Below are 60,948 nucleotides of genomic sequence, written 5' to 3'. Positions count from 1 at the left end.
TCAAAGGGCTGCTTCCCTTCCATCTTCACCTAAGCTGATGCCTCCTCTGTTTCATATTTCAATACAACAGTCTCACATAAATGGTGTATGGAATGAAGGGGCTTTATTTAACTGACTAGTTCCCCTGTACCTCTTGTTTGCATTAACACTGAAATATTCATTGTCACTTGTCATTACAGAAGGAAAGTAAAGAATTTCAGGCTTTAGAGTCAGAAAGGCCTAAGGTCATGTCCTGTTGCCATCACTTAACAGTTAAGTGACCTTAGGTAATTTACTGAACATGTCCCAGGGTTAGTTTTCTCATCTGCAAAATATGAATTTTAAAAATAGCTCCTCTCCCATAGGTTTGTTGAGAGAGCTGGATGAGCTTTCTTTAATATGCAAATCACTCAATGTTTCTGCCACATAATGCTTATTACTCTATTGTAATAAAGCAGCATAGTAATCACAAAGTACTTTCCTAGTAATAAAGTACTAAGCAGCAGTAACGATACCAGTCACAGTAGTAATAGTAGTAGTAATATTACCACCCTCACTATTAGTAATTATTATTTACTGCAATTGTAGTAATAATAAGTAATAGTAGAAGTAGCAGTAGCACTAAATCCAGATGTTAAGAGGGCCTCCCAACTGTATGCAATCTATAAGAGAGGGATATAAATCTCAATTCCATGACCAGGGGAAGTCCAAAGTCTTGCTCAAGATTTCCATTAATTCTGAAGATCATTTGGGCTCCTTCTTCTCACTCTCACCACTTATTGTCTATTTTACACACAGAAGCCAGAAAAAGCCTTTAAAACTCAAATCAGATCATGTCACTTCTCTGCTCTAAACCCTTCAATGGTTCCCCATCCCACACCCCCCTCCACTCAGGGTAAAATCCAGAGTCCTTGCCAATCAGCACCCCAAGTGATCTTCTCCCTGTTGTCTAGCGACCTCCTCTCTTTTCCTCCCAGCATTCACTCTGCTCCAGAAGTGCTGGCAGCCTTGCTGTTCTCAACTGGACCATTCCCGATCTCAGGACTGGTTCGCTTTTTCCTCTGCCCAGTGGTCTCTCACACAGATTGCCTATGGCTCTTTATTTCGGTCAGGTCTCTGCTCCATCAGGGCTTCCCTGGTGGCTCAGACAGTAAAGAATCCGCTTGCAATGCGGAGACCTGTGTTCGACCCCTCCATTGGGAAGATCCCCTGGAGGAGGGCACGGCCGCCCACTCCAGTATTCTTGCTGGAGAACTGCCATGGAGAGAGGTGCCTGGCGGGCGACAGTCCATGGGGTCACAAAGAGTTGGGTATGATTGAGTGACTAAGCCCAGCACAGCTGCTGCATCACTTCCTCCTCAAAGAGGCTTTCCTCAATCACCCTGGACCATCATCACACCATCATCGTGCCCTATTTCATTCTCCTGCTTAGCGCTCAGCACTCCAGTTGTGTTAAATGTCTCCTCCACGTGCATGTGAACTCTGTGGGATCAGGGACTTTCCTCCCCCACTGTGTTCACTGCAGTATCCCCAGTTCTACAAGCATGACCAGCACCCAATCATGCTCAGTGAGTATGTCTTGACTGGCATTCTGTATCACTTTATCTCTAAGATCATCTTACCATCGTCCCAGGAATCCTGGCTCCAGTCCTCAGTGTGCTGACCCAGACACAAAACTCAGACTCTTCCTTTATTTGCCAAAAACAAACATTAACAGAAAGCACTTGTAAAAGGCATTTGTGAGTTGGTGGATTTTATTGAAAATTATGGGCTACACAGGACACACATAGAAGAGATTCCTAATCAAAGTGATATAAAAACTTCATCTGTTGCTGAAATGCTTTGGTCACCCTGGAACCAGAGAACTTTCCCTGGCTGCTTCATCCCATCTCATGCCTTAGTCCCAGCCCATCTCACTGGTGACAGATGCCCCTCTTTCCCAATCTCTTTCATTCATCACTTGTCCTATTCCATTTCCCTTTCTTCTACTATCATATTCCTTCTCTCCCTACCCCAGGAGCAAAGCCACCTTCCTTTCATCTTCTCACACAGAGCCAAGTACCCTTTTCTTTCACCACCTTGAATTTTCCCCCCGAAGTTCAGATGCCCTGAGCTTTTATTCAAGCCTCAAGTGGCTTCTCAAGGGATTCTTCTTAACCAAAACAGGCAAGCACATATAAAAAGGATTCTGAGGCCAACTAATAAAATAATTAAGGTATCCACATCTGCTGCACTCATGTCAGTATAAGGTTGTTGTGCTGAACTGCGAAAGCCTTTGGAAAAGATTCAGCCACACGACCAACTAAGTACAGAGGAATGAAAAGATGTGGATTTGGCCTTCCAAGAGGCCGTAGTCTAGGGGGAGAAGCAGCCATAGAAAACAACCATTTCAATGTTGGAAAATTAGCCCTACATTGAAATATGTGTAGAGCAAAATACAAAGGCAGTGTCACAATTGGGGATTTTAATTCTCCCTCCAGATGGTCATTTGTTTGAGATTTTTCCTTGAAGAAGAACCAAGTTTCCTTAAGGGAGGGTGGTCCTGAGGAAAATGGCACCTGAACTGAGCTCTGAAGCATGAAACAGAGAAGTGGGGGAGAGTATTCAGAACAGATCAAAAACGTGTGTGCAAAGATGCTAAGGTGCAGACATGCTTTTGAATCTGGAAGCCTGCAAGTGGCTTGGTGAGCTTCCCCAGTGACTCAACAGTAGAGAATTCGCCTGCAAGGCAGGAGACACAGGTTCCAACCATAGGTGGGAGAGATGCCCTGGAGGAAGAAAGGACAACCCACTTCAGCATTCTTGCCTGGGAAATCCCATGGACAGAGGAGCCTGGTGGGCTACAGTCTTTGAGGTTGCAAAAAGAGTCAGACATGGCTTAGCAACTGAGCGCGCACACACACACACACAGCACAAGTGACTTGGTAAAACTGAGACATAGGACAGGGCTTGGGGGTGACAGAGGCTAGAGTTCCCGAGGCCAGCAGGGCCCAGCCTTTCCTGCAGCCTTGATGCTGAACCTAGCACAGTGCTGGCTTCAGAATAGGCTTGCATGGCACTGATGGTCTTAGCCATTGGGGTGCACTGTCCATAGAATGTGAGACACATACGTGTATTCTCAAGTCCCAGAATACTCTGATGCAGGACTTCGGGGGCAGAGGAGCCACATCAGCATCTCCTGAGAACTCGTTAGAAATGCACACTCTCAGGCCCTCCCGGACCTTCTGAGTCAGACACTCAGCTGGTAGGGCCCGGCAATCTGTATTTTAATAAGCATTCCATGGGATTTCTGGTTTTAAATAGCATTTTCCTTTTAAAAATTTATGTATGTATTCTGTTATGTTTGGCTGCACGGGGTCTTTGTTGCCATACACCAGCTTTCTCTAGGTGCTGTGAGCAGGGCTACTCTTCATTGAGGTGTATGGCTTTCTCATTACAGTGGCTTCTCTTGTCACAGAGCATGAGTCCTAGGTGAGCAGGATTCAGTAGCCGTGGCACACAGGCTCAGTAATTTCAGCTTGCTGGCTCTAGAGTGTGGGCTCAGTAGCTGTGGCACACGAGCTTTGTTGCCCCAAATCATGTGGGATCCTCCCGGACCAGGGATCGAACTTGTATCCCCTACATTGGCAGGCGGATTCTGAACCACCAGACCACTAGCGAAGTCCCTCCATATGATTTCTGGTGCATGCTTAAGTGTGAAGCCCCCTGATCTAAGACGTGTGGCTAAAAGTCTATAATAAAAACAAAATAAAAACTTATCTTTGATGATCTGCTCAGTTTGAGGAACTATAACACCTCTAGACAGTTTCCTTATCTTCACTCCCATTGGCTTAGTAAATCTGCTAACAGATTTACTTTGCCTTTTAGAACTAGCTTGGACTTCTTCAGAAAGACCCGTGTCCACTAGGTTCTTAAAAACAATATGAAACAGACCAAAATCTAGGGAGGGAGGAATAAGGCTAGTCTCTGGTGTTGGCATGCTCCAAGGAACAGGGAAAAGCAATTGTGTCTCTGCCAAAGACACTGAATCACACAAAGACAAGAGACGCCCTGAGAAAATAAAGAGAAGCAAATTTAGAACCAGCAACAAGAGATATTTCCCCATTCAGCATTCACTCAACTTGCAGAATTTGGGTGGTTTATGTCTTTCAATGAATATGCAAGATGATTCTTTTCACCCAAATATAATTAACACCATTGAGTATTTTTATTCAACAGACAATATGCCATATAGACAATATTAAATAGACAATACCCAATTATAATGAACACCAGGGAATATTTTTATTAAATAGACAATTTAATGATAAGAGTTTCTTGAGATATCGTTTCATATTTCACTTATTCTCTGATCAACCTCTGAAAGAGACTTGATTCCCGATGTCTGAGGAATTGCGCTCTCTGAATGGATTCCTTCCATGGACATTAATTACTTTTTGAATAATGCAAATGACAGTGATAATAAAAACTTCTGTATCTGGTGAATTTCTTTGGTTGGAGAATCACGTTCATTTGACCATGATGCTGGGCAATGTCAGAGTTAGGGGCTCAGTTCTTCTGTGGTCAATAAGAATGAGGAAATGAGCCATTTGGGGTATGGAACAATGAGGAGGGCAGAGAGGATCATAACGTACAAGGACCTTGGGACTTCATATTTGTGTTCCAAAAAGGATGATGATGGTGAAGATCAGGAATGACTCCCAGGTTTGTATCTGTCTATGGGACTCCAGGGACAACCCAGGTGTGAACCACTGAAAAAAATGAGGACAGCAAGAAATTTCCCCCAAGGATGGGGACTTCCCTGGTGGTCCAGTGGCTAAGACTCTGCTCCTTTATGCAGGGGGCCTGGGTTTGCTCCTCAGTCAGGGAACTAGATCCCACATGCCACAGCTGAACGATCCGGCGTGCTTCAGTTAAGACACTGTGCGGCCAAATAAATAAATAAATATTAAAGAAAGACATTTCCACCAGGAAAGTTTTATCTCCTAGAAAGTTAAAACTCCCCTTAAGTCTTCTAGATTGCCTTGAGTTGAGATGCATGGAGCCCTTATTTTGGTGTTATCATCACATGGTATAATATTGGTAATTTTGTCTTGCCACTGGTCCAGAAAATAAGGATCATTCAAGGGCCATGTGAAGAAGGTATATACAAAACTGCCATCAGTTCACCTTATGACAAAATATCCAATATCTTGTTTCCATGGCTCACATCATTTGAAAAGATATTGCTGATAACTCAACAGGTAGTGCTTTAATGCAACACTGAGTCTTGTCCATTCACTTTCTGTAGTGCCAGCTCTAGACAGTTAACCTGTGTAAATAGAGGTGACATCTATCTAAGGAGAGTGGAAGTGTGTTTTCACATGTGGTATAAATATTTAGGTAAAGACATTTCAAACTTTATTGTGCAAGCACATCACCAAGGATTCTGTTAAAATCCAGATTCTGACTCAGTAGGTCTGGGGATGCTGAGATTCTCCATTTGTACACAAGCTCCCAGGTGATGCCAGCGTTGATGGTTTCCAGGGCATCCTATGAGCATCAAGGATCTAGACTTGTAAATACCTGACTTAGTGTGTGTCAACGATTCTCTCCTCTCTCAAAGATCTTAGTAACCTCAAGAATCATCTGTAAAACCAGTACAGCAAGCAGTTCCAATCAACAAAATTTAAACTCTAAGAATTAAACAAACTACCAGGGCGAACTTCTAAATAAATGTCCAACAATATGTGCCAACAACCATTCAGAAATCAAACGTTATCCACTGCTGTGTGTGGAATGCTTATTGAATGCCAGACACCATGCAGAGTATACTCTGTGGTACCCAATCATGCTGAGATCTGAATTTGGGCAAAATGGATACATAAAACAGAGGAAGGAGAGATGGGTCTCACTTAGTAAGCTCTTATGCTGTGCCAGGCACTTTATAGACATTCTCCCACTTAATCCTCACAATGGTAAGAGGAGAATATTATCATTGTCCCCATTTTTCAGAACAGGAAGCCAAGAGGTAGAGAAGTCAAGCAGTGTGCTCAAATTTGCTTCATCCTTGGGTGGGAAACTAATAATTGAACCATGGGTCTCTTGATTCATTATTCAGCTTCTACAGCATTTTGCATCATTTGGAACGAAAATGCTGCTCCTTATCCTAAAACAAGATGAACAGGCTGAGAAAATGAAGATCACTCCCAAAATAGGTGGCAGACAGACAGACAGACAGACACAACTGAGCTGGTCTCGGTCTCCTTTCCTAAAATCTGGATGGAGAAGAAAGATCTGCTAACGAGCCCTTACTTATCCCTGGGCATTCCACAGTCTTCCAGGCCATTAGCCTCATAGTTGCAATTCAAATCCATGTTGTCAATGGCTGTAATCATCTATAATTCAGAAAAGGCTTCTCCCAAGTACCCACAGACTGGCAATTCCCTACTGTGCTTCAAGTGATTAATCAACCAAGTTAATCAACAAGTCCTTAAAATTGGGCTGAAATCACCTGCAAAGGCGTTTCTAATCAGCCATATCTGAGCCATGGGCACTAGTAGGTGTAATCATGACAATGATTTTGCAGCCATGTGTCTAGCCTCCTGGGGAGTCAGAGGTTGGTTCTTCCACAGTGAGATGGGAAGAGGGGAGCTTCAAGGAATTTTCGTACCATAGGTAGGCTCTTCCTTGTAACTGCTATCCGAGGAGTTGTAACAGACCAAACTCACACTAAATCAGTATCAACTGTATACAGAGACATGATCATTCGAAGGAACATGACTTAGGACTATCAGAGGAAAGACCCCTGGGAGCTCAGAACCTGTTTGGATTTGAAGGTTTTAAATGTGAATGGGAGAGGGAGAAGCTATATGGATGAGGAGAAAGAAAGTGTGTGATGCAGTATGGGCTTGTTTTAACGCTGAGAAAAGACTTAAAATTTTTTTATTGAAATATAGCTGATTTTCAATGCTGCATTAGATTCAGGTATACAGTAAAGTGATACAGTTATATACATATATATATATATATTCTTTTTTTATATTCTCTTCCATTATAGGCTAGTAGAAGATATTGAGTATAGTTCCCTGTGCTATACACTAAATCCTTTTTGGTTATCTATTTTGTATATGCTGTGCTGTGCTTAGTCGCTCAGTCATGTCTGACTCTTTGAGATCCCATGGACCACAGCCTGCCAGGTCTGTCCATGGGGATTCTCCAAGCAAGAATACTGGAATGGATTGCCATGCCCTCCTCCAGGGGATCTTCCCAACCCAGGGATCAAACCCAAGTTTCCCGCATTACAGGCGGATTCTTGACTGTCTGAGCCACCAGGGAAGGCCATTTTATATATAGTAGTGTGTATATTTTAATCCCAAACTCCTAATTTATCCCTCTCGACCTCTCTCCTATTAAAAGACACATGCAACTGGTGAGAAAATGGAGGGTTGTGTTGATCAAAATAGGGTGAGACAAATTGAGAGAGTAGCAGTGACATATGAAGTCACTCAGTGGTGCCCAACTCTTCTCGACCCCGTGGACTGCAGCCTACCAGGCTCCTCCATCCATGGGATTCTCCAGGCAAGAGTACTGGAGTAGGGTGCCATCGCCTTCTCCGATATATACACTACCATGTGTAAAACACAACATTGTAAAGCGATCATCCTCCAATAAAAAAAGAAAGAAATTTATAGGGGGAAAATGAATTCTTTTAGGAGATAGAAAACCATTCAGTTAAGTTAAAGATGCATTTGTTAGAGCAATGGCCTCTGAAGCAAGACAAGGTGCATAAAAAGTCACACTGGGATATGGGGAGAAAATATTATTAATAGAACTTTTAACAATATTTATGTTTGCTCACAATGAAGAACGAAATTAAGGGGCTTCTCTGGTGGCTCAGTGGTAAAGAACCCACCTGCCAACGCAGGAGACGTAGGTTCAATCCTTGATCCAGGAAGACCTCACATGCTGTGAAGCAACTAAGCCCATGAGCCACAAGTACTGAGCCCATGTGCTGCAGTTACTGAAGCCCATGCACCCTAGAGCCCATGCTTCACCCAAGAGAAGCCACTGCAGTGAAAAGCCCAAGCACCGCAACTAGAGAGTAGTCCCACTCGCTGCAACTGGAGAAAAGCCTGTGCAGCAATGAAGACCCAGCACAGCCAAAAATAAAATAAATAAATACATAAAACGGTTTTTTTAAAAAGAAGGAAATTAAGCTTTATGGATATTTAACATGTGATTGACAGTGGGTAAGTGCACAATGTAGAAATGAATATGCACACATTGGGGTTCATAATCCAACATTTTTTTCTGGAAAAGAAGAAACTCTTTAGCCAGTAAGATCATTTTTGTGTGAATAGGTGTGTTTGGAAAGATTTTAAATGTTCTGTTGGTAGAAAGATAATGCACTAGAATGAATAAAGTGTTAGACAGTTACACAATGGAATGTTACAGAGGTGTTAAAATGAATACACTGAATTTAGATAAATCTCAAAATGCTGTATGAAAAAAGTAAGCTGCAGAATAAACATCCAGTGTGATTCCATTCATATATAGTTTTATAAACACACCAAACAATATCCTTTGTTACTTATTAACATTTGTATATAGAAAGGCTTTAACATCCCCAAAATGAGAGGGATGCTCACTAATCTGAGAGTGATGGTAACACCTGGGAAAAAATTAAGAGCACAAGATTAGAAAAGACCATAAAGGAAGTATGAACAAAGCATTAACATTTGTTCACCCTGGCAGACAGGTGTGGCGGCTTGCTAGCTTATTAAATGAATCTATCCTCTTCCATATATTCCAGATAGTTCATAATGATCAAGGAAAGGAAATGTGCTACACTGGTGGATTGAGGAGACTATATCCTGGACAGTGAGATTTGTAAGTCACGGTGTGGGGAGGCTGCAGAGACGACTTTCTTGGGACCCCAAGAGTGAGGTGAGTCGAAATGAGATGAACAGGGAGTTTAGCCAAAAGAAGGGTGCAAATGCCACTCTGACTGCTGTGAGGTGATACCTAGTAGCACTGACACGTGTACACTAGCATGTGTAACATAGGTAGCTAGGGGGAAGCTGCTGCACAACACCAGGAGGCCAGCTGAGTGCTCTGATGACCTAAGAGGGGTAGGATGGAAGAGGGGAGGGAGGCGCCAGAGGGAGAAGATGTGTGTGTGTGTGTGTGTGTGTGTGTGTGTTTAATTATGGCTGATTTGGGCTTCCCTGGTTCAGATGGTAAAGAATTTGCCTGCAGTGCAGGAGACCTAGGTTCAATCCCTAGGTCAGGAAGATCTCATGGAGCAGGGAATGGCTTACTCACTCCAGTATTCTTGCCTGGAGAATTCCGTGGACCGAGGCACCTGGCTGATTCACATTGTTGTATGGCAGAAACCAACACCACATTGTAAAGCAGTTATCCTCTGACAAAAAAATTCTAAAAGTGAGAGAGAAGCAGAGGGTGTGGCCAAGACTAAGCTGTGCTGTTGCACTTCCAGGTCGATCCTGCATGGGGCTTTTTCCTTCATGCTTATAGCATCCTAGTTAGCCACGTGCAAATGAAAATCAAGTGATCTGGAGCAATGTGATCTGTGATCACCTATGAGCCTCATCTTGAAGGATTTGGGGTGAATTTGAGAGGGATATGAGAGAAAGATAAAAACTGGGATCATGGAGGCCAGTTAAGTCAATGGTTCTCTGCCCTGGCTCTGTGTCATTAATACCTGGGCAGCTCCAGTGTGCCTGCTCCCTATCCAGACCAACTGGATCAGCATCCCTGGGAGTGGAGACCTGGTGTGGGCATTTAATTTAAAGTCCCTTCATTTCAGCATGCAGCCTAGACTGAGAACCTTGGGCTACGTGTGTTCCAAAACTCCACAATCATGGGTTCTGTCTGTTTTTCCTCCTTATGGGCTGGTAACAATCAGTGTAAATAGTGTTTATAAATACAAATCACAAATTTTCCCTGGCGGCTCAGATGGTAAAGAATCTGCCTGCGATGCAGGAGACCTGGGTTTGATCCCTGGGTTGGGAAGATCTCCTGGAGAAGGGAATGGCACCCACTCCAGTATTTTTGCCTGGAGAATCCATGGACAGAGGAGCCTGGTGGCCTACAGTCCATGGGGTCTCAAAGAGTAGGATGTGACAGAGTGACTGATACACACATACACACACACACACACACACACACGGCTGCTTTACAATGTTGTGTTAGCTTCCACTGTACAGCAAAGTGAATCAGCTCTATGTTTACATAGAGCCCCTCTTTGGGGGATTTCATTCCCGTTTAGGTTACTACAGAGCTTTGAGTAGAGTCCCCTGAGCTATACTGTAGGTCCTCATTAGTTATCTATTTCACACATAGTATCAATAGTGTATATATATCGATCCCAATCTCCCAATTCATTCCACCCACCCTCTTCCCCCTCGTAATCCACATATTTGTTATCTATGTCTTGTCTCCATTTCTGCCAAATACTGATTTTCTGACACCATCTTGAAAATAAAGTTAAAGGAAATTCTGTTAATAAGGATTTATTTTCCGGAGGTGATAGCTCAAGCCCTGAACTGGCTTGAGAAGATGCCTTTGAGTGGGCTTTCGTTCAAGCACAAAATAATTTATAATTATCCTAATTGTATGGAAATGAGAGTTTCTAAAACATCAGAAGTTTCATTAAAACATCATGTTCAGTTAACTATTTTAAGTGTTCCCACCATGATCTTATTATCTTTAGCACAAACTTATTTTATTTTTGAGGGAGTGTTTACTTAGTAATGAAAAGCTCCCATCTACCTCTGTTAGGTTATGCATTAATATTATTAGAAGCCAAATTAGTAAGGTTCTGAAGGGCTCTTTACTCCTTACTCTGAGCAAAAGGCTTAGACCAGAGTGGGCTCAATAATAAAAATTAAAAAAAAAAAAAAAACATAGAAAACATCTATTAGCACTTGCTGGGTATGCTAAATGATAGTTGCCAGATTTAGCAAATAAAAACACAAGAAATCCAGTTAAACTTGGATTTTAGATAAACAGTGAGTGCTTCTTTAGTATTGTAAGTTTCTGTATTTTTCTTTGCTGATTCTGTCAGTTTACTAAGTGAATTAGACCCATTTATTCCTTACAACCCTATAAGGGAGATTCTAAGTCCCATGACACAGTTGAAAAAACAAAGGCAGAGGGTTAGGTTAACTCACCCAAAATGGCAAAGCTAGTATGTGGCAGAGTTGGGATTTGGATGAAGGAAGTCTAGCTCCAGAGCCTGTTACTTTATGCACTGCCTCTCTAAATTCAAAAGGTGAAAGCCATTCAACAATTATTCAGTCATCAAACTTTTACTGTGTGTCTGCTGTGGTTAAGCTCTGTGTCTGGTGAGAGGAACTAAAACCTGGGAGAGACAGACTTGGAAAGTCTCCTTCCTCTCTGGGCGTCTGCTTCTTCCTGTGTGAAGCAAAAGGATGAAGGCAGATCACTGGTTTTCAACGGAGGGATTTGCTAAATTCCAGATGGCTCTCCTCACCTCCATGGATTTTGAGAAAATGGGCGCAGGGGTGGATTCTTGGCATCTGGGTTTTTTAAACAAGCTCTCCAGTTAAAGCCAAGAAACCTGAAGTTTGAGACACTACAAACACACCATTGAATTGAAGTAGAGCTGGGAGGCCCTGAAGCACTGCTTCTCAACCTTGGCTCCCACTGTGGAATCAGCCAGTGGGCTCCACCCCAAGCCCCATGAGTCACAACCTTCCCAGGTGATTCTAATATGCAGCCAGGGATGAGAATCATGAAGTACAGTTAACTGCAGTAAGATAATTGATTTTGGGGGGTATAAAGTTGATTTACAATGACCTATTCATTTCAGATGTACCACATAGTAATTCAATAGATTCATAGGTTATACTGCATTTGATGTTATTGTAAAATATTAATTATGTTCCCCATGTTGTACCTTATATCCTTGTAGCTTGTTTATTTTGCACATAGTAGTTTGTATCTCTGAATCTTGTCGATTTAAAAATTAGCCACAACCTAAAAGTTGAAAGTTATGTTTTATTTGGTGGGAATTTTTAGGACTTTAAGCCCAGGAGACAGCATCTCAAGTAACCCTGAGAGAACTGCTCTGGAGGTGAGGGTTCGAGTCAGGTTTTATAGATGTTTTGCAACAAAGAGCAGGTAGTCTGAACATCAAAAGATTATTGGGAATTAAAGAAAGCCAGATTTCCCAAGTTAAGGAATTTAGAGCACTTTTCTATGTATTGGAAGATACAAGAGTCTGGGCTCCCTGAATTCATTCCTTTCATATGAATCTCAGCTACCTTGTGGCCAGTATCCTGTGTTTTTCACATTCTGAGCTCACTTGGGCTCACCCAGAGGGAGTAACTGGAATAGGATGGCTTTGAGACTGCCGGTATTCTCCTTCTTGATTGCCCTTAGGGCTCAGGACTTCACATTGGAAAGCTGAAATCCCTGATGACTGTGACATCTTTGTTTGCTGATATGGCAGTCCATTTCTCAATCTCACAGCTTCCCTGGTGGCTCAGAGGGTAAAGCGTTTGCCTACAATGTGGGAGACCTGGGTTCGATCCCTGGGTCAGGAAGATCCCCTGGAGAAGGAAATGGCAACCCACTCCAGTACTCTTGCCTGGAAAATCCCATGGACTGAGAAGCCTGGTAGGCTACAGTCCATGGGGTCACAAAGAGTAGGACATGACTGAGTGACTTCACTTTCACTTCTCAATCCCATACCCTTATATTGCCTCTCCTTCCACCTCTCTTCCCTCTGGTAACCACTAGTTTGTTCCCATACCTGTGAATCTGTTTCCATTTTGTCTTTTTTTTTTTTTTTTAGATTCCATATGTAAGTGGAAACATTGAGTATTTGTCTCTGTTTGACTTATTTCACTAAACTCCAGGTCCATTCATGTTGTTGCAAATGGGAAAAGTCATTCTTTTTTTTAAAGCTGAATAATGTCCCATTGTATACATATGTACCATATCTTTCTTAGGTTGTTACCATATCTTGGCTATTGTGAATAATGCTCCTATGAAAATGGGACTTCTATGAACATTGAAGTTAAGTGGGCCTAGGAAGCATCACTACAAACAAAGCCAGTGGAGGTGATGGAAATCCTGGTGAGCTATTTCAAATCCTAAAGATGATGCTGTGAAAGTGCTGCACTCAATATGCAAGCAAATTTGGAAAATTCAGCAGTGGCCTGAGGACTGGAAAAGGTTGGTTTTCATTCCAATCCCAAAGAAAGGAAATGCCAAAGAATGTTCAAACTACAGCACAATTGCACTCATCTCACACACTAACAAAGTAATGCTCAAAATTCTCCAAGCCAGGCTTCAACAGTATGTGAACCCAGAACTGCCAGATGTTCAAGCTGGATTTAGAAAAGGCAGAGGAACCAGAGATCAAATTGCCAACATCCACTGGATCATAGAAAAGGCAAGAGAGCTCCAGAAAAACATTTATTTCTGCTTTACTGACTATAACAAAGCCTTTGACTGTGTAGATCACAACAAACTGTGGAAAATTCTGAAAGAGATGGGAATATCAGACCATCTTACCTGCCTCTTGAGAAATCTGTATGCAGGTCAAGAAGCAACAGTTAGAACTGGACCTGGAATGATGGACTGGTTCCAAATCAGGAAAGGAGTACATCAGGGCTATATATTGTCACCCTGCTTATTTAACTTATATGTAGCGTACATCATGTGAAATGCCAGGCTAGATGAAGCACAAGCTGGAATCAAATTTGCCAGGAGAAATATAAATAACCTCAGATATGCAGATAACGCTGTTAAGTAGGTAGAATAGGAAACAGGAGTCCAGAATGGTGGTGGCTAAAAGATAAGGAAGGGAAAAGCCTGCAAAAATAGAACAAAGGAAGGTCCAAGGACCAGAGTGAGGACCTCAGGTAGAACAAATAACACTCCCAGCTAGCCCAGTTTATATAGGGCAGGTCCAGGGGGAGAAAAAAACATATAAAAGGAGGAGCCAAAAGGCCAGGGGTCTCTCTCTCTCCCTCACTCGCTGGGGTGCTCTTCTCTTCGCATCTTTGGGTCAACATGCCCTCACGCCTCGAGGATGGATTTTCGTGCTATTTTCTAAATAAAATAGAGCTGTAACACAGAGGTGAAACACTGATTTGTCTAAGAGCTATAACATGGTCTGTTCAAGACCTGAGAGCTATAACATAATCTAAGACCCAAGAGTGTGATGCAATGAGGGCTTTAATGTCCGTCACTCCAAATCTTTGCTGTGATGAGGCAGAACTGAGGAACATACCCTCACCTGACAACACCATCCTTATGGCAGAAGGTGAAAAGAAACTAAAGAGCCTCTTGATGAAAGTGAAAGAGAGTGAAAAAGTCAGCTTAAAACTCAGCATTCAAAAAACTGAGATCATGGCATCCAGTCTCATCACTTCATGGCAGATAGATGAGGAAGCAATGGAAACAGTGACAGGTTTAGTTTCTTGGGCTCCAAAATCACTGCAGATGGTGACTGCAGTCATGAAATTAAAAGACGCTTGCTCCTTGGAAGAAAAGCTATGACAACCTAGACAGCTTATTAAAAAGTAGAGTCATTACTTTGCCAACAAAGGTCTGTCTCGCCAAAGCTATCTTTTTTTCTAGTAGTCAACTATGGATGTGAGAGTTGGACTATAATGAAGGCTGAGCACCGAAAAATTGATGCTTTTGAACTATGGTGTTGGAGAAGACTCCGGAGAGTCCCTTGAACTGCAAGGAGATCAAACCAGTCAATCTTAAAGGAAATCAGACCTGAATATTCATTGGAAGGACTGATGCTGAAGCTGAAGCTCCAACACTTTGCCCACTTGATGTGAAGAACTGACTCACTGGAAAAGACCCTGATGCTGGGAAAGATTGACAGTGGGAGGAGAAAGGGATGACAGAGGATGAGATGGTTGGATGGCATCACCGACTTGATGGACATGAGTTTGAACATCTCTGGGAGTTGGTGATGGACAGAGAAGCCTGGTGTGCTGCAGTCCATGGGGTCTCAAAGAGTTGGACACGACTGAGTGGCTGAACTATACTGATGAACATTGGGGTGTATATATATTTTCAAGTTAGTGTTTTCATTCTCTTTGTGCATATACTCAGGAGTGGAATTGCTGGATCATATGGTAGTTCTATTTTTAGTTTTTTGAGGAACCTCCATACTGCTTTTCATAGTATGATGTCTGATAAGGGGTGCAAAATATATAAAGAACTCATATAACTCAGTATCAAAAAACCAAACAACTCAATTGAATAATCAGCAAAAGACCTAAATAGACATTTTTTTCCCGAAGGAAAAATACAACTGGCCAACAGGCACATGGAAAGGTGCTCAACATCACTAATCATCAGGAAAATGCCAATCAGAAACACAAGTGGGTACCACTGCACAGCTGTCAGAATGTCTAGCTTCAAAAAGACACCACATATTGGAAGAATGGCATCACTGACTCAATTGACATGAGTTTGAGCAAACCCTCGAAGATAGGGAAGGACAGGGAAGCCTGGCATGCTGCAGTCCATAGTGTCACAAAGAATCAGACACTACTGAGTGACTGAACAACAACAACAATTGGGAAGATGTGGAGAAAAGGGGGACTTCTCTGGCGGCTCAGTGGTAAAGAATCTGCCTGTAGTGCAGGAGCTGCAGGAGACAAGGGTTCAGTCCCTCAGTTGGGAAGATCCCTTGGAGAAAGGCATGACATACCACTCCAGTATTCTTGCCTGGAGAATTCCATGGACAGAGGAGCCTGGTTGGCTATAGTCCATAGGGTCATAAAGAGTTGGACATGACTGAAGCGATTTAGCATGCATACATGGAGAAAAGGGAACTGTCTGAGCAACTCAGAAATTAGAGAAAAGAAAAATAACGGAGAAAACTATTAATGAAACCAAACCTTGGTTCTTGGAAAATATAAACAAAAGTACCAAACTTTATCCAGATTGATCAAGAAAAAAAAGAGAAGACTCAAATTACTAAAGTTAAAAATGAAAGTGGGGTCATTAATACCAATCTCATAGAAATAAGAACTATAAGAGAATATTATGTACAACTGTATGCCAACAAATAGAAAATCTAGAAGAAATGGGCACGTTCCTAGAAAAACAAAGATTACCAACACTGACTCAAGAAGGTCTGAATATCAAGTTAAGAAAGAAACATACACAAAACAAATCTCAGACTCAGATGGCTTCACTGGCAAATTCTACCAAACGTTTTAAAAAAAAATCTTAAAAAATAGAAAAGGAGGGAATACATTCCAACTCATTCTATTGGGATAATAGCACTCTGATACTGAAACCAGAAAAAGGCATCACAAGAAAAGAAAACTACAAGCTAATATCCCTTGTATTATGTAGTCACAAAAATCTTCAACACAACGCTAAGAAAGTATGTTCAGCAAAATATAAAAAGGATTGCACACCACAACAGAGTGGAATTTATTCCAGGAATATAATGTTGGTTAGATATATGAAAAATCAATCAATGTGATATGTCACACTAATAGAGTTAAGGACAAAACTACATGGTAATTTCAATAAATGCAGAAAAGGCATTTGAGAAAATCTAATCCTCTTTCCTGAGTAAAAATATTCAATAAACTAGGACTAGAAAGGAACTTCCTCAACTTGATAAAGGATATCTATGAAAAATTCATATCTAACATCATACTTAATGGTGAAGGAATGAAAGCTTTCCCCTTAAGATCAGGAACAAGACAAGGATGTCAACTTTTGCAACTTTTATTCAACATTGTACTAAAGTTTCTAACTAGGGCAATTAGATATGAAAAAGAAATAAAATTGTCCATCCTGCAATAAAAGAAGTAAAACTGGCATCTTGGCATATTTTTGCAAATGACAAAATCTTTTACACAGAATATCCAAGGGAATAAAAAAAGACTGAAGCTAACAGATTACTTCCACAAGATATAGGATATAACATCAACATGCAAAAATCAGTTGTATTTTTATACACCAGTAATGAACAATTCAAAAAGGAAATGAAAAAACAATTCCACTAACAGTAGCCTTAAAAACAATACAATGCTCAGGAAATTTAATAAAAGAAATGTAAGGCTAGTGCACTGAAAACTGAAAAAATCCTTGCAGACAACTAAAGAAGTAAAAAAAAAGGTGGGGGGGAGATAGAATGTATTCATGAATCAGAAGACTTCATACTGTTAAGATGACAACACTCCCCAAATTGATCTACAGATTCAACACAGTGTCTATTAAAATTCTTTTCCCATTTTTGCAGCAGTTGACAAGCTGATACTAAAAATTATATGAAAATGCAAGGGATCCTAAACAGCCAATACAGTCTTGAAAAACAGAAAATCTGGAGTACTCACATTTCTTGATTTCAAGTTACAGCAACCAACCTAAGTATCCAAGATGCTAGAAGAAGTCCACCCTGGAATGTCACTGATAGTGTTGCAGAGAAAAAGGAGAGGAAGTGGACTACTAGATGATGACTCTGTTCATGATCGGTTGATGTCACTTTGGTTCACATTCTACTTGCCAAAACAAGTCATACGGTCAAGCCTGATATCAGTGGGAAAAATGTACAGTCTTCCCTTAGAGAAAAGCAGTGAATATTTTCAGCAGCGATATAACATACCATGGACAATATTTCAATTAGACTGATGGCATACTAATATGAATAGTCAAAGCTATGGTTTTTCCAATCATATCCAACTATGGCTTTTACAAATACAAGATTTGGACCATAAAGAAGACTAAGCACCAAATAATTGATGCTTTAGAATTGTGGTGCTGGAGAAAACTCTTGAGAGTCCCTTGGACTGCAGGGAGATCAAACCAGTCAATCCTAAAGGAAATCAACCCTGAATATCCACTGGAAAGATTGATGCTGAAGCTGAAGCTCCAATACTTGGGCCACCTGATGCAAAGAGTCAACTCGCTGGAAAAAACCCTGATGCTGGGAAAGATTGAAGGCAAAAGGAGAAGTGGGCAGCAGAGGATGAGACGGTTAGATAGCATCACTGACTCAATGGACATGAATTTGAGCAAACTCCAGGAGACAGTGAAGGACAGGGGAGCCTGGCATGCTGCAGTCCGTGAGGTTGCAGAGTCGGACACGACTTAGCAGTTGAACAACAACAAAGTCACAATGGGAGAGTACATTGGGACAATCCTCTGTCTTCTCTTCCCTGCAAATTTATGAGGCATTAAAATTTAGAATAAATGTGACATTCAAAATATAAATGAATGATTAATAGTTGGCAACACAAGGCAAAAGAACTGATGGATTGCCAGAAACTGGGCAGCATATTCCCTTAGTGCCTAGTTCCTTTCAATACTCAGATTGCCCCATAACAAAGTCAATCCATAGTTTTCTGTTCCTGAGCAGCTTGAGCAATGGTACATATAGGCCATTCATGTACGTATAGACTGTTATGGCAATTGCCATCCATATTGGTAGAAGAGCTCTTTATCCCTTATCCATTTGAGACACAGTCTGGCTCATGGGGGTTCACCCTGTTCTCTATCACTGGTGAGCATGGCACCCTCGCTGGCTGGTGAGATGCTGTAACCCTTGCCTTTCTCCTGTCTCCTGAAAGGAGGGAGGTGTCATTAAAGCTTCTTTTGTTTTACATTCCCTTTGGGTAAATGCCTTCTTCATATAAGATCTCATCATTTATAGAATAAGAAATATTCTCTCAACTCTAGGAAATAGAGAAATGTAGTTTTTAATCAGCCTAAAATAAATTAATTTGCTTATTCAGAGGCATAGTCCTCCTTCTGGTTTTCTGCAACTTTAATCTCTCTTGGAATCACCACACAGAAAAAAAAACAAACAAACCAAAACACCTCTGGTCATGAAGATAAGAACTGGAATGACTTCAGATACATTAGGGAGTCCCCATCTGTTTCTAACTAATATGTAGGCTTCTAAGTGGCTCAGATAGTAAAGAATCTGCCTGCAATGCCAGAGACCCGGATTTGATTTCTGGGTCAGGAACATCCCCTGGAGTAGGAAATGGCAACCCACTCCAGTATTCTTGCCTGGAGAATCCCATGGACAGAGGAGCCTGGTGGGCTACAGTCCATGGGTTCACAAAAAGTCAGACACAACTGAGAGACTAATGCTTTCATTTTCACAAGAAGCATACAGTCATGGGTGCATTGACATCATCTCACACTTTCTGAGGGCTCTGCCAGAGAATCAGTCAGGCTCTAGGAGCAGGGCAAAGAGGTGTTAAAGTAAAACCTCTTTCTGAAAGGGTGAGTTTCCTGGTCCTGTAGCAACAAGGGGCCATTTCTAGGAACTTCAGAATTTAGGCACACTGAAGATGTTCAGTCATGCTCATTAGTAATGAAATGGTATTCTGAATAGCAGCTAGATCCAGTTATTTGGGGCTTCCCAGGTTGGACAGTGGTAAAGAATCCATCTGCCAGTGCAAGAGATGCAAGAGACCCGAGTTTGATCCCTGAGTTGGGAAGATCCTCTGGAGTAGGAAATGGCAACCCACTCCAGTATTCTTGCCTGGGAAATCCTATGGACAGAGGAGCCTTGTGGGCTAGAGTCCATGAGGTCACAAAGAGTTGGACATGATTGAGCACACACCAATTATTTATCTATCAAATGGACTAAAGTTAAAATGCTTGGTAAAACACAGGATGAGTGAATGTGAGGAATCGGATATTCTTATTCATGGATGTGGCTGTGTAATCCAGTAGGGCTTCTTTGAAGAGCAACTTGGAAATAACTCTCAAAGCAAAGAGAAAATACTTTCCCTTTGACTTAGTGATTGACCCTCTGTGAATATATCTTACAGATACATGAATTCTGGGCCCAAAGACATGTTCAGACTCTTTGCTGCATGGTATTGTACTGTACTTGTCTTATACAGTAAATAACCTAAATGTTTTTCAATAGCAGGCTAATTAAATGAACTAAGACCTATCTACATAACTGAGTATCATGAAGCTATTTAAAACACTGAAAAATATCAGTGTAAGCTGATATGGAAAGAGACAACACACGGCTAAGTGTTGAAAACAGATTCCTTTAAAGGAGAGATTTTCAACTTCAGCACTATTGACAATTTGGACCAGATAATTCTCTGTTGTGGAGGGGCTGTGCTGCACATTGTTGGATGATCTGCAGCATCTACCAACCAGATGCCAGAGGCAATCCCTACCACTCTCAAGCCGTGACAGTAAGAAATGTCTCCAGGACTTCCCTGGTGGTCTAATGGTTAAGAATCTGCCTTCCAGTGCAAAGGACAAGAGTTTGACCCCTGGTCTGGGAAGATCCCACATGAGCTGCGGAGAAACTAAGCCCATGCTCCACAACTACTGAGCCTCTGCTCTAGACCCTGGGAGCTCCAGCTACTGAGCCCATGTGCCCTAGAACCTGTGCTGTGCAACCAGAGAAGCCACCGCAAGGAGAATTCCATACACCATAATTAGAGAATAGTCCCTGCTCACGGCAATTAGAGAAAGCCCATGTACAGCAAAGAAGACCCAGTGTGACCAAACATATAAATAAATAAATAAATTTTTAAAAACTAATTAATTTTAATTGGTGGCTAATTACTTTACAATATTGTGGTGGTTTTTGCCATACATCAACATGAATCAGCCACGGGCGTACATGTGTCCCCCCATTCTGAACACCCTCCCACCTCCCTCCCCACCCCATCCCTCTGAGTTGTCCCAGAGCACCAGCTTTGAGTGTCCTGCTTCATGCATCAAACTTGCACTGATCTTCTATTTTACATATGGTGATATACATGTTTCAATGCTATTCTCTCATATCGTCCCACCCTCGCCTTCTCCCACATAGTCCAAAAGTCTGTTCTTTACATCTGTGTCTCTTTTGCTGTCTTGGATATAGGGTCGTTGTTATTGTCTTTCTAAATTCCATAAATGTGTGTTAATATACTGTATTGGTGTTTCTCTTTTGACTTACTTCACTCTGTATAGTATCTCCAGACATTACTAGATGTTCCCTGGGGAAAGCAATGCTAAAGCACTGCTGGTTAAGAATGATGGCCATAGATGCATGGAACTTAAGGGCTATGAGTGTTTGCGTGTGCACAGATCATCTTTAGAATAACCATGTGACTCATCAGTGGCAGCTGTCCCTGTTACAGCTGGGGCTAGGATTGTAGGTGGGAGAGAGACCTAGTCTTCATTGTAAATACTTTTGTACTGTTTGAATTTTAGCATGTGTGCTATTTAAAAAATAAGATTTTATACAGAGTGAAGTGAGTCAGAAAGAGAAAAACAAATACCATATATTAACAAATATCATATATTATATCCCATATATATGGGACCTATAAAAGTGATACTGATGAACCTATTAATATTTGCAGACCAGGAATAGAGAGACAGATGTAGAAAATGGACTGGTGGACAGAGCAGGGGAAGAAGAGGGTGTGATGAATTGAGAAAGTAGCACTGACATACATATTCTACCATATATGTAGCATACTTATGGTTGATTCATGTTATTGTAGGCAGAAACCAACATAACATTATAAGGCAATTATCCTCCAATTAAAAATAAAAAAATAAATAAGAGAAGAAAACCAGATTAAAAGTAAACTATACAGTGATATTTCCATGACTGTTGAAGGGAAAGGTAGAAAGAGCATTTTAAAAAAATTTTATTTTACAGAATTTTGTTGTTTTCTGTCAAATCTCAACATGAATCAGTCATATTTATATATATCCCCTCCCTTTTGAACCTCCCTCCAATCTCCCTCCCCATCCCACCCATCTAGATTGATAGAGTCCCTATTTGAGTTTCCTGAGACATACAGCAAATTCCCATTGGCTATCTATTTTACATATAGTAATGTAACGTTCCATGTTACTCTCTCCATTCTTCTCACCCTCTCTTCCCCACTTCCCCTGTCCATAAGTCTATTCTCTATGTCTATTTCTCCATTGCTGCCCTGCAAATAAATTCTTCAGTACCATTTTTCTAGATTCCATATATATGCGTTAGTATATGATATTTATCTTTCTCTTTCTGACTTACTCCACTCTGTATAATAGGTTATAGATTCATCCACCTCATTAGAACCGACTCATATGCATTCCTTTTATGGCTGAGTAATATTCCATTGTGTACATGCACCACAACTTCTTTATCCATTCATCTGAAGATGGATATCTAGGATGCTTCTGTGTTCTAGCTGTTGTAAATAGTGCTGCAGTGAACAATGGAATACATGTGTCTTTTTCAATTTTGGTTTCCTCAGAGCCTATGGCTAGGAGTGGGATTGCTGGGTCATATGGTGGTTTTATTGCTAGTTTTTAAAGGAATCTCCATACTGTCTTCCATAGTGGCTGTATCAGTGCAAGAGCATTCCCTTTTCTCCATACCTTCTCCAGCATTTATTGTTTGTAGATGTTTTGATGATGGCCATTCTGACTGGTGTGAGGTCATAGTTCATTGTAGTTTTGATTTGCATTTCTCTAATAATGAGCAATGTTGAGCATCTTTTCATGTGTTTGTTATCCATCTGCATGTCTTCTTTGGAGAAATGTCTGTTTAGGTCTTTTTCCCACTTTTTCATTGGGTTGTTTGTTTGAGTTGTATGAGCTGCTAATATATTTTAGAAATTAATCCTTTATCAGTTGTTTCATTTGTTATTATTTTCTCCCATTCTGAGAGTTGTCTTTTCACCTTGCTTATAGTTTCCTTTGCTGTGCAAAAGCTTTTAAGTTTAATCAGGTCCCACTTATTTATTTTTGTTTTTATTTCCATTACTCTAGGAGGTGGGTCATAGAGGATCTCACTTTGATTTATGTCATCGAGTGTTCTGCCTATGTTTTCCTCTAAGAGTTTTATAGTTTCTGGTTTTACATTTAGGTCTTTAATCCATTTTGAGTTTATCTTTGTGTATGGCATTAGAAAGTGTTCTAATTTCATTCTATTGCATGTAGCTGGCCAGTTTTCCCAGCATCATTTATTGAAGAGGGTGTCTTTGCCCCTTTGTATATTCTTGCCTCCTTTGTCAAAAATAAGGTACCCATAGGTGCATGGGTTTATTTCTGGACTTTCTATCTTGTTCCATTGGTCTGTATTTCTATTTTTGTGCCAGTACCATACTGTCTTGATGACAGTAGCTTTGAACTATAATTTGAAGTCAGGAAAGTTGATTCCTCCAGCTCCATTCTTCTTTCTCAAGACTGCTTTGGCCATTGGGGTCTTTTGTGTTTCCATATGAATTGTGAAATTTTTTGTTGTCAGATCAGATCAGATCAGTCGCTCAGTCGTGTCTGACTCTTTGCGACCCCATGAATCGCAGCACACCAGGCCTCCCTGTCCATCACCAACTCCCGGAGTTCACTCAGACTCAAGTCCATCGAGTCACTGATGCCATCCAGCCATCTCATCCTCTGGAGTCCCCTTCTCCTCCTGCCCCCAATCCCTCCCAACATCAGAGTCTTTTCCAATGAGTCAACTCTTCGCATGAGGTGGCCAAAGTATTGGAGTTTCAGCTTTAGCATCATTCCTTCCAAAGAAATCCCAGGGCTGATCTCCTTCAGAATGGACTGGTTGGATCTCCTTGCAGTCCAAGGGACTCTCAAGAGTCTTCTCCAACACCACACTTCAAAAGCATCAATTCTTCGGTGCTCAGCCCTCTTCACAGTCCAACTCTCACATCCATACATGACCACTGGAAAAACCATAGCCTTGACTAGACAAACCTTTGTTGGCAAAGCAATGTCTCTGCTTTTGAATATGCTATCTAGGTTGGTCATAACTTTCCTTCCAAGGAGTAAGTGTCTTTTAATTTCATGGCTGCAGTCACCATCCGCAGTGATTTTGGAGCCCAGAAAAATAAAGTCTGACACTGTTTCCACTGTTTCCCCATCTATTTCCCATGAAGTGGTACCGGATGCCATGATCTTCGTTTTCTGAATGTTGAGCTTTAAGCCAACTTTTTCACTCTCTACTTTCACTTTCATCAAGAGACTTTTGAGTTCCTCTTCACTTTCTGCCATAAGGGTGGTGTCATTTTTTGTTGTAGTTCTGTGAAAAACGTCATTGGTAATTTGATAGGGAATGCATTGAATCTGTAGAATGTGTTTGGTAGTATAGTCATTTTCACTATATTGATTCTTCCAACCCAGGAACATGGAATATCTTTCCGTCTGTTTATGTCATCTTTGATTTCTTTCATCAGTATCTTATAATTTTCTGTGTACAGTTCTTTTTGTCTCCTTGCTGCTGCTGCTGCCAAGTCACTTCAGTTGTGTCTGACTCTGTTCGACCCCAGAGATGGCAGCCCACGAGGCTCCCCAGTCCCTGAGATTCTCCAGGCAAGAACATTGGAGTGGGTTGCCATTTCCTTCTCCAAGGCATGAAAATGAAAAGTGAAGGTGAAGTCGCTCAGTTGTGTCCGACTCTTCACGACCCCATGGACTGCAGCCTACCAGGCTCCTCTGTCCATGGGATTTTCCAGGCAAGAGTACTGGAGTGGGTTGCCATTGCCTTCTCCCTTTGTCTCCTTAGGTAAGTTAATTCCTAGATATTTAATTATTTTTGTTGCAATGGTGAATGGGATTGATTTCTTATTTTCTCTTTCTGATTTTTCATTGTTAGTGTATAGAAATGCAAGTGATTTCTGTGTATTGATTTTATATCCTGCAACTTTGCTAAATTCACTGATCAGCTCTAGTAATATTCTGAAAATATCTTCAGGGTTTTCTATGCACAGTATCATGTCATCTGCAAACAGTGAGAGCTTTACTTCTTCTTTACCAATCTGGATTCCTTTTATTACTTTTCTTCTCTGATTGCTGTAGCTAGGGCTTCCAAAACTATGTTGAATAATAATGGTGAAAGTGGACACCCTTGTCTTGTTCCTGATCTTAGGCAGAATGCTTTCAGTTTTTCACCATTGATAATAATATTTGCTGTAGGCTTATCATATATGGCCTTTACTATGTTACTATCTTCATGACCCAGATAACCACAATGGTGTGATCACTCACCTAGAGCCAGACATCCTGTAATGCAAAGTCAAGTGGCCCTTAGGAAGCATCACTACGTACAAAATTAGTGGAGGTGATGGAATTCCTGGTGAGCTATTTCAAATCCTAAATGATGATGCTGTGCAAGTGCTGCACTCAATATGCCAGTAAATTTGGAAAGCTCAGCAGTGGCCACAGGACTGGAAAATGTCTGTTTGCATTCCAATCCCAAAGAAAGGCAATGCCAAAGAATGCTCAAACTACCACACAATTGCACTCATCTCACACACTAACAAAGTAATGCTCAAAATTCTCCAAGCCAGGCTTTAACAGTATATGAACTGTGAGCTTCCAGATGTTCAAACTGGAATTAGAAAAGGCAGAGGAACCAGAAATCAAATTGCCAACATCTGTTGGATTATCAAAAAAGCAAGAGAGTTCCAGAAAAACATCTACCTCTGTTTTATTGACTACACCAAACCCTTTGACTGTGTGGATCACAACAAACTGTGGGAAATTCTTAAAGAGATGGGAATACCAGACCACCTGACCTGTATCCTGAGAAACCTGTATTCAGGTCAAGAAGCAACAGTTAGAAGTGGACATGGAACAACAGACTGGTTCCAAATCAGGAAAGGAGTACTTTCCTTTATATATAAGGTTGTATATTGTCACCCTGGTTATTTAACTTAAATGCAGAGTACATCATGTGAAATACCTGGCTGGATGAAGCACAAGCTGGAATCAAGATTGCAGGGAGAAATATCAATAACCTCAGGTATGCAGATGATACCACCATTATGGCAGAAAGCAAAGAAAAACTAAAGAGCCTCTTGATGAAAGTGAAAGAGGACAGTGAAAAAGTTGGCTTAAAATTCAACATTTAAAACTAAGATCATGTCTTCTGGTCCCATCACTTCATGGCAAATAGATGGAGAAACAATTGAAACAGTGAGAGACTTTATTTTCTTGGGCTCCAAAATCACTGCAGATGGTGACTGCAGCCATGAAATTAAAAGGTGCTTGCTCCTTAGAAGAAAAGTTATGACAAACCTAGACAGCATATTAAAAAGCAGAGACATTACTTGCCAACAAAGGTCCATCTAATGAAAGCTATAGGTCTTCCAGTAGTCATGAATGGATGTGAGAATTGGACTATAAAGAAAGCTGAGCACCTAAGAATTGATGGTTTTGAACTTGGTGTTGGAGAAGACTCTTGAGAGTCCCTTGGACTACAAGGAGATCCAACCAGTCCATCCTAAATGAAATCGGTCCTAAATATTCATTGGAAGGACTGATGCTGAAGCTGAAGCTCCAATACTTTGGCCACCTTATGTGAAGAACTGACACATTGGAAAGGATCCTGATGCTGGGAAAGATTGAAGGCATGAAGATTAGGGGACTACAGAGGATGAGATGGTTGGATGGCATCACTGACTCTATGGACATGAGTCTGAGTAAGCTCCAAGAGTTGATGATGGACAGAGAAGCCTGGTGTGCTGCAGTCCACGTGGTGGCAAAACATCAAACACAACCGAGCAACTGAACTGATGTTGAGATATGTTACTTCTATGCCCATTTTTTTGGAGAGTTGGACTGTGAAAAAAACTGAGAGCTAAAGAATTGATGCTTTTGAACTGTGGTGTTGGAGAAGACTCTTGAGAGTCCCTTGGACTGCAAGGAGATCCAACCAGTCCATTCTGAAGAAGATCAGCCCTGGGATTTCTTTGGAAGGAATGATGCTGAAGCTGAAACTCCAGTACTTTGGAGTTGACTCATTGGAAAAGACTCTGATGCTGGGAGGGATTAGGGGCAGGATGAGAAGGGGACGACAGAGGATGAGATGGCTGGATGGCATCACTGACTCAATGGACGTGAGTCTGAGTGAACTCCGGGAGTTGGTGATGGACAGGGAGGCCTGGCGTGCTGCGATTCATGGGGTCACAGAGAGTCAGAGACGACTGAGTGACTGAACTGAATCGAACTGAATTGAATCATAAATGGGTGCTTAATTTTGTCAAAGGCTTTTTCTGCATCTATTGAAACTATCATATGGTTTTTATCTTTCAATTTGTTAATATGATGCATCACATTAATTGATTTGCATATATTGAAGAATCCTTGCATCCCTGGACTAAGCCCAACTTGATCATGGTATATGAGTTTTTTAATGTGTTGTTGAATTCTGTTTGCTAAATTGTGTTGAGGGATTTGGCATCTATGTTCATCAATGATACTGGCCTGTGGTTTTCTTGTTTTATGTTGTCTTTGTCTGGTTTTGGTATCAGGATGATGGTGGCCTCATAGAATGAGTTTGGAAGTGTCTCTTCCTCTGCAATTTTTTGAAAGAGTTTTAGAAGGATACGTATTAGCTCTTCTCTAAATGTTTGATAGAATTCTCCTGTAAAGCCATCTGGTCCTGGGCTTTGGTTTGGGGGGAGATTTTTGATCACAGCTTCAGTTTCAGTGCTTGTAATTGGGTTGTTCATAATTTCTATTTCTTCCTGGTTCATTCTTGGAAGATTGAACTTTTCTAAAAATCTGTCCATTTCTTCTAGGTTATCCATTTTATTGTCATATAGTGGTTCATAATAGTCTCTTATAATCCTTGGTATTTCTGCATTGTCTGTTGTAACCTCTCCTTTTTCATTTCTAATTTTGTTGACTTGATTCTTCTCTCTTTTTTTCTTGATGAGTCTGGCTAAAGGTTTGTCAGTTTTGTTTATCTTCTCAAAGAACAAGCTTTTAGTTTTATTAATCTTTACTATTTCTTCTTTCATTTCTTTTTTTTTTTTTCTTTCATTCATTTCTGCTCTGATCTTAATGACTTCTTTCCTTATGTTAATTTTGGAGTTTTTTTGTTCTTTTTTCAGTTGTTTTAGGTGTAAAGTTAGAAATTGTCTATCTGATGTTTTTCTTATTTCTTGAGGTAGGATTGTACTGCTGTAAACTTCCCTCTTAGAATTGTTTTTGCTGATCTCATAGGTTTTGAGTTGTTTTATTTTCATTGTAATTTGTTTCTAGAAATTATTTGATTTCCCTTTTGATTTCTTTGGTAACCTGTTCGTTGTTTAAAAACTTATTGTTTAATCTCCACGTATTTGTGTTTTTTTACAGGTTTTTCTTATAATTGCTATCTAGTCTCATACTGTTGTGGTCGGAAAAGATGCTTCATACGATTTCAATTTTCTTAAATTTACTGAGGTTTGATTTGTGACCCATGATGTGGTCTATCCTGGAGAATGTTCCATGTGTACTTGAGAAGAAGGTGTATTCTTCTGCATTTGGATGGAATGTCCTGAAGATATCGATGAGATCCCTCTCATCTAATGTATCATTTAAGACTTGTGTTTCCTTATTTGTTTTCTATTTTGATGATCTATCCATTGGTGTAAGTGGGGTGTCAAAGTCTCCTACTATTATTGTGTTACTGTCAGTTTCTCCTTTTATGTCTGTTAGTGTTTGTCTTATATATTGAGGTGCTCCTATATTGGGTGCATAGATATTTACAATTGTTATGTCTTCCTCTTGGATTGATCCCTTGATCATTATGTATTGTCCTTCCTTATCTCTTGTAAACTTCTTTATTCTAAGGTCTATTTTGTCTGATATGAGAATTGCTACTCTAGCCTTCTTTTGCTCTCCAGTTGCATGGAATATATTTTTCCATTCTCTCACTTTCAGTCTATCTGTGTCTTTAGGTCTGAAGTGGGTTTCTTGTAGACAGCATATATGCTGGTCTTGGTTTTGTATCCATTCAGTCAGTCTGTGTCTTTTGGTTGGAGCATTTAAATCATTTACATTTAAAGTAATTATTGATATATTTGTTCCTAGTGCCATATTCTTAATTGTTTGGGGCTTGATTTTATAGATCTTTTACTTCTTTTGTATTTATTGACTATATAAGACCCTTTAACATTTGTTGTAAACCTGGTTTGGTGGTACTGAATTCTCTTAATTTTTGCTTGTCTGAAAAGCTTTTTATTTCTCCATCAATTTTGAAAGAGATCCTTGATGGGTACAGTAATCTTGGTTGTAGATTTTTCCCTTTCAGTACTTTAAATATATCCTGCCATTCCCTTCTGGCCTGCAGAGTTTCTGCTGAAAGATCAGCTGTTAAACGTATGGGGTTTTCCTTGTATGTTACTTGTTTCTTTTCCCTTGCTGCTTTTAATATTCTTTCTTTGTGTTTAATCTTTGTTAGTTTGATTAATATGTGTCTTGGCTTGTTTCTCCATGGGTTTATCCTGTAGGGGACTCTGCACCTCTTGGGCTTGATTGACTATTTCCTTTTCCATGTTGGAGAAATTTTCAACTATACTCTTCAAAATTTTTCTCATTTTCCTTTTTCTTTTCTTCTTCTGGGACCCCTATAATTCAAGTGTTGGTGAAATTGATATTGTCCCAGAGGTCTCTGAGACTATCCTCAGTTCTTTTCATTCTTTTTACTTTATTCTGCTCTTCAGAAGTTATTTCTACCATTTTATCTTCCAGTTCACTGATTTGTTCTTCCACTTCAGATATTCTGCTATTGATTCCCTCTAGAGTATTTTTAATTTCAGTAATTGTTTTGTTTGACTCTATGTTTATTCTTTAATTCTTCTAGGTCTTTGTTAATTGATTCTTACATTTTCTCCATTCTGTTTTCAAGATTTTTGATCATCTTTACTCTCATTATTCTGAATTCTTTTTCAGGTAGTTTGGCTATTTTCTCTTCATTTATTTGGACTTCTGTGTTTCTACTTTGTTCCTTCATTTGTGCAGTATTTCTCTGCCTTTTCTTTTTTTTTAACTTACTGGGTGTGAGGTCTCCTTTTCCCGGGCTTCAAGGTTGAATTCCTTCTTCCTTTTGGTTTCTGCCCTCCTAAGTTTGATGCAGTGGTTTGTGTAAGCTTTGTATAGGGTGAGATTTGTGCTGAGTTTTTTGTTTGTTGGTTTTTCCTCTGATGAGCAAGGCTGAGTGAGGTGGCAATCCTGTCTGCTGATGATTAGGTTTGTATTTTTGTTTTGTTTCTTATTTGGATGAGGCCTCCTGCACAGGGTGCTACTGGTGAATGGGTGATGCCAGGTCTTATATTCAAGTGGTTTCCTTTGTGGGAGTTCTCACTATTTGATAATCCCTAGGGTTAGTTATCTGGTAGTCTAGGGTTTTGGAGTCAGTGCTCCCACTCCAAGGGCTCAGGGCTTGATCTTGACGTTATTTTTCTGGGCTCCAAAATCACTACAGATGGTGACTGCAGCCATGAAATTAAAAGACGCTAACTCCTTGGAAGGAAAGTTATGACCAACCTAGATAGCATATTCAAAAGCAGAGACATTACTTTGCCAACAAAGGTTTGTCTAGTCAAGGCTATGGTTTTTCCTGTGGTCATGTATGGATGTGAGAGTTGGACTGTGAAGAAGGCTGAGTGCCAAAGAATTGATGCTTTTGAACTGTTGGAGAAGACTCTTGAGAGTCCCTTGGACTGCAAGGAGATCCAACCAGTCCATTCTGAAGGAGATCAGCCCTGGGATTTCTTTGGAAGGAATGATGCTAAAGCTGAAACTCCGGTACTTTGGCCACCTCATTCGAAGAGTTGACTCATTGGAAAAGACTCTGATGCTGGGAGGGATTGGGGGCAGGAGGAGAAGGGGACAACAGAGGATGAGATGGCTGGATGGCATCACTGACTCGATGGACGTGAGTCTGGGTGAACTCCGGGAGTTGGTGATGGACAGGGAGGCCTGCTGTGCTGCGATTCATGGGGTCGCAAGGAGTCGGACATGACTGAGCAACTGATCTGATCTGATGTGATCTGATATATTCTTTTCCGCTGGTCAGATACTCCTGTCTGCTCTTAGCTGGTGTTCTGCATACACTTCTGTGTCTGAAGGTATATTCCTCATGTATCCATGGAGAGAGATGTACTTCATATCCGCCTACTCCTCCACCATCTTGTTCTCCAAGAGCATTTTTTTTAAATGCCATTTTTACCCAAAAAGCTCAGTACTTTCTCTTCCCTTGGGTATTGGAAAGTACACAGGGTGAAGAGTTTTGGAACAGCAGCAAGCAAGATGGACTGTAGCTGTGCACCACAGCAAAGGCATTCTTGGAGATAAAATCAGATCCCCTGTAGATACCACTGAATAAGTTTGGAAAACTGATTTTCTGGAAAGAACATGAAAGGACCTTTGGAACAAGAGCAGTTCCAGTTCCAATCCATGATTTGCCTCTTAATAGTAAGTGATCTTGCCCAAGTTAACTCTCTGAACCTCAGTTTTCTCATTTGCAAAGTGAGCATAAAAGTATCCAATTCATAGATATTTTGTTATTATTAAATAATACACACACACATGCATGTGTGCACAATTTCTATTAAGTCATGTCCAACTCTTTGAGACCCCATGGATGGTCGCCCACCAGGCCCCTCTGTCCATGGGATTTCCCAGGCAAGACTACTGGAGTCGGTTTCCATTTTCTTCTCCAGAAAATCTTTCCAACCCAAGGATTGAACCCGGCTCTCCTGCATCTCCTACACTGAAGGTGGATTTTTTACTGACTGAGCCACTGGGAAACCCCCTTAAAATTCTGGCGATTGATAGTTAAGAGTACATTTTATTTATTTTTAAAATGTAATTGGGGGATAATTGCTTTACAATGTTGTGCTGATTTCTGCCATACAACAACTAGAAACAGTCATAAATATATGTATATCCCCTGCTTCTTGAGCTTTCTGCCATGCCCCCACCCCAGCCCTCTAGGATTCAACAGTACATTTTCTGAGTATAAGTTATATGGGGCCTCCATCATGATGATGAAGAGCTTTTTCTTTGGAATCAGACTAACTTAAATCCAAATCTCAACTCTGCTATGTGGCAGAGATGTGATCATGTGATCTTAGGAAAATAATTAACTTCGCTGGATCTCATTTTTCTTATTTTTTTTTTCTGTATAAAAAATAAAATCTCATTTTAGGAATTGCAGACACCTGACACATGGCCCTCTTTGATTCTACAAAGGCTGAAGAGTTGGGAAATATTAATATGTATCAGATTCTATATTAGTTAGGAACAGAGCTCAAACTGGCTTAGATCAAAGGGGAGATTTAATGATCCACGTCAAGGCATCCCTGGGAGATACTGAGGGCTCAGTTCTAGACCACTGCAATAAAGCAAACATCACAGGAAAGGAATGATGCTGTTAAAGTGCTACATTTAATATGCTAGCAAATTTGGAAAACTCAGCAGTGGCCATAGGACTGAAAAAGATCAGTTTTCATTCCAGTCCCAAAGACAGTGCCAAAGAATGCTCAAACTACTGTACAATTGCAGTGATTTCACAGGCTAGCAAAGGAATGAGCATAATTCTTCAAGCTAGATTCAACAGTATACGAACTGAGAACTTCCACATGTACAAGCTGAATTTAGAAAAGGCAGAGGAACCAGAGATCAAATTGTCAACATTCTTTGGATCACCAAAAAAGCAAGGGAATTCTAAGAAAACATCTTCTTCTGCTTCACTGACTATGCTAAAACCTTTGACTGTATGGATCACAACAAACTGTGGAAAATTCTTTAAGAGATGGGAATACCAGACCACCTTACCTGCCTCCTGAGAAACCTGTATGCAGGTCAAGAAGCAACAGTTAGCACCTGACATGGAACAATAGACTGGTTCAAAATTGGGAAAGAAGCACACCAAGGCTGTATCCTGTCACCCTGCTTATTTAACTTATATGCAGAGTACATCTTTTGAAATGCCAGGCTGGATGAATCACAAGCTGGAGTCAAGATTGCCAGGAGAAACATCAACAACCTCAGATATGCAGATGATAACACTCTAAGGGTAGAAAGTGAAGAGGAACTAAAGAGCCTCTTGATGAGAGTTAAAGAGGAGAGTAAAAAAGCTAGCTTAAGATTTGGCATTCAAAAAACTAAGACCATGACATCCTGTCCCATCACTTCATGGCAAATAGATGGGTAAAAAGTAGAAATAGTGACTGATTTTATTTTCTTGGGGTCCAAAATCACTGAGGATGGTGACTGCAGCCACAAAATTTAAAAGACAATTGCTCTTTGTAAGAAAAGTTATAACAAACCTAAGCAGTGTATTAAATAGCAGATATATCACTTTGCCAGTAAAGATCTGTATAGCGAAAACTGTAATTTTTCTAGTAGTCATGTTCAGATGTGAGAGTTGAACGGGAAAGAAGGCTGAGCACCCAAGAATTGATGCTTTCAAACTGTGGTGCTGCAGAAGACTCTTGGGAGCCCCTTGGACTGCAAGGAGATCAAACCAGTCAATCCTAAAGGAAATCAGACCTGAACATTCATTGGAAGGACTGATCCTAAAGCTGAAACGCTAATACTTTGGCCACCTGATGTGAAGAACTGACTCATTGGAAAGGACCCTGATGCTGGGAAAGATTGAAGGCAGGAGGAGAGGATGACAGGATGAGATGGTTGGATGGCATCACCTTCTCAACAGACAAACTCTGAGAGATAGTGAAGGACAGGGAAGCCTGGTGTGCTGCAGTCTATGGAGCTGCAGAGACAGACACAACTTAGTTACTGAACAACAATGGTAAAGTATCACAATAAAGCAAGTCACACAAATTTTTTGGTTTCCTAGGAGAAGGCAATGGCACCCCACTCCAGTACTCCTGCCTGGAAAATCCCATGGATGGAGGAGCCTGGCAGGCTGCAGTCCATGGGGTCGCTGAGGGTCGGAACACGACTGAGCGACTTCACTTTCACGCATTGGAGAAGGAAATGGCAACCCACTCCAGTGTTCTTGCCTGGAGAATCCCAGGGACGGTGGAGCCTGGTGGGCTGCCGTCTATGGGGTCACACAGAGTCGGACACGACTTTAGTGACTTAGCAGCAGCAGCAGTGCATATAAATGTTATGTTTACACTCTACTGTAGTCTGTTGTGTATGCAAAAGCATTATGTCTTAGAAAGCAATGTGTATATCTTAATTTAAAAATACTTCACTGCTGGGGACTTCCCTGGTGGTCCAGTGGCCAAGACTCCATGTGCTCCTAATGCAAGGGTTCCATTCCTGGTCAGGGAACTAGATCCCACATACTGCAACTGAAGATCTTACATGCCAAAACTAAGATCTGGCACAGCCAAATAAAGAAATAATTATTTTAAAAAAATACTGTATTGCTAAAAAATATGCTGTCATCTGAGCCTTCAGTGAGCCAAAGTAGTAAAGTCCAAGATCACTGATAACATGATGATCACTGATCATCATAACAAATATAATGTGGAAAAAATTTAAATATTGTGAGAATTACCAAAATGTGGCACAGAAACATAAAATCAACAAATGTCAGAAAAATGATGATGATAGACTTGCTCCATGTAGGATTTGCATAAATCTTCAATTTGTTAAAAAAAAAAATGTATCTACAATGCACTATTAAGTTAAGCCCAAAAATTGAGGCCTCCCTAAAATCCCCAAGAGTTTAGGGATTACTCTTATATGACTACTTTAGGTATGACTGGTTCCAGGCACTCCAGTGTCAAAAGGGTTTGATTTCTTTTCATCTCTGCTCTATTTTGCTCCTCATTGGTTTTATTCTCAGGCAGGCTCTCTCCTGAATATTCACTGGAAGGACTGGTGCTGAAGCTGAAACTCCAATACTTTGGCCACCCGGTGTATAGAATAGACTCACTGGAAAATACCCTGATGCTGGGAAAGATTGAGGGCAAGAGGCGAAAGGGATGACAGAGGATGAGATGGTTGGATGGCATCACTGACTCGATGGGCATGAGTCTGAGTGAACTCCGGGAGATAGTGAAGGACAGGGAAGCCTGGTGTGCTGCAGTCCACGGGGTCTCAAAGAGTTGGACATGACTGAGAGACTCAACAACAACTCTCTCTGCATATGGTAGCAGGAACACCCTGAGAAACCCTAATATAAACACATGCCTTACTCCAATGGTCCCAGCAGTGTCCCCACAAAGTGTTGCATTATTCAGTCTGAGTCCTGCTCCATCTCTGAAACAAGCACTGTGTTCAGGAAGGTGCAATAGTGCCTCTGAAACACACAGAGAAATCTCTAGAAGGGAGAAGTTGTGAGCTGTTACCTAAGTCATCCCCCACAATATATAATATGTTTTATAGATTTCTTTTCTTTTCCTAACCTTTTCTTCTAGACCCTGAGTAGAACGAAGGCTTGGACTTTCTATGTTTCTATAAGCCCAGTGTCTAGTACAGTACCTAAAATATGTAGGTGTCCCTATAATGCAATGAACTACAATGCATAATGCATATGCATACTAAGAATCTTGTCTGGGGTCTGTTCCACAGCTCAAAACTATTTCTTGAATGAACTGATAGTTCCTCTGGAGATAGAAGGCTTCCTAGGTGGCACTAGTGGTAAAAAACCTGCCTGCCAATGCAGGAGACATAAGAGACATGGGTTAGATCCCTAGGTTGGGAAGATCCCCTGGAGAAGGGTGTGGCAACCCACTCCAATATTCTTGCCTGGAAAATCCCATTGACAGAGGAGACTGGCAGACTGCAGTTCATAGGGTCATGAAGAGTCAGGCATTACTGAAGCAACTTACCATGTATGCATGCCAGACATAGAAATCATATCTGATTCACTGTGTTCTCAGCAAAGCACACATTAAGTGACCAATTAATACTTGTTAAATAAGTCGTTGGTTCAGTGAATGACTTCTAGGTTCCACCACAGCAGGGATCCCATCTCTTTGGCCTCTCAATTTGTAGTGACAGGTCCCTACACTCTTAGGGTCCAGACACCTCCAGCCACACTCTCCCTCCCCCCCACCCCCAGGTGGACAGCTGCTCCTCAGTTATTCCCCAGAGATGTCCAGAGGATGGAGACCATGATGGGAAGGTAACAGGTTTCAATATAAAGAAGAGGCAAGAAGACAAATGAGGAGTTCATTCCAAGTTCATGTCTATCTTATTTTGGAAGGAAGTGGGAAAGGAGAACACAGTTTTCATGAATAATGCTGCTTATTAAAATGCCTGCTCTCTCCGATGGTGATTAAGATGGATGCAGCATCACACTGACTTTCAGAGAGAGTGGGAGTACAGCTGACAATTTTCCCATCAAAGTTTTTCACAAAGAAGGAGCAACTCCAAGGTCCCCTCCCTTTCCTCCTCCTGTTCCAGGAGGCCTTTCCTGCAGAGCTCCTGGCTGCTTCAAGGCACTGGGGGAGGAATTCATCAGGGGCTGACAAGTGGCAAATGCCATTAGCTTTCAACTATACTAAAGGATGTGAATACAGCAGGAATGGTACCTTATCGCCCTCTCCAAGGTCCCAGCCCCTGGGCCTACAATAGTGCCTGGGCACTGGTTGTTGCTGTTCAGTTGCTAAGTCTTGTCAGACTTCTTTGCAACCCCATGGACCACAGGGCACCAGTCTTCCCTGTCCTTCACTATCTCTCGGAGTTTGTTCAAACTCACGTCCATTGAGTCAATGATGCCATCCAACCATCTCATCCTCTGGTGTCCCCTTCTCCTGGTAGGTATATATAACTTTGAATCATTCTTTCATGGCTATCTGTCCTTTTTTGGCATTCCACATTCCTTTCATTTTCTTCTATTATCAATGCCTTTTTGTTTGTTTGTTTGTTTTAAAGAACTACTCCCTTTGCTCAGTCCATGGTTCTGGGGATTAAAGGAGCTAATTTCACAAAGTTCTTAAAATACTCCATGGTTCAACTAATATTAGCTATCATTATAGCTACTTTTACAATTCATGAAATAGCCACGAAACAGGAAATCATAGATAAACTATCAGATGTATGAAAGAGATCTTTTAAATTAAAATATCATAACCAAACTTTTTAAAGAACAAAATAAACATAAGAGTTGAAAGATAAAATCAAAGACATCTCAGAGGAAGTAGTACCAAAAGATAAAAACACAGAAACACATATATACATACTTTAAATTTGACCATGAATCCAAGAGATTCAATATTTTACTAAAGAGAGTTTTAAAAAAAATAGAACAGGAATTACAGAGAAAGGAAAAACCTATTAAAGAAAAAATACAAGAAATATTTTCCAGTTTTGAAAAACACTCTCTTTCTAACCCAATGACCAGAACAAAGCAATAATAATAATAAAACTAAGACATATCATTATTTAATTTTAAAACAAGAGGAATAAAGAAAAACTGAAATGCTTCAAAAGAGACAAAAAGGAGACAATATACAAAGAACTGGAAATGAGTATGGTATTAGTTTTCTTAGCAATGATGTTGGAAACTAGGAGACAATAGAGCAATGATTTCAATTCTCTGACTAATAATGATTTCTGAATAAGAATTCTACGCCATTCAAACGAGCGACCAAGTATTAAGGGAAAGCTTTTTTTTTCTTAGTATTTGTAAGTTCTCAGAAAGCTATTGGACAAAGTGTTCCTCTAAAAAGAAGTAGCCAAAAGACAGAAAAATAAGATTTCTAGGGGAGGCATCCAGCAGAAAGCAGAGGCAGAGGCCATTTTAAGAATGGTTTTGAGGGGATGTCTCTAGATGACGTTGGGAAGTAGGCCCAGCGAACAGCCACAACAGATCAGAACAGGAACACAGAGGCACTTGAGAAAGATGAATTATAACTGTCTCACTTGACTGTGAGGAAAACAGTAAAAATGATCTCTAGAGTTCTGTGGAGTGTGAAAGCTAAGCAAATGAAAAACTGAAGCAATTATCAACTCCAAGAAAATATAAAGTTACATTACTGAGAAAAGATAATCCATGTATACAGCTTAGCTCAGCAGTAAACTTATATGTACTAACTAGGCCATGACCTAGTTAGATTCATGATCATTGAACACATAGTTATATTGGATAAATGTAAATAGAGACTAGAAAAAAAATAGGAAGGTCAATGATACTAACAGTTGAGTTTTTGTGAAGATAAATGAAATTGAGAAGTCTTTAGCAAGACTAAGACAAAAAGAGATTAAAATAAATAAAAATGAAAGAGGATATATTACAATTGATGCCACAGAAACACAAAGGATAATAAGAGACTACTGTGAACAATTACATACCAATAAATTGGACAACCTGGAAGGAATAGATAAATTCCTTAAAACCTGTGAACTACCAAGTCTTAATCATGAAGAAATAGGGAATCTGAACAGATAAATTATTAATAAGTAGATTAAATCAGTAATCAAAAAAGCCCTAACAAAGAAAAGCCCAGGACCAGATGGCTTCATGGGTAAATTCTACCAAACATTTAAAGAATAATTAATGTCAATCCTCCTCAAACTCTTACAAATATTTGAAGAGGAAACGAATTGCTCCTAATGAGGCCAACAGAACCCTGATATCAAAGTCAGATGAGGATCTCCAGGAAAAGAAAATTCCAGGACAATATTCCTGATAAGTATGAATGCAGAAAACCTCAACACAATACTAGCAAACAAATTCCAACAGCACATTTAAAGGGTCATACAGTACCATCAAATGGGATTTATTGCCAGAATGTAAGAATGATTCAACACATACAAATCAATATACATGATACACCACATTGACAGAATGAAGGATAGAAATCATATGATCATTTCAATAGATGCTGAACAAGCATTTGCCAAAACTCAATATCTGCTCATGATAAAAAAAAATCTCAGCAGATTAGGTGTGGAGGAGATGAATGTCAACATAATAAAGGCCAAATGTCCAATAAAGGACAAACCCACAGCTCACATCATACTGTAATGGTGAAAAACTGAAGCCTTTTGCTCTATGATCAGAAACAAGACAAAGGTATCACTCTCAACACTTCTATTTAACATACTATTGGAAGTCTTAGCCAGAAGTAATTAGGCAAGAGGAAGAGACAAATGGCACCCAAGTAGGAAAGGAAGAAGTGAAATTGCCTCCGTTTGCAGATGACATGATTTTATATATAGAAAATCCTAAAGATGCCACCAGAAAAACTGTTAGAACTAGTAAAGGAACTCATTAAATTTGCAGGATATAAATTCAACATGGAAAAAATCAGTTATATTTTTACATGCTATGAGTAAACTATGGCATCAAAAGACCTGGAATACATTTAACCAAGGAGGTGAAAGACATGATACTGGAAATTACAAAACATTGATGAAAGAAATTGAATAACATAAAAATAAAGGGAAAGATACCCCGTGTTTGTAGACTGGAAAAGTATTTTTTAAGTGTCCATGTTGCCTCCCCAAATTTAGAGACTCAATGCAAATCTTATCAAAATTCCAACAGAGTTTTTCAGAGATAGTAAAAATGATTCTAAAATTCATATGGGATGTATGGAACTTTTGATTCTTCATGCAGGAAAATTCCATGTGCTGCAGGGCAACTAAGTCCCATGAGCCCCAACTACTGAAGCCCGGAAGTCCTGAAGCCCGGAAGTCCTGAAGCCCGGAAGTCCTAAAGCCCGTGCTCTGCAACCAGAGAAGCCACCGAAATGAGAAGCCTGTGCATCACAACTAGAGAATAGCCCTCGTTCACCAAAACTGAAAAAAGCCTGTGCACAGCATCGAAGACCCAACACAGCCAAAAATAAATAGATAAAATTTTAAAAGTACATACAGCCAAATACACACATATGAATGAGTAAAAATAGGTGCATTTATCAGTGGATATACCAACGTCAGTGTCCTGATAATGATATTTTACTACAATTATGCAAGATCATATTATCAGGGGAAACTGAGTAAATGATACACAAATCTCTCTGCATTATTTCCTACAGTAGTCAAAAAGTTAAAATCCTATTGATTACTAACTGGAGTCATGGATTCCCCTCTACTCATTTCTGAAGATGAATGCTCAGGACTTTTGTTTTTTTTTCTTTTGGTCAACTATCATTTTAATTCCAATTACATAGTTACAAAATATTAGCTCTATTAGAAGGCACACATACTAACTTAATGATCAGAAGAAAACATTCACAAAACTTATTTTTCTCCAGCTAATAAAGTAAAACCTGTACCTTACAGAAAAATTATAAAATGCAAAAATATACCAAGAATAAAATATCAGTAATTTCAATGCCACCACTGGTAATAATCTGCTTAGTCTTAGATAATTTTTTATATGTGTGAAATCTTTCTATGCACATACCCACACAGACATGTACACGCACACATGTGTGTGTGTATGTATGTGTGTGTGTGTGCTTATACTCACTGAGAATACGCTACATTCATAAGCAAGGAAGGTGAGCAAGGTGGTCTCTAACATTACCTCCAGCTCTCCTGCAAGTTCCCTGAACATAGTAGGTTTATCATGATGACTAAGAGTAATTAAGGGAAAAAGCCAAAATACATTTTTTAGAGAAATACTTAATGTAATGTGGGTAGTGTTCATAATAGACTTGTAAATGAAAAAAGCAACTTATAAGATGGTATGTAGTATATTCCCAGTGAGTATAAGCACGTTCATTATTTTAATGTGCATTCTTCTGGAATACATAAAACAGCCCAGAGTGGAAAGAGTTCTTTGAATTCAGACAAGTCTGGATTCAAATTCTGATTCCACCAGGTAATATCTTTGGAGAAGTAACTTAACCTGTTTGTGCCTTAGCTTCATCTTCAGTAAACGGGCTATAATAATATAGCAGTTAATTAGTTCTGAGAAGTTAATAAGTTATTATATGTCAGTCTGTTGGAACACAGCCTGAAATATAGTAAATGCTCAATATTATTTTTTATGTTTGTATCCTCAGACAACATGTAATATACTTTTTTTTTGATGTTGACTTTTTGTGTTTTATTCAAATGGTATGTTTCCTGTGTCAGTCTGTTGTGTGCTTTTTTTCTCCTCACAACAAGCTATCTCAGATTTCTTTCCATGTCACGAAATGTCACATTATCTCATTCTTTGTTATTGCTGCATAGTATTCCATGATTGGCTATATCTCAATTTATTTACCAAGAGATTTAGATTGTTCCTAATTTTGTGCTATCTAAACTCAACGCGAGTGTGTCTCTGAGCTATACATGAGAAATGGAATAGCTGGTTCACTAAATATGACTTGAAACTTTCAGATGGTGTGTTAAGATATAGTGCTGGCTGACTATATGAACTTCAGAGTCCCAGCAATGGTTTGAAAAATCTCCTTGCCACTCTTCAAAAATTACTTGATTTAAAATGTTGACCTGAAACAAATAGACTGCTGGTATTTTTTCTCCATGAAAGATGGGTTTATTCGGAATCAGCAGAGAATGTTAACTTTGGGGTCTGCAACCATATTGAGTCACTGCAAGTCCCCAAGGAGCAAGAGAAGGAGAAGGCTTTTAAAAGAGGAAAAGCAAGTTGGGTGGGGGTGGGGGTAATAGTAAACAAAGGTTCCATGGCTTTTCACTGGCTGAGTCCTTGCCGGCAAAGAAAAGGAGTCCTTCTTTCCTTTGGGCTGTGCTATCATCAGAGGGCATGAGAGCTCCCCCTTCTGGTTTCCCAACTCTACTTTATTGAGGTTTCTGTTTATTCATGTTTCACAAAGTTTAACTTACATATTATAAAATATACCTATCCCTGTAAACTTACATACATTTGCAAGCAAAACTATGATTTTACTTTGCTGTGTATTGAATTGTGTACATCAAATAAGATATATTGAAATCTCGACCCCCAGTAGCTCAGATTATGACCTTATTTGAAAATAGGATTGTTGTAGGTATAATTTAGTTCAATGTGACTTTGTCTTGTTTTAAGGTACCAAGTTGGTGGTACTTTGTTACAAAAGCTCTAAGAAGCTAAGACACATTCGTTTAAAAAATTTTTTTTACTGGAGTTCAGTTGATTTCCAATGTGTTAACTTCTGCTGGAGAGCAGATTCAGTTATACACATACATACATTTTTCTTTTCATTTCCACTATGGTTTATCACAGGATATTTAATGTTGTTCCTGCGCTATACAGTAGGGCCTTGTTGTTTATCCATTCTATACATAATAGTTTGCCTCTGCTAACTCCAGACTCCCAATCCATTCCTCCTTCTCACCTCTTCTTCTTGACAACCACAAGTCTGTCCTTTAAGTGTATATATTAGTTTTTAGTGCTTTCAAATATAGCTGTTTTTTTTTTTTTCAGTAAAAATACATGGTACACATTTAGAGCACTTCCATCACCTTAGTAAGATCCCTTATTCTTTATGCAATTTACAGTTCATTTTCACCCTGACCCTAGGAAAGCACTGACTCCTACTGGAGCACAGGAGACTCAAGTCTTTCAGCTGATGCCTGGCTTGATATTATCCCTGAGGACTCATTTTCACTCATGAAAATGACTCAGTAGGGAGACGCTTGGATGATCAACTTCGGGATATAATTTCATTCCACCCTCTCCTCCACCTTTGGTCTTAAAAGTTCTCAACTTTTGGGTCAAACTAAAATTTGAAAACCTAGTGTAACTCTTCTCCATATATGTGTATACTCCACACTCAAAATTTGGCAGTTTTAGATGGTCCACAGTTCATTTGTGAATCCCAATTGAAGAATCCTTGTTTTTCTATCATCTGCTTGAATATCTGTGGTGATGGGGAAGTCATTACTACTGAGGCAGTCCATTCTACCCTGGGGAGCTCTCTGCCCTGTGGAGCAATTTCTATTCGTTGAAATCTGGGTCCAGGTGGCTCCCACGTATCAGTTCTGGGACAGTCTTTGTGAATTGCAATATGAAACAGGAGACTGAGGAGTTTTCAATCCCAGGAATTAAGTAGGAAGCTACAGAAAGCTGCATGGAAATGACTGCCAAACCTCTAGCAGATTCTCAGGATGGAGAAGCAGTGGGAAAGCTCAGAATTTGGAAAATCTTGTGTTTGAAAAATCCTGGTTCTTTTATGTGCTGTGTCCTTTGGAAATATTGATAGCCTTTCTGAGCCTAAGTCTCCTTTGTAAAAGAGAGAAACTTGGCTCATAGTAGTTGTTCTATCAAAAATCAATTTGAGGAGGAGATGGAAAAATCAAAGAGGAAAGGGAATTTTCATGTTTAATAGCATCCTAACAAATGAGATTATCAAGTCTTTAATACATAATCTCTTTTAAAATGTTTGTGTTATTGTATAGTTGCTAAGTCATGTCCAGCTCTTTGTGACCCCATGGACTGCAGCACACCAGGCTTTCCTGTCTTCACTATCTCCTGCAGCTTGTTCAAACTTATGCCCATCGAGTTGGTGATGCCATCCAACCATCTCATCCTCTGTTGTCCCATTCTCCTCCCGCCCTCAATCTTTCCCAGCATCAGGGTCTTTTCCAGTGAGTTGGCTCTTCTCATCAGGTGGCCAAAGTAAGGGAGCTTCCAGCTTCAGCATCAGTCCTTCCAATAAATATTCAGGGTTAATTTCCTTTAGGATTGACTGGTTTGATCTCCTTGCCATCCAAGGGACTCTCAAGAGTCTTCTCCACACCACAATTTGAAAGTAAAGGCCTTATTTTTTAGAGCAGTTTTAGGTTCACCTCAAAACTGAAAGAATGCTGTACAGTATGTAGCATTTTTAGATTGGCTTCTTCCACTTAGTCAGTCATAAGCATTTAAGGTTCCTTCATGTCTTTTTATTGGAGAAGGCAATGGCACCCCACTCCAGTACTCTTGCCTGGAAAATCCCATGGATGGAGGAGTCTGGTAGGCTGCAGTCCATGGGGTCGCTAAGAGTCCGACACGACTGAGCCACTTCACTTTCACTTTCCACTTTGATGCATTGGAGAAGGAAATGGCAACCCACTCCAGTGTTCTTGCCTGGAGAATTCCAGGGATGGGGGAGCCTGGTGGGCTGCCGTCTATGGGGTCGCACAGAGTCAGACACAACTGAAGCGACTTAGCAGCAGCAGCATGTCTTTTTATGGCTCAATGGGTTGTTTCTTTTTAACAGTGAATAATATTCCATTGTCTGAATATACCATAGTTCACATATCCATTCACCTATTGAAGAACATGCAACTTTTATTGAATTAAATTAGGTCTCCATCTTACACTCAAGTGACCACAGAATGGAATGAGCAGATAGCAATGTTCCAAGACCATTTGGAAGGGAAATAATTCCTCTTAATGATTCAGGGTCCCACCAACATACCACAAAAGATAGGTCTTAGGTCACTAGCATCCTAACACCTACCACACTAAGAAATTAAAGAAATAAAATTGATTAGCTGAGGCTACTGGAACTGGCCTGAAAATCACAATACAATACCTCTACCAATTATAACCACCAACAGGTTCCATCCACCCCTACTTCCCTACGATGGGTGCTCTTGGAACTTCAAATCCAGGAAATGCAGCCCCATCCTGCCTTGTTATCCCCACTTACTTCTAATGAAACTACTAGGTTCAGTTCAGTTCAGTTCAGTCGCTCAGTCGTGTCCAACTCTTTGCGACCCCATGAATCGCAGCACGCCAGGCCTCCCTGTCCATCACCAACTCCCGGAGTTCACTCAGATTCACGTCCATCGAGTCAGCGATGCCATCCAGCCATCTCATCCTCTGCCTAGTGGAACCTTAATGGCTGGATAGACCCTTTATTTGCCTTCCTTCTTCCTGTTTTCTGTTTATCAACTGATTTACTGCACAGATATTCTTCCACCAAGAGAAATGATAAGCAAAAATTGATCAGTATTATCCCTTCAGTTCAGTTCAGTTCAGTCGCTCAGTCATGTCTGACTCTTTGCGACCCCATGAATCGCAGCACACCAGGCCTCCCTGTCCATCACCAACTCCTGGAGTTCACTCAGACTCACGTCCATCGAGTCAGTGATGTCATCCAGCCATCTCATCCTTTGTCGTCCCCTTCTCCTCCTGCCCCCAATCCCTCCCAGCATCAGAGTCTTTTCCAATGAGTCAACTCTTCACATGAGGTGGCCAAAGTATTGGAGTTTCAGCTTTAGCATCATTCCTTCCAAAGAAACCCCAGGGCTGATCTCCTTCAGAATGGACTGGTTGGATCTTCTTGCAGTCCAAGGGACTCTCAAGAGTCTTCTCCAACACCACAGTTCAAAAGCATCAATTCTTCAGTGCTCAGCCTTCTTCACAGTCCAACCCTCACATCCATACATGACCACTGGAAAAAGCATAGCCTTAACTAGACAGACCTTAGTTGGCAAAGTAATGTCTCTGGTTTTGAATATGCTATCTAGGTTGGTCATAACTTTCCTTCCAAGGAGTAAGCATCTTTTAATTTCATGGCTGCAGTAGGTTAGGCATTGGATTTAACAAGGTCTCTGAAGATTTCAATTGGCAAGTGCCAATGATGAGACTTGGAAAAAAAATCAGAATTTTTTGCCTTGGTTTTCTGAAGGCTGAATTAAACAAGACTTAAATACAATGTTTTACTTTTTTTTTTTCTCTTCTGGCTTGAAACTAGAAGTAAAGGGGATTTTTTCCCTCCCTTTTCAAAAGACACCAGGTGAACCAGAAACAAACACACATTTTCCAAAACCAGTGAACCATGACATCAGAATTTTCTTTCAAGCCATACCTGAGTCAAACTTGTACTTCATACAGTTGGAGATTCTCAGCTAAACTGGCCCCAGACATGGACTTGCTTTTACCCAATTCACAGCCAATACAAAGTGTGTTCACCAGGGCTCTCTCTGGCTCTGTGATTGTTGCTGCTGAGGTTTTTATGGTCCCATTCTGTTTCTTCTTCTTTATGTCTTAGTGGCTGTCTCTCTTCATCCCCCCTGTGTCTCTGTCTTTCATCTTTCTGCTTTCTACTTTCTGTCTCTCTCCTTCGCTGTAATCTTTCTTTCTCACTTCCCCTTCTGAAATGCTCATAATATAAAGACCCTGGAGCACAAAGCCTGGGCTTGAAATCTACTCCCATCTCTGGCTATGTCTCCTTATCTGTCAGAGGTGCTAAGAAGGGTGCCTGGCACGTAAGAAGCATGCTCTAGTCAATCACTATTATTATTTCCCAGGTTTGTAGAGCCAACTTCCCTAGGTATAGTTTCTGGGACCAGCAAACAGGGTGACATAGCAGATTTGGAAAGAGAAGACTGTAGGAGAGAAAGACTTCATGGGTTGAGGGAAAGAGAGACCTACTTAGTTCTCTTGGCTTCGTGGTTTCTCCTCACATCTTTTACAAGAAGCAATAGAAGATGTCCCAGAAGATCGTAGGGTTTGCATGTATAACGTCTTGATTGTCAGAGCATTTTAGCTATTGAACCTACACTGCCCCAACCCCAACCTGTGAAAGTGGTGAGAGTAACAGTTTTGAGGATAGAAAGGGAAAGAGAGAGACAACGTGGGAAGGAACATAAGAGAAGAGAAAGGGAATGAGAATAAATGAGAAGATGGAAAGAGAATCAGAGAGAGAGAGTAAAAGGAAAAGAACCCAGGAGGCAGAGGGAGCAATGCACTGTGGCCTCAGACCAGTGTTTTCTGCTGAATAGAGTAAGCAGGACCAAACTGCATCCTTGGGGAAAAAAAGATGCTATGGTCCACACGATTACTCCTGATCATACATTGTACTGAATGCAAACCTATTTTCTGTTCTATTCCATTTTACTACAATTCACTGTGCTGCCTCGGTTTCCAGCTGAGGTGCTGCTTGTGTAAGCCAAAGTCGAACTTCATACGGCAAAGATTTGGCTCCTTAGCAGCCGACAGAAGTTAAAGAAAATAGAGCATGTGGCCCTGCAGAGTTAAAGAATAGAGATATTGATGCATTTCATTCAAAAGCAATGAACAAAAGACAACCTCCGACAAACCTATTCCATGCCATCTGCAATCAATATGCATCATTACAGCTACGCAGATGGCTAGGTTGTGGGAGGGTTCCAAGCCAGCGGTTCTCAGCCTCCGCTATGCACTCTGATCACCTGCTGCTGCTGCTGCTAAGTCACTACAGTCATGTCCGACTCTGTGCAACCCTATAGACGGCAGCCCACCAGGCTCCGCCATCCCTGGGAGCTTTCAAAAGAAAAACAGTCCAGTGTCCAGGTTGCACCCCCCAGACTAGTTCAATGGTGGGGCCCAGGCAGCATTTTCAAAGCCCCCCAGAGGATTCCAGTGTGTAGCCGAGGTTCACAACCTCTGACCTTGGATGAGTCAAGCCACAGTGTTTCCAAACTCTGTAACCTGACTGCAGCAGGTAAGGTAGTGCAAGAGACAGCCGCACCTGTTGGGTAATTGCAGTACAAATTCAGAATGGTCAGGGGACTATGAAAAGTCCATCTGTTTTGTATAAGTAATGCAGTCTAATCAAATGATATTCTTCATGAGAAACTTTCTCATTCCCTGACATTTGGTTTGCCCTGGTGTTTGATGGTCCTGGTTTTCTCTGTCTGTTTAGGGCCATCTGCTGCCTGTGATTGTGGAGAGAGGAGCAGAACGCAGCCAGGTGAGGCGGGGGGTGGGGGAGCTTCCCTGCCTGCCCGTGTCCTGGGAGTGAAGAAGTCTGTGTCGGGGCATGGCCCTGCACCTCGGCCTCAAGCTCCCACCACACCCCGGTTGTGGGTTGAATTGTGTCTCTGGTCAGATTCATGTGTTGAATTCCTAGCCCCTAGTGCTTTAAAATTTTATTTTTTATTTTATCATTAGAGTATAATTGCTTTACAATGTTGTGTTAGTTTCTACCGTACAGTGAAGTGAATCAGCTCTCTGTATACATATATCCCTTGCCTCTTGGACCTCCTTCCCACCCCTCCCCCCATCTGTCTAGGTCACCACAGAGCACTCAGCTGAATCCCTGGTACTATACAGCAGCTTCCCACTAGCTATCTTTCTCACACATGAAGTGAAAGTGAAAGTCGCTCAGTCGTGTCTGACCCTTTGTAACTGTATAGTCCATGGGATTCTCCAGGCCAGAATACTGGAGTGGGTAGCCTTTCCCTTCTCCAGGGGATCTTCCCAACCCAGGGATCGAACCCAGATCTCCCGCATGGCAGGCAGATTCTTTACCAGCTGAGCCACCAGGGAAACCCTTCTATACAGGAGCTTCCACAGGAAGCCCTCTTACACTACCTTTTATACAGGAGCTTACACAGCTGAGCTCCCACAAGAGCCCTTTTACACTACCTTTTTACACATGGTAGTGTGTATATGTCAGTCATACTCTCCCAATTCGTTCCACCCTCTCCTTCCCCCTGGGTCCATATGTTTGTTCTGTATACCTGTGTCTTTATTCCTGCCCTGGAAATAGGTTCATCTGCGCAGGCAATGGCACCCCACTCCAGCACTCTTGCCTGGAAAATCCCATGGACGGAGGAGCCTGGTGGGCTGCAGTCCATGGGGTCGCTAAGAGTCAGACACGACTGAGTGACTTCACTTTCACTTTTCACTTTCATGCATTGGAGAAGGAAATGGCAACCCACTCCAGTGTTCTTGCCTGGAGACTCCCAGGGACAGAGGAGCCTGGTGGGCTGCCGTCTATGGGGTCGCACAGAGTCGGACACGACTGAATCGACTTAGCAGCAGCAGCACCAGCACTATTTTTCTAGATTCCATATATTTGCATTAGTATGTAGTATTTGTTTTTTCTCTTTCTAACTTACTTCACTCTGTATGAGAGACTCTAGGTCCATCCACATGGACCCAGTTTTGTTACTGATTATGACTAAGTAGTATTCCATTGTATATATGTATTACATCTTCATTTTCCATTCATTTGTCATTAGACATATAGCTAATCCCCAGTGCTTTAGAATGTGACTTTATTTTTTTTAATGGAACTATAGTTGATTCACTATGTTGTGTTAGTTTCACGTGTACTGCAATATAGCTCAGTTTTATCTATGTATCTATATATACTCTTTTTCAGAGTCTTTTATAGATTATTACAAAATATTGAGCAGAATATGATGTTTAGAAATAGGGTCATGGCAGATGTAATTATTTAAAATTAGGTCCTATTGGAGAAGGATGGACCCTCCCCTTAATCCAGTATGAGTAGTGTCTTATGAAAAGTGGGACTTTGGACGCGGACATGTACCTGGGCAGCACATCAAGTGAAGCTGAAGGCAGAGATCAGGGCAATGCCTCGACACAAGCCAAGGAACACCAAAGATTGCCACCAGACCTCCAGAAGCTAGGGAAGAGGCATGGGACTGACTTCTTTCACCACCTCCAGGAGGAACCAGCCCTGCAGACACCACAGTTCCTGATTTCTGGCTTCCGGAGTTAGGAGACAATGTGTCTCTGTTGTCTAAGCCACCTAGTGAGTGGTTACTATGACAGCAGTCCAGGTCGGAAGAACCAATCCTTCACCTGATGGGAACAAGTGGAGGGTTTCAGGCCTGGCAGAAGACACGTGCTAAACTCATCAACTGCTCTGGTTGTAATGTGTGCTCAGTTGCTCAGTTGTGTCCAACTCTTTACCACCCCATAGCCTGCCAGGCTCCTTTGTCCATGGGATTATCCTGGCAAGAACACTGCAGTAGGTGGCCATTTCCTCATCCAGGGGATCTTCCCAACCCAGGGATCGAACCTACATCTCCTGCATCTCCTGCACTGGCAGGCAGATTGTTTACCATGGCACCATGTGGGAATCCTGCCCTGGTTATAAATCTGATTTCAAACCAATCCCCATGATTGTTGCTCTTGGCCCCCTCCTGCACATGGTACCTGCTGCCTTTAGCCGGCCAGCTTCATGGGCATGTGGCCTGTGCAGTGTCCATGGCTTTTCATTGGCTGAGCCCTTGCCAGGAAAGAAAAGGGATCTTCTTCTTCTTCTTCTTTTTTTTAAAACAATATAGATTTATTATCTCATACCTTCCATCTTTCAGAAGGTTACGTGCAGCTTAGCTTGGTGGTTTCTCTACTTAGAATCTCATGAGGCTCACGTGATTACACTGGGCCCAGTTGAATAACTTAGGATCCTCTCTGTATTAAGGTCAACTGACTAGTCACCTTGATGGAATCTTTCTTCTTCTCAATGGGCTGTACACGTAGAAGGGCTCTGGGCTTATTTGAGTTCTCTGGTGTCGCCATATAGAAATCCTGAATCATTTCTTAACCTGGGCCCAGCATCTTCACTTTGCACTGGGCCCTGCAAAGCCTGTAACCAGTCCCATCCCCAAGGTTCTCACCAATTTTCCTTCCTTCAGTCACATCCTGTTTACTTGCTTGTAGTGATTTCTCATTGTTTCTGGTCCACTAATGTCCCTCTCTTGTTGTTTTTCATTGATGTTATGTTCACTGACTCGATGGACATGAGTCTGAGTGAACTCCAGGAGTTGGTGATGGACAGGGAGGCCTGGCGTGCTGCAGTTCATGGGGTTGCAAAGAGTCGGACATGACTGAGCGACTGAACTGAACTGAACTGATGTTTTCCATTGATCATTTGTTTTCCCTTTTAGTCATATTATTTTGGCCATTTCCAGGGATTTGGGACAGAAGACGGCAGAAGGGGACTGTGTTGGACATCCACTCTGGTGTATTGTTGGGGCTTCCCTGGTGGCTCAGATGGTAAAGAATGCACTTGCAATGCAGGAGACCTGGGTTCAAATCCTGGGTTAGTCCTATTAAGGACCACAGCTGAGGGAAGGGGCAACAGTTCATTAAAGGTTGTGTGAATCTCTGAGAACAGATAGGCCAGCTTTGAGGCTCAGGTGACCAAGTAGGATCAAGATCCATGGAGGAAGTGCTGCACCCCTCAGGACTCTTGAGAGTGGTGGCTGTTCACATTGGCATAACATTTTGCTCATCTGATCATTTTATTCATAGCTCTCCTTGAAACCCTGGCATGGGTTTCTATTACCCCTAGGATTACAAGTTGGGCTACTGTTCCCACTTCTCTCTTCCCTCCCTGAATTAGAAATCGCACCTCCCTGCCCTTTCCCATGGGCGTCTGAAGTGTGTCTCTTCCTCTGCGGGCAAAGTGACCTTTCCTGCCCTGGCCAGGTGACCGGCCAATGGAACTTGAATGGAACTCCCATTGTGCCAGTTCCCAGCTGAGACCCTAAGAAACATTACATGCTTCCTCTCACCTTGTTGCATATCTGCCATCTACCATGAGAAAAACATGCCTCACTTAGCCACTGGTCCAAAGAGAAGGAGGAAGCAGGTGGAGTCAACCCACTGCCCAACCTAGATTCAAACCTAGCTGATTCTAGTCAAGCCCAGAAACACAACTGCCTCTCCAGAGACCCATAAGCAAAACTGAAATGCTTTTTTTTTTTTTTCAATAGCCCACGTAGTTTGGGAGGTTTTTGTTAGGCAGAATTACAACAGCAAAAGCTGACTGATACAGAAAAGTTGTTAACTGGGTTTGTACGGCTTTCCCTGGCTGAGCCTTTCTTATCTACCCAGACTTATCCCCCAGCGTCATCCCCTTCTCTCCAGCACATGCTCTGCTCTTTAATTCTTTAACTGTGCCATGTCTTGATTGGCTTTGAGTTAATAACATATTGTCTCCTTCCACCCCCTTCCCCCCTCCGAATCCCACTACCCTTTCACTTGGTTAATTCCTCATTCTTTGGCTCTCACACTAAATTCCATTTCCACCAGTAAGTTTCTGTATGATCAGGCCCCTAAGATGGCTGTTTTCTTGCTCTCTGTACATCCCCTGCTTGACCAATGCCTGCTTCATCTACACCCTACTCACATAACTGACCTTCCTACATACAGTGCCTCTGCCCCAGCTAGTGATTGTTCCAATCTTCAGATTAGAACATCTCAACCATGATAGTTTATCAAAGGGGTGGTGAGCAGTGTGCCCCTCTGCTTGTTTCCCTAGTAACGGATGAGCCAATCTGACGTCAATTCCCTCTATAACCGGTAACCTCCTGCCATGTCCCACCTACCATCTGCCACCCATGGTGGGGTGTCGCTCCAGGAACTTGCTTGTAAGATCCCCCCATTCATTAAACCATTGATGTCTCTGTCACTGACTCCGAGCTCTTTCTTCCGTCCTGAAGCTAGCTAAGTACAGGGCTTGCAGACTGCTGGGTGCAACCCAACAATCTTCCATTAGACTTGCTAGAAAATGCCAACGGCCCCTGGTATATGCTCCTGTTGCCCCATGTTCTTCTCCTATTACAGCACTTGAAACGGTATAATATCATCATTAGTTTGATGGGAAAATATATGAAGACATTGGTGTTCCATTGCCACTTCTGCAGAACAACAAGAACAGAGGAGAAATAGCCATGCCTTGCTTTCCAAACTCCCCCCAGTTCCCCACACTAATCCCAAGTTGTCTATGGGACCCCTTCTTCCGTGTCAATTTTTTGTTTGTGAATTTATTTTATTATTGGAATATAATTGCTTTACTGGAGAAGGAAATGGCTACCCACTCCAGTATTCTTACCTGGAGAATTCCATGGGCTGAGGAGGCTGGTGGGCTACAGTCCATGGGGTCACAAAGAGCCGGCCACAACTGAGCGACTGAGCACATAACTGCTTTACAAGGTTGTGTTAGTTTCTGCTGCACAACAAAGTGAATCAGCTGTATGTATACACATATCCCCTCCCCCTTGGGCCTCCCTCCCCCATCCCACCCCTCTAACTCAGTGTTCTGTGATGATTCTCCATGTCATTTTAAAGCAAAGTAAGAACCTGGGTTTGTTTTATTTTTCCCCCTGCATCTTATGAAATTCTAAGCCATTTCTGGCATCATCCCAGCAGGGGAACAGGAAGAGAAGAGCTTGACTTTGGGGTCTAGCTTTGAGACAAGAGAGTCCCCCAGAGTGAGGATGGACAGTGGGCATGGATGCTTGGCACAAGGACTTGGAGGTCTGGTGCACCAAAGACATTGGATCACAATATCTGGGTTGCTGGTCTGTAAGACTGGTCTCAGGTGTCATGGAAACCACAGCAGGAACCGTGAAGGCTCACACACAAGGACACTCACAGAAACCGGGAGAGATGTAGGGAAGGATGGGAGACCCTCTGTATTTTTGTTCTACTGCTGCAAAACCACCACTAATCCAAGGGCTTAAAACAATACAAATTTATCGTCTCACCATTTCCTGGGATCAGGAATCTGGGCTGAGCATAAGTAGTCTGCTAGAAGTCTCACAGGATGAAATCAAGGTTCTCTGCAAAGTCCCACGTTAAGAGACTGAGCCTGGTGATGTCCAAGACTGAATTACCTGCCAACCAGACACAATTGGGGCTTGAAATGAGCCTTCACTTGGTTTACAGACAATAAATATCTTTGCTATTTCTTGCAACCTCACTATAAAAAAATAATTTGACTGGAGTATAGTTGATTTGCAATATTGTGTTAGTTTCAAGTGTACAGCAAAGTGATTATATATATAGGGCTTCCCTAGTGGCTCAGTGCTAAAGAATCTGCCTGCCAAGCAGAAGATGCGAGCTCAGTCCCTGGGTAGGGAAGATCTCCTGGAGAAGGAAATGGCAAGCCACTCCACTATCTTTGCCTGGGAAATCCCCTGGACAGAGAAGCCTGGCAGGCTACAGCCCATGGAGTTGCAAAAGACACAACTTAGCAACAAAAAACCAGCAACAATATATACGTGTGTATGTGTGTGTGTGTGTATTTTTTTTTCAAAAAATTCTTTAGATTCTTTTCCATTATTTTCTGTATTTCAAGATGTTTGTGGTATACAGTAATCCTTGTTGTTTACCTGTTTTATATATAGTGCTAACATTTTGGGCTGAAATTCACATCTGCTGTTCTTTAAGCCTGTCTTTCCTGGTAGACCGTGAGCTCTTGGCAGCTGGGATGCTCCTGTTTTACTCTGTTGTATCTCCAGAGTTTCACTCAGTGCTTAAAACATACAGAGAGGGAATCAATGCATTTGTCAAATGAGTGACTGACTGTTAGGTGCTCAAGAAATGCCTTCCTACTGCACAAAACTGAGCCAGTTCTCATAAACATCACGGGGCTCACAAAGACTGTTTTGGCAAGGAAGCAACCGGGTGTGGGAAGTTGAGGTAAGAGGTTCAGGGTCACATAAATAGTAACAGCAGAGCTAGAACTTTTTCATTATCTTCACCAAAAAAAAAAAAAAAAAAATATTCCTTTCTATTTGGAACGTGGCCCTGAAATGTGACACTGACACATTCTAAATCGCATGACTCACGCTTTCATCTTCCACGATCAAGAGCAGGGGGGTGGGGGGGGTGGGGGGTGCAGGGTGAAGAGTAACAAATTAGAAACCTATAAGACGAGATTTTAGGTTGAGCCCTGAGATGCTAAAGTCTCCTAGAAACTCCAACCCCGCAGTGCCTGGATTTTCCAAATGGATGACTCTCCTTTTGTAAAGGAGCACAAACCAAAGCAATCCCGAGGGCTCACAACAGAACTTGGTTTGTCTCAGACAGACTTGACTCTTAGTTGCAGGGAGCCGGTGAGGCATTCCGCTCATGACAAAGGTCATGAGGAAGGAGGCTCGGCATACGCAAAGGCGGGATCGAGCCTCAGGAGTCCGCCCGGATATTCTCGAGCATTTTCCCCCAAAAAACCAGAGTCTGCCTACTTTATTGCTTTGTGCTCTCACCTCTGACTTTACTGGGGGCTGTCCCCTACCACCATCTCACTCTCTCTCTGTCAAAGAGTTAACTTACAGCTCCAATTAATAAAGTTCCTGGACAATTAGGAGTGTTTAAATCCAAACCCCTCAGATGGCTCTCTAACTCGCCTGACAAGTTTACCCTGACTCCTGCAGCTATGCATACGATTGTTTACAGTCTCCTAGCCTCCAGAGGCACGGGAAGCTTAAGATATTCAAATAGCTTAGAGCCTCTCAGAGAGTTAAAAACTGTCAGAATAAACTAGTAAAGGATTTCATTGATGAGTCAATGCTTGTTGCCAAGTTTTCACATCCCCTGAATTGTATCCTTGAATGTGTATTAATTAATAGTTGGTATATAGTAAAAAATAAGTAGTGGCCTTGGTGTTAGGAACTTTAGACCCTTAAGGTAATAAATTCTTTCTTTGTTGTAAACCCATTACACATCCGCCCTATAGGAATGCAATTTTATCTTTGGAAGATGGTGCCAAACCTTAAAATAATTACTCTTAGAGAAAATAAGTCTTTGTTGATAAGTCCTTGTCAAGAGTCATAAAATGTTAGTAGGCCTTCTGGCCAGAAGATGATGTAAATCACCTAAACCATTTGTATACGATAAATTTGCAGGAAAGAAACCTTGGTTTTTGATAAGAATCAAAGACTGCTGACTTTGCATCCCCTATTATCCTCTATGTGTAACTTAGGGTATAAAAGCCCCTGTTAAAAATAAAGCTACGGGCCTTGTTCACCAGCGCTTGGTCTCCCCATGTCATTCTTCCCTTTAACTTCCAGCTGAGTCTCCATCTGGAGCGCGGAACCCACCACGCTTACTAATTATGCCTGGGCTTCTAAGACCCACTCGAGAAGGTGTCTAGGGTGAGACACCTTCCGCTATTCGAGAGGGCGCCTGCGGCCTACGTAAGTGGTGCAAACTTCTTGTCTTGAAGTTTTATTGGTCTCCCGCGTAAACCAAGCTACTCAGCTTCTTTTCTCCACTGAATTTTCCGACTGAGCTATCCTCATTCTATTGTTCTCTATATCTCTAATTAGCATATAAATAGTCGCCTAGGCCGTCTCTCCTTCGAATACCCTGGATCAGCTGGGGCTGGTCCCCGGCACTTAGTTCAGGATTTCTGTTGCTTAAATAGGGTAGGGCTATTCAGTGAGCAGCAATCTAGGGTGTGGGTTATATTTCTTATAAATCTTATGTCGTTTTTGTTCAGTAACCAAGTCGTATCTGACTCTTTGCGACCCCATGAACTGCAGCATGTCAGGCTTCCCTGTCTTTCACCATCTCCTGGAGTCTGCTCTACTTCATGTCCATAAATCATGTGCCACTCCATTAATTCTTGCCTCGGGGCCTTTGTGCATGCTGTGATGGCTGCTGAGAAGGCTCTTCCACCTTCCATGTTTCCATCCTTCAAGAATTCTTGACTTAAACATCAGTCCTCAAAGGGGGTTTTCCTGGTACTCGATCTTCAGGCATCTTCCTTCTCCCTTTATCCTTCTCCCTATATTCCACATTTAGCATTTTTCATAATCTTTTCAATTATATATTAATTTTATGTGCTTGTCTGTCCCTCACTAGGTTACAGGCTTCACAAGGGCAGCTAACAATGTGGTTTATTCACCAATGTTAACCCAGCTCTAACACAGTGCCTGGACAATATTATATTCACTGATTATTTGTTAAATAAATGAATGGATGAATTGATTAATAAATGGAGTTCCTCAGGGCATTTAGCAAGTATTGATTAAGCCCCAATTTTGTGCACCTGATGCTGGGATTAAAAATCATGCAAGACCCGAGTCCTTCCTTCTAGGTGTTTATAGTCTAGCGCAGCAACATGCACAGATATATCCAAAATGATCCAGGTTTCACCTGGCTTACCCACACATGGAGCCAAATTGGCACAAACACTTAAATTGCCATGACCCTTTGTCTCCAGCAAAGAACTACATGGCCTTTTCCTTCCCCACCATCTCCCTTGGCTATTTGTGAGGACCCAGCCATGCTTCACACATGCTCAAAGACCAGCCCACTGATGGTCTCATCACTAACATCCTGGTCAAACTGCCACATCACTCCTGGCTTTGTTGCTTCTGGGTCCTATCAGGAGTGTGGCTTTCTGGCCTCCCATAGGAGTTCTTCAATACCTCCGTGCTCCATAAAAGGCCAGCTGGGGGTAGCCATGGTTTTCCAGAACAGAAATGAGGAGAGTGTGTATCTATTAATCCCAAACTCCTAGTTTGTCCCTCCCCTTGCCTTTCCTCTTTGGTAACCATAAGTTTGTTTTCTATGTCTGTGAGTCTATTAAATTTATTTCTTTATTGAAATATATTTGACATAATAACATTGTATAAGTTTAAGGCATATTACCCGTTAATTTGATACATTTACATAGCACAATATAATGATCACTGTAGATTTAGCTAACACCTCTATCACAACACATAATTATCATTTCTAGGAATAAGCATTCTGAGCCTAATTAAATTCTAGTCTCTTAGCTATTTTGATATTTATATTACAATATTATTGTGTGTAAACACTATGCTATGTTTTTGATATCCAGGACTTATTTATCTACTAGCTGGAAGTTTCTACCGTTAAACCACACCTTCACTCTGGTGAGAGAATAAGATAGTCACTTTTAACCAATCTCCTGATACCTGGAAATCTCCATTGTAATAAGCAATGACTCTAAAGATTAAACAACTTCCTCATTGTCACTTTATAAGCCATCCTGTAAAGTCATGCCCCTGAGCTTCATATCCTTTTTAAGTCTGAAAGTTCCCCATTCACAAACTGTTCTTGTATGTAAGAACATACTAAATACTGTTATTTAGTACATCTTACTAAACATTGTTTATTGATTTGATTACTTCAAGTTTGCTATTTCTGGATTTTTGGCAGAGTCAAATCATTATAACATAAAGTCACTATTTTTTTTTTCAGAAAGACCAAGTGTGATCATGCATGTTAAGTCACTTCATTCATGTCTGACTCTTTGCAACCCTATGGACTGTAGCCCCCCAGGCTCCTCTGTTCATGGGATTCTCTAGGCAAGAATGCTGGAGTGGATGGCCATGCCCTCCTCCAGGGGATCTTCCTGATCCAGGGATCGAACCTGAGTCTCTTATGTATCCTGCTTTGGCACGTGGGCTCTTTACCACTGGTGCCACCTGGGAAGCCCCAGTGTGATCATGGATGGGAGGCACATTCAGATACCACCCACCAACTCTCAGTGGGGATGGGGGGGCAGGGCAGCCATGGCTCTCCTTGGCCTCCCAATGGTGTCTTTCTCCAATAAGGGGAACAGTTGCTGCCAGGGTCCCCGCAATGGTGACTTAACTGGATGACAACTGAAAAATTCATTCTGAAAATCCTCACTCCATGTCTAAACACATCAGCTTGCCTGTTTCCATTTCATGCAGATCACATGACCCAAAATGGCCAGCTATTGAAGGACAGAGATTAAAAGGCACTGGATGTGCACCCTGTCTTCTTGACATGGACTTAATTGATTGAGGACCAAAGGAGGAAATTGCTGTGAACCAAATAAATTTACCCAACATCTCTTAGCAGGTAAGCTGGTGATTCTCCAACATAAGCCTATGTCCATGTCACTTGGGGAGTGCACTAAAATGCATATTTCTAGGTTCAGACCTAGAGAGTTTGGCCACACTTGGGGAAAAACTGCTGTAAGTTGTCAGAGTAATAACCATATTGCTGGATCTTCCAAAGTTTAAAGAGAATTTATTGGGCGCCTAAGTGAAGAGGAACTCAAAAGCCTCTTGATGAAAATGAAAGTGGAGAGTGAAAAAGTTGGCTTAAAGCTCAACATTCAGAAAACGAAGATCATGGCATCCGGTCCCACCACTTCATGGGAAATAGATGGGGAAACAGTGGAAACAGTGTCAGACTTTATTTTTCTGGGCTCCAAAATCACTGCAGATGGTGACTGCAGCCATGAAATTAAAAGACGCTTACTCCTTGGAAGGAAAGTTATGACCAACCTAGATAGCATGTTCAAAAGCAGAGACATTACTTTACCAACAAAGGTTAGTCTAGTCAAGGCTATGGTTTTTCCTGTGGTCACGTATGGATGTGAGAGTTGGACTGTGAAGAAGGCTGAGCGCTGAAGAATTGATGCTTTTGAACTGTGGTGCTGGAGAAGACTCTTGAGAGTCCCTTGGACTGCAAGGAGATCCAACCAGTCCATCCTAAAGGAGATCAGTCCTGGGTGTTCATTGGAGAGACTGATGTTGAAGCTGAAACTCCAGTACTTTGGCCACCTGATGCAGAGAGCTGACTCATTTGAAAAGACCCTGATGCTGCAAAAGATTGAGGGCAGGAGGAGAAGGGTATGACAGAGGATGAGATGGCTGGATGGCATCACTGACTCGATGGACGTGAGTCTGGGTGAACTCCGGGAGTTGGTGATGGACAGGGAGGCCTGGCGTGCTGCGATTCATGGGTTCGCAAAGAGTCGGACACGACTGAGTGACTGAACTGAACTAAACAGTGTGAAGGGAGAAGGCAATGGCAACCCACTCCAGTACTCTTGCCTGGAAAATCCCATGGACGGAGGAGTCTGGTAGGCTACAGTCCATGGGGTCGCAAAGAGTTGGACACGACTGAGTGACTGATCTGATCTGATGCTCCAATTATTCTTCTGAGCGTTTTACCCACTTTCATTTCTTTAATCTTCTTAATAGACTTATCCTAAAGGAAATCAACCCTGAATATTCATTGGAAGGACTGCGGCTGAAGCTGAAGTTCCAATACTTTGGTCACCCAATGCGAAGAACGGACTCATTGGGAAAGACACTGATCCTGGAAAAGATTGAAGGTGGGAGGAGAAGGGGATGACAGAGGATGAGATATTTGGATGACATCACCAACACGATGGACATGAGTTTGAGTAGGCTCTGGGAGTTGGTGATGGACAGGGAAGCCTGGCATGCTGCAGTCCACGTGGTTGCAAAGAGTCGGACACAACTGAGCAACTGAACTGAACAATAATAAACTGAGTTTGGAGCAGCATATTTGATGTGTGGTATATCTTGTGGAATGAATGAATGGATGTGTAATTGACCAGAAATGAGAGGTACCATGTGGAATGCACCGTTGATAGCAATCATATTAATCTCATGTGGAATATTATTCATGATCTCTATTGGGTTTGACATCTCCCAAACACCCTATTGGAAATGGAGACAGTAATTCAAAAGCATTACTTAATCACAGTATTAGATGGTGCTGATAAGTGTCATCATAGACATACTTCCACAAGGAAAGAAGCATGTTATTAGCATTAAACGATCTGAGTAGGTTGTATAAGGAACTGAGTACAGAATGATGCCTTCCCAGTTCAGGGTCTAAAAGATAGACTGAATAACAAGTAACTCGAATTTGTAGATGAAGGCTTTGGTAATAAGTGGTTGGGATTTGGGGGCAAGTCACTAATTTACTATTATGGGCCTCAGTTTCATACCCTGTGAAGGAAAAGGGGCATGAAGCTGATGGTTCCTCTGATTTTCCTTTGACCCCCATCAAACTATCCCCCTCTGAAAATATAAGATATTGCAAGGGGAAATAACAGATCTTGAAAATGGTAGATTTCTGATTCAAACACAGTCTTTCTTTACCCTTAATCCAGTCATGTTCCACTATTATTTTCTTTATGTCATCTCCACTACCTGAAATGCCCTTCTTCACTCAAAAAACAACAAAATGTGTCTTGGGTACCTGTAATGGTCCCTATTGAAATTTGATCCCTGGACTCAGAACAGAGGCCCCTCTCCCTCTTTGACCCTTTGAGACTTTCTGAGTCTCAAAGTTCTGCTGTCCTATACTCCTTCCTCCCATGCTCCCCAAAGTTCTACAGAGTGTAGTGTGTACCAGTGGCCTTGTGGGTTGGGAAGGCTACATGACATAGTATAAGATATCAGTTGAGTCCCAGAGTTAAACACATATGGGCTTTCTAACTTCACGACTTCCAGTGCGTGACTCTGGAAACACAACACTTTATATCACTAAGCCTTAACTTGTTTATGTAAGGGGACAGAAAGGAGACAGTGATGCTATTGTGAGACTGTGAGATGCTATTGTGCTGTTGCCTAACCAACAGTCATCCCATCTTTGTTGAAAATAGAGTATTGTTTCATTTAGGTACTCAAGGCAAGGTATCTTGTGCCAGGGGATGAATTTTGACTTTTAGAGTGATCATAATAATCCTAGTCCATTCAGGTTAGGCCATGCAATCATTTCTGGATCATGCAGTCCAAAGGGAAACTTGCTGGAGAATGCTGGGGAAAGACTTCCCTCCCTAACAAGAAGAAAGAGAATGGAGAAAAGAGTGAGCCCATCTTCCTTCTTCATAGTTTTAGACATTAATGATTCTATGATGGTTGGTGCTACAGCAGCCATCTTGCAGTCATGAGGGGAAAAGCAAGAAAATCACAGGAAAGTGATACAGAGCCCTGACAGTGTCTAGGTGCTGAATCTACTTTCTCTGAAACATTTTTCTCTAGATGCTTTATCATATGAGAAATAAATCTCTCTACTGCTTAGCCATTTTTACATTTTATGGGATC

General features: G+C 41.4%; 1 long non-coding RNA gene across 1 annotated transcript; it reads left to right on the top strand.

The window, feature by feature from the left end:
- Window positions 1-8,772: 8,772 nt before the first annotated feature.
- LOC147345386 (uncharacterized) lies at window positions 8,773-59,397 on the top strand. The gene is made up of 4 exons (XR_015154713.1): window positions 8,773-8,907; window positions 47,220-47,267; window positions 57,784-57,934; window positions 59,068-59,397. It is a non-coding gene; the product is annotated as an uncharacterized LOC147345386 (long non-coding RNA).
- Window positions 59,398-60,948: the final 1,551 nt, after the last annotated feature.

Source organism: Bos grunniens, chromosome 25 (assembly GCF_055505025.1).
Source record: "Bos grunniens cultivar Pamir isolate PY7600 chromosome 25, Bosgru_T2T1.0, whole genome shotgun sequence".
Taxonomy (NCBI): Eukaryota; Metazoa; Chordata; class Mammalia; order Artiodactyla; family Bovidae; genus Bos; species Bos grunniens.
The sequence above is the reverse complement of the archived record's forward strand: the minus strand, read 5'-3'. Positions and strand labels throughout refer to the sequence as shown.